The sequence below is a fragment of the Mchenga conophoros genome, linkage group LG13, assembly GCF_057382185.1.
Source record: "Mchenga conophoros isolate Kocher_MC1m ecotype Shallow Benthic linkage group LG13, M_conophoros_male_GT1.1, whole genome shotgun sequence".
NCBI classification, from domain to species: domain Eukaryota; kingdom Metazoa; phylum Chordata; class Actinopteri; order Cichliformes; family Cichlidae; genus Mchenga; species Mchenga conophoros.
The window spans coordinates 29,144,263-29,211,621 of NC_140538.1; the positions used below are offsets into that span (position 1 = coordinate 29,144,263).

At 39.3% G+C, this 67,359-nt stretch overlaps 1 protein-coding gene across 5 annotated transcripts; it reads right to left on the reverse strand.

Moving 5' to 3' along the window:
* Positions 1-25,570: 25,570 nt before the first annotated feature.
* asrgl1 (asparaginase and isoaspartyl peptidase 1) lies at positions 25,571-60,685 on the reverse strand. Of its 5 annotated transcripts, none has more exons than XM_085297645.1 (8): positions 60,617-60,655; positions 34,146-34,183; positions 30,484-30,679; positions 29,886-30,028; positions 29,416-29,570; positions 28,748-28,869; positions 27,220-27,330; positions 25,571-26,490 (listed from the first exon to the last, which is right to left on the reverse strand). In XM_085297645.1, exons 3-8 carry the CDS (start codon positions 30,677-30,679, stop codon positions 26,285-26,287), a joined length of 933 nt encoding a protein of 310 aa, XP_085153771.1. In that variant the 5' UTR covers positions 34,146-34,183; positions 60,617-60,655; the 3' UTR covers positions 25,571-26,284. The 5 variants fall into 5 exon arrangements, with proteins under 5 accessions (XP_085153771.1, XP_085153770.1, XP_085153773.1 ...); XM_085297644.1 differs by having other exon boundaries at positions 30,484-30,707; positions 60,617-60,651; XM_085297647.1 differs by lacking the exon at positions 60,617-60,655 and adding an exon at positions 36,598-41,377 and having other exon boundaries at positions 34,146-34,207.
* Between the last annotated feature and the right edge of the window lie 6,674 nt (positions 60,686-67,359).

Genomic DNA, 67,359 nt, shown 5'->3' on the forward strand with positions numbered 1-67,359 from the left:
ACCATGACACCAACATTTTTCTTACATTTATCAAATATTTATGTGAGCTTTTTACGTGAATACACCAAACTGCTTTCTTCTGTTAAACTTTTTGCACAAAAAGGAATGGTGGTTCTTGAAGATGCCCATAAAATAAGCGCAGTTACAAACTTACAATTAGAAATACAAAAGAAGAAAAACGAAATCGATGAAATTTTTTCAAGTGAAATACAAAAAAATATGGTTTTTTTAAAACAAAGATACTATGAGGTAGGAGGCAAATCTGCTAAATTACTGGCTTATAAATTAAAAAAACAACAATTAGAAAATACAATATATAAAATAAAGGACCCTCAAACAAATAACATTGTGTATAAACTTGAAGATATACAGTCAGCCTTCCTAAAATTCTACAAAGAACTATATACACAACCTAGAGTGGATATTAAAGGTATGATATCTTTTTTAGATTCATTCGACTTACCAAAGTTGAATGAAAAACAGAATATAACCCTAATCAAGGACATATCTGAATTTGAAATTAAAAAAGCTATTACAAAATTGAAACCGAATAAATGCCCAGGCCCAGATGGATTCCCATCAGACTGGTATAAAGAAATGAAAGAGGTACTGATTCCTTTGATGAGAACATCATTCAACTATATTTTAAAGACGGGAGTAATTCCCCCACCTTGGAATGAGGCTTCTATCTCTATAATAGCTAAAGAAGGAAAGGACAGGCTTGACTGTGGAAATTACCGCCCCATTAGTGTTCTTAACCAGGACTTTAAGATATTTACATACATTCTTGCCAAAAGAATTGAAAATATTCTTGTTCAGATAATTAGTTTGGATCAGACTGGTTTTATTAAGCAGAGACAAACGCAAGATAATGTTCGCCGAACACTACACGTTATTGATTATGTTAGGAAAAATAAAATTCAGATGGTCCTTATGAGCTTAGATGCAGAAAAGGCCTTCGATCGGGTTAATTGGGAATTTTTATACAAAGTCATGGATAAATTCGGATTCCATCAATCGTTTATCAGGATTATACAAGCATTATATAAATCACCAAAGGCAAGAATCAAAGTTAACGGGGCGCTTTCAAATGTTTTTAACCTACAGAGAGGGACACGTCAGGGTTGTCCTCTAAGCCCCTCACTCTTTGCTCTCTTCATAGAGGCCCTGAGTCAAAGTGTAATACAAAGCAATACTATTACTGGAGTCAAGATTAGGGGTCGAGAGCATAAGATTTCCTTGTTTGCTGACGATATTTTGATTTATTTGACAAATCCAAACACTACTTTCCCCAAGCTATTGTCACTTCTGGAGATCTTTAGTTCAATATCAGGTTATAAACTAAATATATCGAAGACTCAGATATTAACTTTTAACTATGAGCCCAATTATGAAATTAAGGCTAAAGCCAATTTGAAATGGGAAACGGAGCAGATGAAGTATCTTGGAGTAAATATTACTAAAGATCTGTCTAAGATATACAATGCAAACTTTAATCCTTTAAGTTATAAAATAAATGAGGATATTAAAAGATGGAATTTATTACCATTTTTAAATTTTGAATCACGTATAGATACAGTTAAAATGAATATCTTGCCCAGGATGCTCTACCTACTCCAAACACTCCCTGTAGAAATAACTGACAAACAATTTCGGGAATGGGACAAAATAATCTCTAGGTTTATATGGCAGGGGAAAAAACCACGGATTAAGTACCAAACTATTCAGTTGGCTAAAGACAAAGGAGGGTTGGGGTTCCCATGTTTGAAAGACTATTATATTTCTGCTCAATTGAGGACATTAGTGTGTTGGTGTAATGTAGATTATCAAGCGAGATGGAAAGAACTAGAAACAGTGACCTTAAAAGATTCTCCAATTCAGGCAATTCTAGGGGATGTGACACTTATTAAAAAACAAATTCATCAAGGAAACCAATGGATTAACCTACCTTTAAAACTCTGGTTACAATTTCTTAATAAGAATGATTGGATTGAAGAGGTTAGGATTTTAAGATGGTGCGCTTTTGACAGTGATTTTTTACCTAATGAATTAGACGTAAGATATAAAAAATGGTCTGGACAAGGTTTAACGGCATATTGTATGTTTTACGATAAGGGAATTCTTAGGGACTTCCAATCAATAAAAGATCAATACCAGTTAAGTAAAACGGACTTTTTTAGGTTCTTACAAATTAGGCATCATCTATATAATTTTATACCTAAGAGAACAGATCTTTTTTCTTTACCTGTTCTGAGTATATTTGTCAAGGCTTATCAGGCTGACACAGGCCTTAAGGTGATTTCAAGATTGTACAAGGGTATACAAGAGGTTAAGAAGTGGAATACTACCTACATCAAAAAAAAAAAAAAATGGGAAAATGAAACAAATATAGCAATATCAGATAACATTTGGTATGAGCAGTGCGCTTTTCAGTGGAGAATTTCTAGTTCTAATACATGGAGATGTTACAGTTGGAAGAGTATCTGTAGGTTTTTTATTACCCCTGCACAAAGTAAACATTATTTCAATCACTCTAATTGCTGGAGAAATTGTGGGGCCCAAGGAGTAAAACATTTTCATCTGTTCTGGTCTTGCCCAAGGATCAACATTTTTTGGGTATTGATCCACTCTGAGTTGCAGATTATTTTTGGTATGCAGCTTCCCTTTAATTGGGACGAACTTTTGTTTGGATATTTATACTCAGTAAATGTAGATAAAATGTCTAAGCAGTTGTATGGTATCCTGAGTTTGGCTGGCGGTAAAATTATTACCAAGAAATGGCTTAGTGCGAAAATTCCATCACTGGGTGATTGGCATGAGACTGTACATGGGATGTTTAAAATGGAAAGAATTACCTTCATTAAAAGACTCCAGTTTGATATATTTAGTGAAATTTGGGGTAAATGGAAACACTACATCCGGTTAAGGAGACCCGATCTTGTTTGAATCTCTGTAACTATATATGCCACATTTCTGAATCGTTATGTGTTTATATGTATATGTTAGTATGTATGAGACTACAAGTGAACACATATGTAAGTAGGTATGTGTATGTATGCTTAAGAATATGGGTGTGTGAGTGAATATGTGTGTGCGAGTACATACACACTAGAGGGTACACCCGTCTGTTTTTCTTATTTTTATTTTTTATTTTTTTTATTTACGTCTGTTCTTGATTATATGTTTATTTTGGATTATTTGTGTTTATATAGGTTGTTTAATAAAAAGAGAATAACAAAAAAAAAAAAAAAAAGGAATGGTGGTATATAAGCAGACATCTAAACCAGACTATCGTATCCAAGTAGCGACAGTGACAACAGAAAAATGAGACGTCTTTTTGTGCTCATTCCTGTGCTGTAGGAATAATACTTACTTCTTCCTCACTGTGCCTCTGTCTTCCTCACACTCATGTCTGGGAACCAAACTGACCTCCATCCCAAGGGAGGAAAGAGCCGGGTGAATGGGCCGGCCCCAGAGCTTCGCTTTCATACAGCGCGCAACCCGATACAGATTACACATTACTTTTAAGAGTCAAACCAGAGACAGTGCGACTGAACTGTGACCTCTTGGTTGGTGATCATTAGAGCGAAAAAACAAACAAAACAACTTATAATACATCATCCCATAAGGGCCCTGTAACCTTTGCTGCATGGAGTTTACAGTGCTTTGTCCTCCTCTGCATCTCTTTGTTCTATTAATGTGTGACCTGATTACACTGCTTCATAGTATTTCTGGAGTAGCCTACTTGAACTTTAAAAGGTTCAGAACTAAGAGATATTTATAGACCACTATAGCCCATGGAAGTTGCGATTCCAGTTAGTAAAAATGAAGACCCTGTTTTCTTCTTTGAATATAACCACTCTGTGTAATCTGATTATTCTTACTTCTAAGTAGCAGCAGGCACAATTTAATCCAACAGAAATGGCAATGCATCCTGTCATAAACAGATTCAGTTAGGGAGATGACATGCAGATCTAGACAGGCGGTTTTCTTAATTGTATTCATCTTGAGAAATAAATCTGTTTACTCCCTGGGATTTATTCCAAAGAACAGCAGCATTACTAAAAGCACAACTTTAACAACTGTGTAATGACTGATGGGCAAGTGATGCTTCAACAAACCTCACACGAAAACCTGCCCCCTACAAACTTTAGTGTCAGTCTATAAGGACATACAGGGTACACAATGAGAACAAGGCCAGATTATAACAGAAATTATTGCATATTCGGCCTGCAGATATGTAACAACTTCTCCGGTGAAATCTTTTTCTGGTTCTCATGTCGCTTGACTCCGCTCATTGGCTCATTATGCGGATGTAAGGTGTGAGAAAACAGAGGAACCGATTCTCAAAGTTATTTTTGTTCGCAACTAGCTGCGCTTTTGATGTTACAGCTGAGCCGACCTAAAGAACTGGATGTTATAATGACGTGAATAGCTAAATGACTACTCTCCGGTGTATGGAAACGTGCTGAGAGTTCCGGTATCTCAAAGGTCGTTGTTTTTTTGAAGGCGGTTTGGCACCATAAGAAGTTAGAGGACGGAATGAGTGCAGAGGTAAGTTAAACTCACCGTGTTAACGTCCTCCGCGGACAGCTGCGGCAGGCAGAGGGCCAGCTCTGCTGCTCTTTGTATTTCGGGATAACACCGACTAGCATTCTTTTAAAACAGTTAAGAGGTCGAGTGAGGGTCAGAAAATACACGAAGTCTTCCATGAGTGCCGCTCACTTGTCCCGGGAGTCTATGGTGGAGCAGGGATAAAGTTCTTCTTAAAATTATTCCGCCGAACCTGCTCTCCTCTCAGCCTGCACTCTGTCAACTCTAGGTTTTTGTAGGAAGAACGTTGGACGGAGCCCCGCCCCTTTATGCTGACCGCTGTCAAGTTTGCTTCAAAAACGATGCGTTTTTCGGTCATATTTTTCCGCTTAAAAATACCGCATTTTTTAAGTAAAAGTTTGCGAACATTATTCCTATAACTACTTAAACATTGTTAAGAAAACAGAATATTTACCAAGTATTTATTTGAATAGAATTTGATGCATTTAACAGTAAAATTAATGCTTTTGTTTTGAAAGTATTTACATTATTTCCGGTATAACCTTGTTAACTACGTTCAATTTGTTGTTTTTCAAGACTGGCCAAAAGCAGGCAGGCCGTAGGACAGCCACACACACACACACGCACGCACGCACGCACTCACACACACGTTGTTTGTCCTGATCTTCTAATAAAACTTTTATTTATCACGTTTTTAATGAGGCCGTTTTAAAGAATTGACTGAATACGTGAACACAACTACAGGTTAATCAGGTGATCACTGAGGAAAGATCTAACCTTGCAGAGCCCGCATCGACCTCCGGCTGCAGACTGTTGGCAGGTCAGCTGTACGCTGATTTTCTTTCCTTCCGCACGACTCAGCTCAAAATGTTTCAATAGTGTGTCTCCTTTTATGTGCAGATGTTCTCCAACTTGTACTGCTGGTTATGTAAAGGGGTTTGCAGTTTTATTATTCTCACAAGAAGCCTCAGTTGATCACATGTAACAGAAGGACATAGTCAAACCCTGACAAATTTTCATGTCATAATAATCTAATAGTATTCATGTTCTTTAAAGGCTATAAATTAGAAAACGTATTACAGTTCGTAGCCTCAAAAGAGCTAACAGATTCCAGTATGTTGGCTGAGGAGTAATGCGCAGGTATCAAAAAGCAGGTGCTCGTTGGATTCAAGGACAGAAAGAATATTTGACCTGAGGTCTGATCACCACATATAATTCTGAAGTGAAGGATTATGTATCCTGAGAACATGTATAGAAAATATAACAGCCTAACTATAGCTGTACCTAAACACAAACTCACATCATTTTATGCAATGTCTGATATGGACTTCCCTTGTTAGCTTACTATTACTGTTGTTGTAGCAAATAGGCTACCAGGACTTAATACTTTAATTAAACAAATATTGTAAGAAAAAAGTGTGCACTTAACCTTTTAAATTTGAATACATAATTGTATGTGAAGAATTTATCTCCTCTTTATCTTGTATAGATAAAAATGCATAGATGCATGTAAATGTGTTTAATTTGTATTTAAATACAATTCATCCAATGCTTATATTTTACGTCAACCTTCTGTGGCCTAATATGTCACTTAAGCTGACCGAGAACTCTAACCATAACCATAACTAATCCTAGGCAACCAGGATATGTTTTTTTAATCAGAATTTTATTTTGATTTAATTATCATTCCCAGATTTGCAATCAGGAAACAAAGAAAATCACCATTCTGTGTGATTCAACTGAAAAAAAAAATCAATTAAGTCTGTTTTGCTTTTCTTTAAAATATACGATTGGCGTAGGATTACTTGTCACCAGTGTTGGTCAAGTTACTTGAAAAAAGTAATCAGTAACTAATTACTGATTACTTCCCCAAAAAGTAATCCCATTACTTTACTGATTACTTATTTTTAAAAGTAATTAATTACTTAGTTACTTAGTTACTTAGTTACTTTTTAAAAACACGATTTACAACCTGAATAGGTGATAAAGCGATAGATCTTTCAGCCCAATTCTACTTTTTCTGCATAATCCATCATACAAAATGTAATCAAATGGAAAAGTCTCTTTTTTTAACTTGTTTTATCAGTTTTAACCTTTTAACTTTATGCATCAAGCAAAAATTTAATTATATGCAACATTCTCTGACTTTAATAAATTTGTTTAACATTTAAAAACTATTTTCTGCACATTCCAGCACATAAAATAAAATGTTTTTTGTGTTTACACTCAGTCTTTCAAATAGATGCAAGTAAAACACAGCAGAAAATAAATAAAGTCAAAGACTAGCGGTCCTGTTGCTCTATTTTCACCTGTAAAGCAGGAGTGGGGTAGGCAGAGGTTTACCCTGGTGCAGGTGTGCCGCAGCGGTCAGTGGAAGAATCCGCGAGTTTCTCTATGAATTTCCCATTACGTCGTTGCGCACTCGGTGCTTGTTTAGGGGTTTCTTTCGCTGTAAAAAAAGTTTTCTTCCCACGCACAACCCTAATGTTTTTGTCACTTTTTATGGAATCAAACTCAAAGTAAGGTCAGTACTTCCACGCTTTAAATGCTGCACGCTCATACTCTCTCCCGCACTCGATATGTGATCCATTGTTGATCTGCACACAGTTGTTGTCACCAACAGCGCACTCGCTTACATGAGACATTTTCGCAAAAAAATCACAGTTTTAGTAACGCAGTAATGCAGCGTTCCTACGGGAAAGTAAAGGTAATCTAATTACCGTTTTTGCAATAGTAATCCCTTACTTTATTCGTTACTTGAAAAAAGTAATCAGATTACAGTAACGCGTTACTGCCCATCTCTGCTTGTCACCTGTGATGACTGTAACATCAGAGTGTTAAACCAAATTCAATTGACATCATGCATCAGACAGACACACTCATCCTAGCTGGAGCTGTGCTTGCAAACACTTTACAGTAATCCTTGTACTGTATTTAGATAGGCATCAACCAGTCTTCACTGGCGCAATCCACCTTTATTCTGCCTGAGATTATTCTGCCTCTATAACGATTTAACAAAAGGCGACAGTGGCATTCGATTTCTATCAGCATTTCTGCCCATAGGCTGTTTGTAAAAGATTGGTGTACCATTCATGTAAAGTACCTACTTATGTTAAGTATTTGTGTAAATGTAACTAGTGATCTTTTTTCCCCCTAAACCGTCATCATACAGCTACTTTTTATGAGATTAGCCCACCCAGCCAGTGCTGGTTACGTAACAACGATTTAAGCATCAAAGAGCTGTGAAGGCGATAGCAGGAGGAGTACCTGGATTCCAACAGGTTTCACTGAATACCACATGGTGTTTTTCATGAAGTAGTTCTGAATAAACTAACTATTAAAAGCAAATAAAGGCCGTTTTGGCTTTGCCATGGCCCACTTTGAGAGTTCAGGGCTGGACAGCCTTTGTCCAAGTGCTGTGTGCTGTCTGGGCAACCCCAGGCAAGCCCAGATCCTAACCCTGAACTGGCCCCTTGAAGGAGAGAGAGCCGACCCAAATATGCTCACCTCGAAAGATTAACCTCTGAATGTACTACACATCCAGTCAAGTCCCTTTTATATGTGCAGCACTTTGATTTTTAAAACAGGAGCTGACCCATAGTGAGGGAAATCTCCAGATGAGGGAATTTTATAAATACAAAAACAATAAAAAGGAAAACCTAGACTTTGTAGATTTCATTTAACCTCACACTGGTTGAAATTCCCTTGGAACAGCAGCAGTTTTAACCTGAAATAACAGTATACATTTTAGCTGTTTGCTTTTTCCACTGCCCTCACTGCTACATTGTTTTGGCTACAAGCTAGTGCACAAACCTACTAGTAGGACCTGCTGAAAGTGGGTTACACAGCTAAGGGTAGAAGGGCAAGTGTTTATACTCAAAGCACATGAGGATGTGGGTGATAGGTAAGAAAGCTGACACTCACAGCAGCGTTTGGATGTGTGACCAACAGACGATATCAGCTGAAAGTTTACAGCAGGTCACTGTATTATAAAAACATAATTTCATAATTATGCAAACATTGATTGAGAACTGTATTTAAATGCAAGTTCAACATGTTGATCTGTTTTAGCGATGCTAATGATCTAACGGTCTCAGTCAGGCTATCCAGTGGTCAAGACTGAAAAGCACAAAGCAGACTCAAAAAGTCCTGCAGCTCTGTCCATAAAACCACTGTCCCCTTCAAGGTGATGTCATCTGACCTCTGGCCAGTGTGCATTTTCTCAAATTTGCTCTCAGAACAGACAACTTTTGTGTCAGAGGACCCAACTATCATGTCAGCTTGGAGACCAAACAACAGTGTTCAGTCAAAAAACCTTATGTGCCCAAGATCAAATGAGGAACTTTATATCCAGAGTATGCTCTACTTGTGTCAGCACGGGCTCATGCACTATAACTTAACACATGTCAAACTCAAGGTACTCCATGTAGTAACAAAAAGACCCTAAAATAATACAGAGAAAACTCTGGGGAGAGAGAAAGAACAAAAGGGTAAACTGTGGCTAATAACAACTAAGGCAAGGCAAGGCAAGGCAAATTTATTTGTATAGCACAATTCAACAACAAGGTGATTCAAAGTGCTTTACAGAGACATTAGAAACAAAAACAAATAAAAGCATGATTTAAAATTGATTAAAACAAGCAAACAAACTAACTAAACACACACATTTCACACCTGTTCGCGCGATCTGAACCCTTATCGTAAGGGGAGCTACCAGTCCTTCTGTGGACGAGCTACTTTCTATTTTAAATTCATACTCTCTAGACCCAGTCTAGACCCAGTTGGGGAGCTAAATGCAGGTGAGTGAAGATGAAATGCTCAGTGCATCATGGGAAGTCCTAAGCCTAATCTTTAAAGTGGAGCTCCCAAATCCAAACTAGAAGCTGGTTCCACAGAAGAGGGGCCTGAAAGCTGAACACCCTGCTTCTACTAAACCAGCAGTCTCTGAGGGAGGCGTGATATGGTACTAGGAGGTCTTTATGAAAAGATGGGGCCTGATTATTCAAGAGCTTGTATGTGAGGATTTTAAATATGATTCTCTCTTAGTTGTTCAGGCATTTTGAGACATTAAAGGAACTGGAGGGACTTGATTGTCTAACTCCCAAATAAAAACTTTTCATGCTACATGAAAACATTTCATGTAGCATTTTTGCAAGACTGAGCTTTAATTAGCAATTGCCAGCATGCTAATGTTCCAGGTGATAGCTAAACTATAGCTACAAAAGAAGAGGTTTTTCTCTGTATAGTTTTTCTTTTGTGAGTAGGAACCAAATTTATATAGCTAGGAGGTAAAAGAAGAGAATGGCAAATTTGTTAACTTTAACACCACCAGTACTATTTAATGTTGTAAAAGCTACTGTTCTCTACATTGGTTTAGTTATGTGTGGTAAGAGTCCTTTTATCCGGTTTATTGTTACCATTTCCCTATTGACCATCAGGATAATCCATAAAACACTTTGCACAGTTATGGCCACTAGGTTTTCAGGTAAAACGTCCATCCTTGTGTTACTCCAACCAGCTGTCTATCATATGAACATAATATCACAAAGCTTCACTCGACTTAAAACTGAACTGATTAGAATTTGACGGTCGAAGATGAAAGGTCAGACTCAAAGTGACCTCTTAAGCACTTCTTTAGATTTATAAAATGGCCATAAATATGAAAAAGCCAAAGCTGGAGAACAGACATCAGTGCACTCCAACACGTCTCATGGGCAAATAAGGTAGGAAACACGCAACTGACAGGGGTAAAGGCATTTACTGCCTTTACTGGAAAAAGCCTCTGCATTAGTAATCACGATCTGAGCAGCAGCGACAGAATGGAAAGACTCATTAGTGTCAATTCTTCTAGACAGTAGATCATTATCTTTCAACTGGAGAGTCAGTTCAATCTCAAAAGAGGTGCTGATCTAAACGCAGAACACACAATTTTCATCAAGGAAACCACGTCAGGGGTGGTCCTGTTTACTAAGCAAATGTAAGTTTCATATACATGAAAATACAAACATAGCAGCAGAGAGACAAGCACAGTGGTAATGATCGGGTTTCACTGATCTCTTAGAAGCAGCCAGAGAGCAGCGATGATGTGATGTGTAGAGTGCTCCCTGGGATTGACACACAGGTGATCACTGATCATCTGAAAGGTGTAGAAACAAGATGCTCTGCAGCCATTTGGGTATCTTTAAATATCTTTAACAGCACTCTCCCCAACTTTCCCATGGCTGCTCTTTCCCTGGTTATATCTGAGAAATAGATACCTTTCCTAAATACAGCTAAACAGTCTCCACAGCAGCAGTAACCAAACTTGTTAGCAGTGTGATCAGCTGATGACCTGTTGAGGATGTACCCATCACCCAAACTTGGATAAACAGTTCAGGACTTTACCTGTGGATTCTTCAAAAACACATTCTCTTTTTCCATTAAACAGTAGCGCATATTGATTTTCATAGCTTCTTTTTCAGCTGTATACACCACATGTAAACATGTGAAAGAAATGTATAAAAAAATAATGCAATACAACAGAACAATTCATACATACACAGAAACAAGCCCCCTGTGACTGAGAATAGTGATTGTGCGCTCCAGGATGTAGTGATGTTGTTGATACTGTTTGCCATATGGGAGAAAGGAGGCCATACAGTGAACTGTATATGATATACACTGGGCAGGTCTGTTTTTGTTTTTTATTAAACAATAAGAAACATAAATTATTCTTGTAATAAAATTAATCAGAAAAGAGTTTACTGAGGTCATGAATCAAAGGTGCCTGGTGGTAATTTTCCTAGTTACCTTCTGCAGCCAGAGGTGGCACCTCCTGCTGGTCACTGGACTGAATGGACTCTACCTACTGTATCTATACATTACAGTTTTTCCTGATGGCTTAAGCACATTTTTTGTAACTATTGGCTATTTTTGCAAAACTCTACACACAAATAAGAAAACCCTTCACCCAATCAGCAAAACATTGTAGTTCTCTTGTAAAAGAGAATAACCCTTGCTTAACTCTCCACACCTTTGTAAAAATGGTATTTTCGTATCCAACAGTTAACACAAGCCATCATATTAATAAGCACACAATGCACCAACTAAACACTGATGGTATGAATAAAAAACACATCTGGCTTTTGCTTTCTCTGTGCACAAAGTAGGCTATGTCAGTTTGAGCTCGTACTTTTGTCATAGGTCTGTAAACATGGAGGGATCCAAACTTCAAGTACTGGTGTTTATTTACACACATCAAAACAAACACAAGTGTTTATTTCTAAGTATAGGATTATTTGCAATCGCCATATTGACTATATGGGTTTCTTGGTCTGCAGTGAACATGCTTCCTCTGCCCCAGCATCTGGTCACAATTTCAGTATTTTTACATCTATGGTATTGTGTTTCTCATTGGTATATGGCAGTGCTACAAATCTTAGTGCAAAGTGACTGTACTAACCGATTCTCAAAATGTCCTTATGATGCTTGCTACAGTGTAGCGGCTCGAGTTAGGCTGAACCCGTTGGCCAGTTTCCCTCAGGGTCATTCCACAGTTGATTACATGGTCCACTATTGTAGCTCTGATGTCATCAGCAATTCTATTTCTTACTCTTCTTACCCTTCCTCTCCCCCCTCCTCGTCCTCCTCTTGCTCCTCCTTGTCTTTGTCGTCCTCTTCATCCTACTTCTTCACCTCCACGTCCTCTTCCTCGGCCTCCTCTACTTCTCACTCTTTCTGCTCCCTCCATTGTACTCCGCACACACAGCTTACCTGTATTATAGTGCTTAGGCTGATTGCAAAGTGAACTAATTATCTAAAAAAGTTCTCACATGTGACAGTGTGCCAGACAGTTGGCAAAATAGTGTAAATAATGGCTTTAAATGTGTATAGTTTTGCTAGGAGTGCATTGATCATTTGGAAATTGAGTGTAAAGCAGTGAGTTGTGTTTACAGTTCTGCAAAAAGAGTGCTGTGCAGTGGATTGTAACTACAGGTTTGCAAAGTGTGTATTACAAAATGGCAAACTGAGTGCAAAGCAGTTTTTGTGCTTTTAGTTTTTCAAACTCAGTGAGTGGTTTTGCTATAAGTATTAATAGTTTTAGAAATTGTGCTATAAGAATCACAGTTAGGGTTTAAGCATTCAGAAAAAACTGTAAGAACCTTTTACTTTTATCTGGATAAAGAGCAGTGCCTGAAATGTCCATCTCAGCCTCCCCAGAAAGCTCAATGCAATCTTAATTATTTTTTCCAAAATATGACCACACTAGGAATAAGCTAAGAAGCCCGTGTAGGAGGTCTTCTAATGTAATGTCTCTGCTCTCATTTCTTTTTGTGTTTCCCTTTTCAAGAGCCCCACTTTAGGGCACTATTTTCACATTTACACACAAAGCAACTTACTGTTAAAATTGTACTTTTGTTTCTTATGTAAAAACATTAGAGCGATTCAACATTTGACTTGTGACACAGGAAGGGGACTTGGGATCAAAACGGGCTGTATGTGGCTTATATGTTTGACTTATTCTAAGTTCTTTTAGTTCACTTGTACCAACATAGATGGGAATTCAATTACTATATTTTCCTTAACGTTATGTATATTTTTTTTCATTCTGTTTATGTGGTCATAAGATTTAGAAAAGCACTTTGGCACTGTTCTTTTAAGATGTTCGACACATCTTGCCCGTGAAACAGTCTATGTGGATACTAAGTATCAAAATAACAAGTCTCCACTCTAACATCCTGTTACTCAGACACTGTAAATTCCCTATATCTGGATATTTTCTGTCTTCAGGCAGAAAGCAAAAGAAAAAAAAAGGTCACAGTTCGAGAAGCTCTACAGAAGCTGGCTCCGTCCTCTTCTGTTACTCTGTATTGAGACAGCACCATCTAGTGGAGACCCATATAGTCAATATGGCGATTGCAAATGATCCTATACTTGGAAATAAACACTTGTGTTTGTTTTGATGTGTTTGAATAAACACCAGTACTTGAAGTTTGGATCCCTCTATGCTTATGGATCTATGACAGAAGTATGAGCTCAAACTGACATAGCCTACCTTGTGCACAGAGAAAGCAAAAGCCAGATGTGTTTTGTATTCATACCATCAGTGTGCAGTTGGCGCATTGTGTGCTTAGTAGATGATGGCTTGTGTGTACTGTTTGATACGGAAACACCATTTTTACGAAGGTGTGAAGAGTTAATCTAGCTGTGTTTGCTTTTGAAAGAGAACTACAATGTTTTGATTATTGGGTGACAGGTTTTCTTATTTGTGTGAAGAGTTTTGCAAAATTAGCCAATAGTTACAAAAAATGTGCTTAAGCATACAGAAAAAACTGTAAGTGGTGACTTACAGTGACTTACTGCTGAATCCTACTTCCGGGCCTACAGTAGTCTGCATTTACAGTTTTTGCCCACTGCTTGAACACATTTTGCAAAACCCCGCTCGCTGTGCCAAAACTGTACACACAAGTACACATGACACAACACTGGGAAATATACTATTCTTTTTTTTTTTTTTTTTTTTTTTTTTTTTTTTTTTTAAATGACATCAGAAACAGCAGTATGCGACATTACGTGATGGCAGAGCTTCAGTTCATCCTTTGTCATTTTTTTTTTTTTTTTTTTTTTTTTTTTTAATAAATAGGACAGGGGGAATGAATGAGAGAAAGAGGGGGAGAGAAAGAAAGAAAACCAAAGGGGAGAAGAGACGGTGAGAAGGGGGGGGAAGAGAGAGAAAAAAAAAAAGAACTCCTGGGTCACCTGTATGGAGAAAAAAAAAAACAAACAAAAAAAACAAACAGAGGAGACAGCAAACAACAAAGAGCAACATAATAATAGAGAAAACAAAGCACCATCACAATAAACTAGCTAGTCATAGATATCAATATTTACTAAATAATAAACGATATTGTGCAGCACGCAAGATAGACAGCGCACAGTGTGCTTTGAGGCAGCAGCCAAGAAAGCTTTAGTCCGCGTCTGTGAATACCAGAAAGACTTACAGTGACTTACTGCTGAATCCTACTTCCGGGCCTAAAGTAGTCTGCATTTACAGTTTTTGCCCACTGCTTGAACACATTTTGCAAAACCCCGCTCGCTGTGCCAAAACTGTACACACAAGTACACATGACACAACACTGGGAAATATACTATTCACATCTGTGCCAAATTGGAACTCTACTCCCAAAACCTAAACTCTGCTGTCAAAACCTAACATTCCTTTGTCAAAATGTAACTCTGTTGACAAAATGACACATACCTGCACCATATGCAAACACTCACAGATCAGGGGGAACACACTAGTCTGCTGTACATAAAACACTGCAGTCCTTGATTCCCATTGTTTATTCAGAAGGCACATTTACAGGAGACACATTTCCAAACAACCATAAACGCAAATAGACCTACTCAATACTGTACATTGCAGTACCATGAATACAGGTACAGCAAATAAAACAACAACACAATAGTACTGCAATAGAAAAAACACTATACTGTAAACACAAAAAACCATGACAATTGTGCATAAGTGGGCTCATGGATCCCGCCGTCTGTTGGGGTCTGGCCACAGGACCTCATCAACATCGCAAGCAATGTCCTCTCCCGCTAGGCACCGGGGTAAATATCCTCTTGCTCTCCCTCCATCCATGCTTGCAAAGTTCTTGGAATGGCTACGCTGAGGGCTTTTTGTAGTTGGCTAATTGGTGTTCGGTTTTGCAAGTAGGTGCCTTCAGGTGTGTATTTGAGTGGTTGCAATTACCCGATGTGTTTTGTATTTTGGATACATGTGTTTTCCGAATGGCACCCTGAGATTTCATTTTGTGAGCGAAGTGTCTTATGTATGAAATAGAGTGTAGCATGCAGGACCATGTGTGTTGCATGAGGGAGTAGGTGTGTTGCATAATTGGTACTGGGGTGCAAAGCAGCGCTTTTGTTTAAGGTAGGGGTACATGTGTTTGAGGTATGGTAACAACAGCTTCACGTTGTGTTACTTTAGTCTAAGCATGGGTTTATAGTGTTCAAGCAACGGGCAAAAACTGTAATATGGCTTTTGTGTTGTTAACATGTTTACTGAGAACTGAGAACCCTCACGTTAACTTTTATCGAGTGGAAAAAAGGTTAGCTTGTTTATATTATGCTAACATAGCTGTGTCGCTAGCGGTCATGTAGCACATCATTATATACCAGCTAGCCAAACTTCAGTAACCCTACAAACGTCACTGCTGTTTAGTTTTTTGTCTTCATTTATGTTGGCAGTGATAAGAAAGCTGTACATTTTAATTTGTTTCCAAACCGCCACAGTCAGGACATGCTATATTGTATTTAGATGGAAGCTAGCGAGCTAACTTCCATCTAAATACAATCTCCGTTAAATGTCATAAATTCCGTTTTCATGGATGCATGGATGTTAAACTCAGTTGTTACACCTGGTAGAGCAGAACGCTGATCATTTTATTAAAGATGAAAGACTTTAGACAGTTTTTCAACTCTCAGTAATGCCACAGTGATCATTTGATATATGGACCTGCAGCAGAGTTTAGGCCCAGACACGGCTAGTGACGTCAGACTGAACGATTGGATGGCGGAGCGACACGATGGTTTTACCGTCGTTGTTGCACAAACCGACGCGTAAAACAGCCTCTTGTCCATCCAGACTCATACTTTAGATATAAGAGAAATAGAGAACTCCAAGAAGAAGCAAAGATAGCCATTACATTAAGTAAAACCATCATGCTCCCGAGCGAGACGAGTGCATCGCTATGAGATCGTACAAAGTTCGATACAGCAAGTCAGTTAAGTGCACAGAGCTGTATGCATGAAGAATCTAAGAAAAGAAGAAATAAGCTTTCATGGATAAAGTTTTGGACTATGATATGCTGCCAAGCTACAAGTCGTGCTAAAATTGAACAATTGCAAACGACTATGTACTGTCGCTGTTGCCAGAAGATGAAAGGAATGTGGACCAGATGCTCTGGTTCAATCCAAAAAAGGAGCAGTTCAGTGCATTTATGACTGAAGTTGAGAAATGGATCATCGTAACAAGACATCAGCATCAAGATGACATGAGCCCAGATGACAGCATGTCAGTGACTGCTAGACCACCTGCAAAGAAATCAGATACCAGCGTTGGAAGAAGCTCAGTCAGTAGCTGCTCATCAAGGTCGTGCAGAGCTTCTTTAGTATCATCTGTACGGCAGAAAGAAGAAGCAGAGCGCGCTGCTCTGCTCGCACGAGCCGCATCCTTGAAACAGAGACAAGCCTTGGACATTGAAGAATGTAAGTTAAAGTCAAGAAGAGAACAGCTTGAGATCGAGACAGCTATTGCTGCTTCTACAGCCAAAATAAAAGTGTTAGAGGACTGTGAATATGAGAGCTTTAAAAATGATGTGGAACAGTGTGAATCAGCTGTTAAGCAGTTCAGCTTCCAAGAGCCAAAGGTACAAGGTGAACATGATGACTTGCACCAAACTGATGCCAGTGTTATTCCAATGAATCTATGTGAAGTCATGTTGAAACAAAATGATATCACTGAGATGTTAGTCAAACAACATAGACTGTCACATTTGCCTCAAAGAGACATTCCCATCTTTAGTGGTGATCCACTTGAGTTCATACCATTTATAAGAGCCTTTGACCATACAATTCATGACAAAACTGACAGTGACAGGTTATATTACCTTGAACAGTTCACCAGAGGTGAACCCAGAGATTTGGTAAGAAGTTGTCAGCACATGAATCCTCAACAAGGCTACAGTGAGGCAGGGAAGTTGCTGTTTTGTCATTATGGAACTGAGAATTGCAACTGCCTACATGAACAGAGCATTTGATTGGCCACAAATCAAAACAGATGATGCAAAGGCTCTTCATAGCTATTCACTGTTTCTCACTGGTTGTAACAATGCAATGCAAGACATCAGTCAACTGCAAGAGATGGAGATCCCCACGAACCTCAGAGTTATTGTCTCTAAACTGCCATACAAAATGAGAGAAAAAGCCTCTGCTTTTGACATTCAAGAAACAAGTGGAAGGAGAGCAAAGTTCTCAGATCTGGTCAGATTCATAAACAGACAAGCAAAAATAGCTGCAGATCCTTTGTTTGGTGACATTAAGGATGCTGAAGATAAAGCAAAGTCGTTTGCAAATATGAGAATGACTAGATCATCCAGGCAAAGGGGAAGCACATTTGCTACAAGTGTAACACAAGCTGCAAATGAAAGGTCACCTGAAATTAATAAAAGTGCTTCTTGTCACACTAGCAATGCCTTCCAGAAACGATGCATATACTGTGAAAAACTGCATACACTGGCAGAATGTCAAAAGGTCAGAAACCAGCCTTACAAAGAAAGACTAGAGTTCCTTAAAGCAAAGGGTCTGTGCTTTGCATGTCTGACACAAGGTCATCTGAGTAAGGACTGTAAGAAAAGATCATTGTGTGAGTACTGCTCTAAGAGACATCCAAGTATGCTTCATTGGACAAGGGAGGAGGACAGTAAGGCAGACGATTGCATCCAGAGAAATGTCTCAGACATTCCCACAACAAGTGATGAAACACACAGTTCAGGCAGAATTTGTGGAGCCACAGGGGCCGGAAAAGGCATTCATGTGTTATCGATCGTTCCTGTGTCAGTTAAGTTAAAGAAAGCCAATAAGTTGATTGAGACTTATGCATTCATGGACAATGGGAGCCAAGCCACGTTTTGTTCAGAAAAGCTGATGAGACAACTGGGTGTAGAAGGTAAGAAGACAAAATTCATGCTTCGCACAATGGGACAAGAAAAGATGGTGACAAGTTATCACCTGTCAGGATTAGAAGTGTGTGGTTTAAATGAGAACACCTATATACAGTAGATCTTCCTGACATTTACACTCATGCAGACATTCCAGTGTCTAGAGAGAACATCCCTACACAGGATGACTTAAAAAGGTGGCCACACTATGCGCTTACCTGCTGCTCTCTGGCAGGTAGCTCCATGCCCTCCTGGGTTTCAAATGCACCTTAGAACACACATGCATCAACACTACAATGAGCGGGTGGAGGGAGGTTTGGAGTCTTCTCTCACCCCCGTTCTCTGCGGCCTGCTGGAGCGGGGGGCTAGGAGGAGGAGTTGGCCGTCCGACTGCGGTCTGGAGTGTGGGGCCTCCCTGCTGCTGCGGAGTCAGGGCGGTCTGCCTCTCCCCACCGCAGGGAAAAGGGTAACACCACCTGGGTCTGGGTGCAGTTCCCCCTTCCAGGGGCAAGGGTACCTAGACCCGGTTCGTAGAGTACGCTTGGGGAGTGTGATCGTGTGTACAGCGTCTCTTCATGTCTGTCTCCACGTTGGTTGAGTGTGGAGTAAGTGCATATGAGAGCATGAGGGTGGGAATGGATGTTTGTATCTGTGTGTGCCTGTATGTCTGTGTCTATATGTCAGGTTGGGTATCAGACGCCACCTCCCTGGGGACATCTCAGGCCCTCCAAGGTTTGGAGGCCTATCTCCCCACCACCACTTCCCCTGCCAGTGGCGGACTCCCTCAGGTGTCGGTGCGTTGGTGGTTCTTTGTGTCCGGGGATGGGCGTCCAGGTACACACCGGCTCACTCCTTGGTGGCCGCTTATCGGGGCCTGGAGCCTGGGGCTTGCTCGGGCCACTTCGGAGGTGGGGTGCCCCCGGCTTCTCGGCCTGGGGCTCGGTCACTCAGGCACAGCTGGCTGCCGGCGGAGCTCACGGGCGCGTCAATGCAACCCCCCCCCCCTGGCTTCTGCTCCGCGGCTGCTGAGTGAGCCCTCATCTGGGACTCTCCTCAGCTCTTTCTGGGACAGTGGCGCGGCTGCCCCTCTGTTGGTCTTCCTTGGTCTCTTGTGTTCTGAGGGCCTCTGGATGTCTGGAGTTTTGATCTCCTCCATACCTGCTTCATGCCCTGGAGGACGGGGCTGTGCCCCCCCCCCCCCCCCCCCCCCACACACCCTCTAGCAGATCATTACATGAAGGAACCTTTTAAAAAAACAAGCGCGTCCATGCTCACAGGTGTACACACGGGTGATCACACCCACAAACTACACCCTTTTTGGCTCCTACCTCAAAGCACACTGTGTTCTGTTGATCTTATGTGCTGCACAATAATGTTTAATATTTAGTATTTACTGTCATATTCCCATATATCATTGTGATGTTGTTTATTCTATTACTCTTGTTCTCTTCTGCTTGCTTTCTTTTTTCTTTCTCAGCAGGTGATCCAGGTGATTGATATATGCATTTTTTATTTCTGCCCATTCTGATGGTTTTTGTTTTTTGCCCTTCTCCCCCGTCCCTCTTCTCAGCTGTTTCTCTTTCCCTCTTTCTTTCTCCCCTTCTTCCCCCCAGTCAAGTCATTCCCGTATTACAGCAAGGCTGGGATGGTCAATTTGGTAAAGTAAATCCGTTGGGCATCTTTCTTTGCCTTTAGACAATAATTCTGATGGCAAAAGAGCCAAACGGGACAGGCAAAAAATAAAAATAAAAAAATAAAAAATAAAAAGGTGGCCACATCTTCGGCAAATCAAGTTCCCACATTCAGATGCAGACATTGGACTTTTGATGGGATGTGATGTGCACAAGGCTATGGAACCATGGGAGATTATTCATAGTAAAGATAACGGTCCATATGCTGTTCGAACAGTCCTGGGTTGGGTTATCAATGGCCCTCTCAAGAGAGATTCTTGCTCTACTCCTTCTGACAGAGAGCTGAGTGTTTCAGTAAATCGCATCTCTGGCACTAATGTTGAGAATCTTTTGATGCAACAGCTCAACTATGATTTTCCAGAGAAAGCTTCTGAGGAAAAACAGGAAATGTCACGAGAAGACATCATGTTTATGGATTCTGTCAATGGCACAGTTGAAAGGATTAATGGTCATTATAGCATAGGTCTTCCTTTGAGAAACAAAGCTGTCAAAATGCCAAACTACCGCAGTGCAGTAATGCAGAGGGCAGAGAATCTGAAAAGAAAATTAATTAGAAACACAGAGTTTCACAAGGAGTATCAGAGCTTCATGTCTGACTTGCTGAATAAAGGCTATGCAGTTCAGGTACCAAACACAATACCCCTGAAAATGAGAGAGTTTGGTACATACCACACCATGGGGTGTACCACCCCCAGAAAAGAAAACTCTTGTGTAGTTTTTGACTGTGCAGCATCCTTTCAAGGGAAATCACTGAACGAAGAACTCTGACAAGGGCCAGACCTAACGAACACACTGATTGGAGTACTAACAAGGTTTAGGTGGGATCACATTGCCTTGATGTCAGACATAGAGGTGTCACCAGGTGCGAGTACCTCCAGAGGACAGGGATCTTTTGCGTTTTCTCTGGTGGCCAAATGGGAACTTGAATGAACCTCTGCAAGAATACTAAATGATGGTGCACTTGTTTGGGGCAACATCCTCCCCAAGCTGTGCAAACTATGCACTAAACAAAGCAGCAGAAGATGCTAAAGAAAAAATGCCACTAGCAGCAGTTAACGCTGTTCTGAACAATTTTTATGTAGATGATTGTCTTCTGTCAGTTTCAGATGAAACAGAGGCATGTACTATGGTCAGGGACCTGACTGCATTGTGTGAGAGTGGAGGATTTCACTTAACAAAGTGGATGAGCAACAGCAGAGTTGTCCTTGCTTCCATTCCTGAAAAGGAAAGAGCAAAAGAGATTAAAGATTTGGATTTGAGACATGATGCACTACCAGATGAAAGAGTCTTAGGAGTGAACTGGTGCACAGAGACAGATGTATTCAAGATCAGGATAACTGAAAAACCTGTGCCAAAGACTAGGCGAGGCATCCTGTCATTTGTAAGTGCAATATATGACCCATTGGGCTTTTTGTCTCCTGTCATTCTGACAGCAAAAATCATCCTGCGAGAGCTATGTGGCAGGAAGATCTCATGGGATGAGGAAATCCCAGCTGAACTGGCTCAAAGGTCACAAGTTTGGCATTCAGAGCTTTCAAAACTTCATGGCTTTACCGTCAACAGGTGTTTGAAACCTGCTGGATTTGGAGTGGTCATATCTACACAATTGCACCACTTCGCTGATGGCAGTGAGAGAGGTTGTGGAGACGTTACTTACCTCCGTATCACAAACCAGAAAAGAGAAACTCACTGCTCATTCATTTTTGGCAAGTCCAGAGTGTCCCCTCTGAAGCAGATGACAATTCCACGTCTGGAGTTGACAGCAGCTGCAGTTGCTGTAAAAATGGACAAGCTCACGAGAAAGGAGCTGCAAATGCCACAAGAAGAATCTGTGTTTTGGTCTGACTGTTTTAAAGTACATTTCCAGCGAGAACATCAGATTTAAGACATTTGTAGCAAATAGAGTGTCACTTATTAGAGACAACACAAAACCAAGTCAGTGGATATATGTGAACTCTGAATTAAACCCTGCTGACCACGCTTCAAGTGGAATGAACACAGACAGAGAATTGACAAAAGATAAGAAAAACTGGCCAATTCCACCGGACATTAAAGAAACACCAAAAAATGATGTTGAACGTCAAAGAGGTGATGAGTGTGGATGTTACAAAATTACATGAAAATCCAGTAAACAAACTGATCTCTCACTATTCAGACTGGTACCGTCTAAAAAAGGCAGTTTCCTGGATACTTATGTTCAAGCAGCTGCTTTGCAGGTTAAGTTGCATCGGAAGCTTCTCATGTCACAAGCAAGTGGCTGTGAAAGCAGCAAAAGGAAATCTGAAAAGGTTGCAGGTCAAATGCAGCAGTTCAAAACATGTATTAAGGGATCTTCACTTACTACTGCAGATGTTGCAAAGGGAGAAACTGAGATTGTTAAGTTTTGTCAAAATCAAAGCTTCACAGAAAAAATTGCAAGTCTTCAAAAAGGTGACAAGCTTAAAAGGAGCAGTCACATTGCGAAGCTGGATCCTTTTGTCCAGGATGGAGTTTTAAGGGTTGGCGGTAGGTTGCATGAGTCTGCACTACCAGCCAATGTTACAGTTTTTTCTGAATGCCTAAACACTAACTGTGATTCCTGTAGCACAATCTCTAAAACTATTCAGACTTATAGCAAAACCACTCACTGAGTTTGCAAAACTAAAAGCACAAAAACTGCTTTGCACTCAGTTTGCAATTTTGTAACACACACTTTGCAAAACTGTAGGCACAATTCACTGCACAACACTCAATTACCAAATTTCCAACACACTCCTAGCAAAAGTATACACATGTATGGCTATCATTAACACTAATTTGCCAACTGTCTGGCACACTGTCACATGTGAAAACTTTTTTAGATAATTAGTTCACTTTGCAGTCAGCCTAAGCACTATAATACAGGTAAGCTGTGTGTGCGGAGTACAATGGAGGGAGCAGAAAGAGTGAGAAGTAGAGGAGGCCGAGGAAGAGGATGTGGAGGTGAAGAAGTAGGATGAAGAGGACGACAAGGACAAGGAGGAGCAAGAGGAAGACGAGGAGGGGGGAGAGGAAGATGAGGAGGGGGGAGAGGAAGGGTAGGAAGAGTAAGAAATAGAATTGCTGATGACATCAGAGCTACAATAGTGGACCATGTAATCAACCGTGGAATGACCCTGAGGGTAGCTGGCCAACGGGTCCAGCCTAACTCGAGCCGCTACACTGTAGCAAGCACCATAAGGACATCTTGAAATGAGAATCGGTTAGTACAGTCACTTCGCACAAAGATTTGTAGCACTGCCATATGCCAATGAGAAACACACCAATACCATTGATGTAAAAATACTGAAATTGTTACTTTACAGAATTGCTAGATGACCAGATGCTGGGGGCAGAGGAAGCATGTTCACTGCAGACCAAGTAACCCATATAGTCATTATGGCGACTGCAAATAATCCTATACTTGAAAATAAACACTTGTGTTTGTTTTGATGTGTTTGAATAAACACCAGTACTTGAAGTTTGGATCCCTCTATGCTTATGGATCTATGACAGAAGTATGAGCTCAAACTGACATAGCCTACCTTGTGCACAGAGGAAGCAAAAGCCAGATGTGTTTTGTATTCATACCATCAGTGTGCAGTTGGTGCATTGTGTGCTTATTAATATGATGGCTTGTGTTAACTGTTGGATACGAAAATACCATTTTTACAAAGGTGTGGAGAGTTAAGCAAGGGTTATTCTCTTTTACAAGAGAACTACAATGTTTTGCTGATTGGGTGACAGGTTTTCTTATTTGTGTGTAGAGTTTTGCAAAAATAGCCAATAGTTACAAAAAATGTGCTTAAGCAATCAGAAAAAACTGTAAGCATCCAGTGATTCTCCCTAAAGGTCATCATGTTTCTACTTTGATTCTGAGACACATTCACAAAGAAACAGGTCATGGAGGAAGGAATTACACATTATTCAGGCTGAGATTCTGGATTCCACAGGAAGATTCAGCAATAAGAAAGATCCTGTCAAAGTGTGTAACATGTAGAAGGACATCTGCGAAACCTGGTGAACAAAGAATGGCAAACTTGCCACAAGATCGCCTGATTCCTGACAAACCTCCATTCGCAAAGTGGGCATAGACTATTTTGGACCTTTTGAGGTCAAGCATGGGCGCAGCAGAGTTAAGCAATATGGTGTATTGTTTACATGTCTTGCTGTTAGAGCAATACACATAGAAGTTGCCCACTCACTTGAGACTGATTCTTGCATAAATGCATTCAGGAGGTTTATTGCAAGACGAGGTCAAGTGTCTGTCATGAGATCAGACAATGGCACTAACCTTGTGGGTGCAGAAAAGGAAATGCGTGAAGCAATCAAGGGATGGAATCATTCAAAAATCTCAGAAATGCTCATGGAAAAGGGCATCACCTGGATATTTAACCCCCCAGCAGGGCCACATTTTTGGAGGAATCTGGGAGAGGCAAATTCGCTCAGTTAGGAGAATTCTTAACCAGATCCTAAAGCAGCAACCTCTGGATGATGTATGTTTGCGGACATTGCTATGTGAAATTGAAGCATTTGTCAACGGCAGGCCAATAACAAGAGCGGCTAATGACCCCAATGATTTAGACGCACTTACACCCAATCATCTACTTCTTCTTAAAGGGCAGCCAGTACTGCCACCTGGATTGTTTCAAAGAGAGGACTTGTATGCAAAAAAGAAAAGGTGGAGACAGGTGCAGTACCTGTCAGACATTTTTTGGAAGCATTGGAATAAAGAGTATTTGCCGCTTCTACAAGAAAGACAGAAGTGGTTAGTGACTAGGAGAAATCTGAGACCAGGAGATGTTGTTCTTATAGTTGATGACAGTGCACCAAGAGGTTCCTGGTTAATGGGAAAGGTTGAGAGATCAGTTCCAGACTCACATGGACTTGTCAGACGTGTTTGTCAAAACCAAAACTAGCGTTTTGGAGGGGCCTATCGACAAGTTATGTTAATTGCTTGAAATGGAGGCAACAGTTTGAATCTCAGCCTCATGTGTAACAGATTTATGTTCAACACATGTGACTTATGTTTCATATAATGTTTGGTTAAGCCAGTTAGATTATGAGTGTTAATATTAAATGACGCTTTATTGTGTTAATATGTAATTGTTATGCCTTAGCAGTAAGAATTAGGGGCCGGAATGTTAGCGCCATTTATAGTTATTACATGTTTTATTTTGAAAAGCCTGAAAAGGATATGATGCTTTTTTTGTGAAAAGTTTGTGAGAAATAAAACAAGCGAATGGCGGAGCGACACGATGGTTTTACCGTCGTTGTTGCACAAACCGACACGTAAAACAGCCTCTTGTCCATCCAGACTCTTATTTTAGATATAAGAGAAATAGAGAACTCCAAGAAGAAGCAAAGATAGCCATTACAATCAGTATTAACAATCATTATGTGATCAGCAGCTCTTCACAGACACTGGGTCAGTTCATCCGCCAGCACATTTAACACACATAAAGCAGCAAGGCAGCAGTTCTCTATAAAATTTTCACAATACTTGATTGCACAACGTCATCAAAGAGCAGATTAGTGGAAGCTGAAGAGGTTCAGTAATTTACACTGACATCACATTAACACAAAAACGGTAAAAATAAAACATCTGAAGATCACATTCACAAATATTTCAATTCAGTTTATTTAAAGTCCCCACACCACATTTTCAGTTTCCGATTTATTTTGCTGTGATTGCCATTCAAACATTCATTTAAAGAAATCTCACGAAAACTCTTTTTTTCAATCAAGAAATTTAAACAACTCTGTAATTTTATTCTTAAGAAATGAGATCAAATGAATGGCTTGGAGTTCTTAAGTCCTGTACAGGACCTACAGGACTCGTGTCCACTTTGCTTCCTGCACAGACTCACTCGAAACCTGAACTTAATGAACATACAATAAAAAAACGTTCATGGGTATTCACGGTTACGGTCTGGACTTGGTCTCTGGTACAATGCTGCCAAAAACAATCATCTACACATGATTTACTGGTGATTTTGAACTTATTGCTTAATACCATTTATCCTAAATAAAGCCCTTGCTAGGCCTGATGTGATTGGTGATTGCTAACATACAAGCACTAAGGCAATGTTAAGACTGCATTAAAGATCAGTTTTAAGAGTGTAATCTGAAATTAGTTCCAGCCTAGAATTCATAGGCTCTGTAAGCCTTTGCGGATAAAAACATTTTGTGTTATAACTTTGTGTTTTAATCAAATGCACAATGACCATCTATCTTAGCACCCAGATAAACTTGTACTGAATTTCTTTTGTTGTCCAAGTAGTATCAAATTCTCTCTTAAAAATGATAGTTAAAAAAAAAGAACAACAACATCCATCAGTTGATGCTTTGGGTGAAGTGTTCTCCAGAGTACTGGCCATAGTGCACAATATCCCTCTGGGCTGCAGCCCACGACATGTAGTTGCTGCTGAAGCGGGCAGCCCAGTGGCCCTGAGGATCCACTGTCACTACCCCGCCTAGCCCCCCAAGTCTGGACTGCATGCAGGCCAGGCCCAAGTCACTGGCATCTTCTACCGACCGACCTGACAAAAGAGGAGACACAAGAAACAGCACTTTAACTCTTTTTGTTTTAATTGAACAGTCTGGAGAGAGGCTCATTGTTACAGTTAGCATTTGTGCTAAAGTCAAAACTTGGTTACAGGAAGAAAACAAGAAGAGCTTTACTGGGATAATTGGTATACTGCTACAGTGAAGGACAAATCAAGGAAAAACAAACAAAAACCTAGGTCCAAATAGCTTCCAGGACCCCAGAAACAGTGCATGCAAGTCCCATGGGTAAAAAGGCTTAGTCGCGGCTCCTCTGAGGAGTTTTAGTTTTTTTCTGGATGTAAATAAATCAAATATGAGAGTTGAAGCTGTGTGTGGCAAAGTGTTACCAACTTCGCAGCTGGTTCTCAACCCCCTCAGCCACAGTGGCTCAGATTTGTGTGTGTGTGTACATGTTTAGACATCTTTGTGAGGACAGAAAATTGGCATGCTACTATACTTTTAGGGACCAACAGTCACTCACGGGGACAAGATGCCCATCCCCACAAGTCTGAAGGCATTTTTTAAGCTCAAAGTGTGGTTTTAGTGTCTGGGTTACAACTAGGTTATGGTTAGGCATTCATTTTTGATGGTTAGGGTCAGGGTAAGCGCTGGGGAAAGCATTATGTCAATGAGATGTATTTACTAAGATATGAAAACAAGTGTGTGTGTGTGTGTGTGTGTGTGTGTGTGTGTGTGTGTGTGTGTGTGTGTGTGTGTGTTACCTTGCTCCATGTGGAACAGGATGAGTCTGGCCAGTGTAATCTTCATGATGGTCTCACCGTGGCCTGTGGTGGACACTGCTCCTGACTGGTTGTCAGCATACCCTCCAGACCCTGACAAAGACAAAATATTTCAGCCATCCTGCACAGCTTACTGAGCTGTTCTCTGGATCTTCCTGCAGCTATAAGCAGGTTTGGAAGCTTTATGAAAACACTAGCAACACCCAGAGGCAGCCCTGGGAGAACAGATTTTAGCCGTGTCTTTAATGATAAAACTGACAGATGGCTAATGCTGCTGTTGTGTAGTCACAATTCTAATAATTGAACGGCTAATGTTATTATGTGCACCAGCCGAGCATCATAAAATTTATGATGACTGTTTAATATTTTGATGTTGTGAAACAGGAGCTTTACTGACCTCCCAAAATGCCTTATAAGGACCAGGGAGGTGTGTTCTGCTGCTAGTGAGAGGCGGGGGATATGAACGTTGTGTGAAGCAGCTAGAGAAGGTGCAGATGGCATTGCTTGTATCAACACTATTGCAGATGTAACATACAGTATATGGCACAACCTTACTTACATTCATTTGAGTCTGATCTCCCCACTGAGTTTGCAGTTTTGGTGCCTTTTGGAACATTTGAATGTAATATTTTGGCAAATATTATGGCCGTTTGTGCAACATTGTCGCAGTTGAAACACTAAATACATTGAGCAAGCCACTTGGGTGACACATGGGTGTCAGACTGAATACATCTGTCTTTTATATACAGTCTATCTACATGCCACCTTGTATGTTCTTGAAACAGCATTTGGACATTTAATACTGTCAATAAAGAGGCTCTGCTATGAAATGTTGAAAATGTTGTTATTAAAAACATTTTTTGAAGTCTCACCTGCACATGGATGCAGTTACACATTTATTTCACTAGATGGAAGACTAAGGCTTTCCCTTAAATTTGCTTGAACTGAACCACAGCAGGCAGCAACACTGTTGTGATTCAGACTTTTGGTTGTTGTAATCCATTGATTGAAATAAGTTCCAGTTCCTTTTGCAAAGCAGCCCACTGCTTTAAAACTTTGATTCTGCACATTTGTCTCTTTAATTAATGTTCTGCATTAGTTTTGGACATTTTGCCCAAGTTTTGCAGACAGTCTTTTTTTTTTTTTTTAATTCAAGCATTTGTTTCAAAAAAATACTCCTGTCACTCATTTATCGATAGTGACAGATTAGATGGGATTGACGCAACTACCAAAAGCAAGTTGCTGCCGTTTACCAAACTAGACTAGGATTTAGCCACTGATATCACAGCATACACCTATGTTTAAATACAATTTAGGTCAGAAGTTTTTTTCCTGCTGCTGTTTAACAAAACATTCTTAGGTAACCTAGAATTGAATCAAATATTAACCATACTCCCATTGTTCACTAAATAACTATTCATTTAAGACTGGCTAAAGGTTAAAAGCTCAGCGAAGACACAAAAACGATTACAACTGCATGTAAATAATTACCAGGCATGTGTGAACTGACCTATGATGGGGGTGTCACCCACCCGACCTTCCATCTTGTTCAGCATCCCACCAGTGGAAGTTGCACAGGCTAAGTTGCCCTCTGAGTCAACTGCTACTGCACCAACTGTGCCTGCCTTCCCCCTACAAAAGAGAGCAGAGCAGCAGAACATATCTGAGAGCTCTAGTTCTATTTTGTTCTGTTTTGCTTTTTCCTCTCCGTGTGTCAAATACACTCAGCGGCCACTTCATTAGGTACTCTTGTTTAACTGCTCAACACCAACGTCTATGCAGTTTTCTACAGACTGGTAAAAAGGACTGGAAAAGCTCTGCTTCTCTAAGATGTTTGTTTTTTAAATACCCAATCATTTTGCTGACCCGCTGTTAATTTACCCAATTAGTTGCCAAATATTCCTTTTCAGTCTTTTTTTTAAATTCAAAGTGAGATAACATCTTTCTGGGTTTGTGTAAGTCCTGCAAAGACTCGCTTCCTCCCTTTATCTACACTAAGAGACGTGAGTGAAGGAAGTCAGAGTCCACATTATGCAACACAGTGAGCTTATGGATCAGTGCGTGCACGGCAGAGATGTCTATTGATCGGTTACATACTAAAAGGGGTCATTTCATTTCATATTACTTTAAAAAATGAAAATAAATAATGCTAGCAAGCTTAAAACTGTTGTGTCTCACATTTGGCACTCCACAGGGTTGGCATCAGGTGCAAGGTTCTTCCTCCAGCGCATGCGGGAATACTCAGTGATGAGGGACTCCTGGGGGACCTCCTCGATCCCCATGGATCGAGCAAACTGATTAGCACCTTCGGCTGTCAGATACGCGTGACTGGTCTGAAGCAAAGATCAAAGTTCACACTGTAAAAAGTTACAGAGCACATTTGAAATACTGTGCTTCGTCCAGACTATACTAACGGTTTCAGTTCAAGCATATAGAATTTTGTTCTTATCAGAAGAAGGAATCATAGCTACAGCTGTAAACAGGCTGTAATCAGCACCTTTAGCTACATTGATAGATAAAGGTGCTGATGAAGGGAGAAAGGTCCTGTAGGTGTCCATTATGTATTTTCAGATAAAAATCCACAGCGGTCTCCACACATGCATGATTCCACACAGTTCCTGCAGTTCAGTCAGGAGAAACATGCATACCTTGTCCATAACAAGTCTTGCTAGCTGGATGGGGTTAGCTATGTTGCGTACTGCGGACACTGCTCCGCTTGCCAGTGTTTTGCCATCCATCACGATAGCATCCATCTCCACCTCTCCTTTGATGTTCAGCACTGACCCACAGCCTAAAATATGAATTGAGAAATGATGCAGCTCCAAGAATCTTTAGTGTCCTGCAGTGACATATGGCCTGTTGGTGTCTCTTAGGTGATCAGAGCTACACGCAGCAGGTTTACTCAACAGCTAAACTGTTTGTTTCTTCTCATCCCAACAAATTCTTATTGACTGCTTTACTTTCACAAAAGAGATACCACAACATCAGTGAAATATATAAAATCAAATAAGAAAAATTTGTGTGGTATATTGGTCATATTTTTTTGTGCAGTGTTTTTTTTAACCAATTGAATTTGATTCCTTGTGCAACCCAATATTTAAAATTTTCTTACACCATCTCAGTGTCCAAAAAAACAAAAAAGGTAATATATTAATTTCTCTCTGTTCATAGTGTCATATATATATATATATATATATATATATAGTAAGTGAAAATATTTAATAAAATTCTGAGTTTCTCCATTACCTGCATTGAAGGCAGGGTTATTCTCCATCTGGCTCACAGCCTCCACCACAGCATCCATGCTGCTGCCCCCTCCCTTGAGGATAGCGTACCCTGTCCGCACTGCTGCACAAACCCCTGAAATGGACAGTTCCATCCGCTCCTTTGGGACAAACCCTGCCCCTCCATGCACCACCACCACTGGCAAGAGGTCAGTCATCTGGCAAGAAGTGTCACTCAAATAATATCTGGTGAATTTTTCAGCATAAACAGATATTTTTAACGCACACACGTACACAAACACACAAACACACACACGGGTTATGTTAAGCAACAGGTATTGTTACGACCCGGCTCTGCTAGGCGACAGCGGATGTAACATAAATGAGAGGGACAGTCTACACAGTCTGTTCGAATCAACAAGTCCCTCCACGAATGAAGAATCCACAGCCTTTTATATTCTCAGGTAATTGCAGGCAGCTGTGTCATTGGTCTGTCGTACTCAAGGCTCCTGCAGCAGCCAATGGTGTGAGTGGTCTGACACGCTCTGATCTGCATGAAGTTGGGGCGAGTATAGGTCCGGGCCAGCCAATCCCCCGTGAGTCCTGGAGCACTTTGATTTCCATAGAGGAAGGCGGGGCCACCTGAGGCCAGAGGCCATAACAGTATAAAAAGGCCAACCTGTCTTTTTTACAAAAAATAAGACTTCAGCACTGCTTAACAGATGATAAAAAAGCACAAATATGCTGGACTTCTGTTAAGAAACAAACAAAGAAATAAACAAAACAAAAAAATTTCCAGAAATTCAGAAACATTATCTCCAACTGGTAAATCATTTGCATGTTTTGGTCAAGAGCTTCTCTTTAACAGCGAGGTTGTCTTCTTGTTTTGTTTTGTTTTTTATGCCAGCATATGCCAGTTCTATGGGAATCCCCCATTTTGGTGCAAAAATAGGATTTTAAGCCTGTCAAACTCAGCTTTCATTGCAGAGTCAACTAAATTGTGTGTGTGTGTGTGTGTGCGCCATAACCGCATTAACACGGCAACTCTCCGTTAGCAAGTTAGCTCAAGTTAGCCCCACACAGTGCAGCCCCTGTGCGTGGGGCACGATTCTCCCGAATTTCTCCAGATTTTCCACCCGGACAACAAAATTGAAAAACCATATCGCAGAATTCATAGTGCGGCCCAACCAATTCCAGTTTCCAGCAATGACGGCAGCGACTTAGTTTTAATATTACTCTTATTTCTCTTTCTGGGTCGCAAAAAAAACTTTTAACATATTTTCAGGTGAGAATGTGTAAACGTCAAATATCTGAGCCGACCGACACATCATTTTCAAACCCCCGCGGTCTTTTGCTACTCGGGTTAAACAGGATATATAAGTCACTTTGATAACTTAAAAATGTTATTGTTTGGCTTTTTCAGTGTTTTATTTGTTTGTGATTAAATCGGTTTGGCTGAGATTAAAGTTATTAGATTAGATTAAATTTAACTTTATTAATCCCTCAGGAGGGTTCCTCCGGGGTTTTCACACAGCTGAATAAACATCAAACAGAAAATGATTAAACAGAAGAGTTTACGCCAGCACCCGGTTATATTTTAGATAGCAAGGAGCAGACGACAGAGTTTCACTCCACCGAGGGAGCCTGTGATGCACTACCCGGCTTTCTTTAGACCGCAAAGGCCGGGTCCTCAGGTGGAAGCAGCCTCTGAATTTTGACCCCCCCCCCCCCCAAACAGGTCTTTTGAATGTCACCCTAGTATGGCCACAACACCTCACTCTTGGAGCACTTTTTTGCCACATGTGTCGCAAACCACGGCTGTGTCCCAATTCAGGGTCGGCACGCTTGAAGTACGCGCACTATGTTTACTACGTACGGTGCGTACTATAAGTACGAGAAATGCGGAAGTGAGAGGCTTGTGAAATGAGACGGTCTAGCCTTCGTCATGCTGTTCAGGTTGCCTAGCAACCATGATACTAACCGCGAGAAATGTTACATACAGCATTGTTTGACAGAAATGAAGGAGAAAAAAATGTTTTGTTGGTCATTCATTTTTGTCATGACATCACTGTGATTAGTTGAGTATCTGAGGCTGAGACCACGGGACTGTAAAACATGATTGTTGGGCTTCATTTCTGCACTGAACAGTCATTTCAAGATTAGTTAGTAAATAACAATTAGCTAATGTTGTTCATGAGACTAAAATCATCTCACTGTGGTAATGTAAATACTGTATAATATGGACAATATTATATATATTGTCAGATTATTATGATATATATTACAGCAGTGAGCTTGAACTCTAGGTCAAAGATTCAAGTTGCATTTATTTATATTTCCTATCACCTTAAATCTTCACTCAAAGACAAGTATCTTTGACAGTGTGTATATAGATGTATTATATATGAGACAAATATTGTTCTTTTAATATGTTGGCATTACTACATTTGGCTCAATGCTTACATATATGTGTAAAAACAAAATGTACGAGCTGTGATAACTGTTTCTGATAGAATGAAGAGTAGACTGATGTATTAAATATTCCTTTATTGGGTGAGAAAATCAGACCATGTCATAACTGCTTTAGGTCATACAGAATAGATATCAGAGCCTTAAACAGGCTGACTTCTGCTAAATGGGTCAAACTGGGCAGAGTAGAGGCTTTAAAACCAAGTTAACGCTGACGTAGTACAAACATCACTAATGTCCAGTGTTGGGGAGTAACGGAATACATGTACCGCCGTTACGTATTTAAAATACAAAATATGAGTAACTGTATTCCGTTACAGTTACCGTTTAAAAAGGTGGTATTCAGAATACAGTTACTTTGTTGAAATAAATGGATTACACGGCGGTATTTTCCTGTTTCATATTGTGGCGGGTCAGGACTGTTTGGGTTTTGTTTGACAGCTATGTTCTGTTGTTCCAGGCGGCAGCGTTACGGTTGCCATGGTGACGCGCTCTCTCTGCGACTGTGTGTTTCCTGGGTGAGAGAGCGCTTTTTTGTTGTTGTTGTTGTTGTGCTAAGCTAATAAGCCTAAAGAATGTAGCCTTATGGCAGTGTAGTCCGTGCTGCAGGGAGAATGGACTGCCATACCTGTTATGTGTCCGTGAGCGTGAGGAGGGAGGAAAATGTGAGTGGAAAAGTACGAGCTGTCACCGAGCAGAAACAATAATAACCACTACAGCCAAGAAGAGTGCCTGACGAGCCCAGTTGTAAGTAAGCTATTAAGACTCGACTGTACACTGTGTTCATGTTTTCCTCCGAAACAATAAGTTCCGTTGGAGCAGCCTTTCAACACCTCTCTCTGTCTCTATTTTTTGGCTATGAGCCCGACACGGAACCGACGTATTAGCCAGAGGTCCCTTTACTACGGTTCGGAGCCGAGGACCTTCAGTAATAGTAATGAATCACACAGCAACAGTACATTCATGCAGTTGTAAAAAGCATGATAATATATTAAGTAATCCAAAGTATTCAGAATACGTTACTCTCATTGAGTAACGTAACTGAATACATTTTGGGGCATGTATTCTGTAATCTTTAGTGGAATACATTTTAAAAGTAACCTTCCCAACACTGCTAATGTCACATAACTTTGCCGACATGTGGCCAACAGTAATGTTTTAATGTTCTTCATTATTAAAGATTCGCACATAAGTGACATCATATTCAGTACTTACTTTTGACAGTTCAATCTTCGGCCGCTCCCTTCTGCCTTCTGCCGTATTTTGCAGCAAAATTAAGATAAGATAAGATAAGATAGAACTTTATTAATCCCTCGGGTGGGTTCCTCTGGGAAATTCGACTTCCAAAAAAAGCACAGCAACGACCGAAGTTAGTTACAGAACTGTTTTATATATATACATATATATACATATACATATATATACATATATACATATACAAGTATACATATACACGTATACATGTATACATATACACACGTATACATATATACGTATACATATACACACGTATACATACATACGTATATACACACGTATACATACATACGTATATACACACGTATACATACATACGTATATACACACGTATACATACATACGTATATACACACGTATACATACATACATACGTATATACACACGTATACATACATACATACGTATATACACACGTATACATACATACATACGTATATACACACGTATACATATATACATACATATGCATATACATATGTATATATGTATATATACACATATGTATACATATATACATACATATGCATATACATATGTATACATGTGTATATACATGTGTATATACATATGTATGTATGTATACATACATACATACATACATACATACATACATACATACATACATATGTATACATATATACATACATATGTGTATATATACATACATGTGTGTATACATACATACATATGCATATACATATGTATATATACACATATGCATACATGCATACATACACATATGCATACATGCATACATACACATATGCATACATGCATACATACACATATGCATACATGCATACATACACATATGCATACATGCATACATACACATATGCATACATGCATACATACACATATGCATACATACATACATACATACATATGTATACATACATACATACATATGTATACATACATACATACATATGTATACATACATACATACATATGTATACATACATACATACATATGTATACATACATACATACATATGTATACATACATACATATGTATACATACATACATACATACATACATATGTATACATACATACATACATACATATGTATACATACATACATACATACATACATACATACATATGTATACATACATACATATGTATACATACATACGTATACATACATACGTATACATACATACGTATACATACATACGTATACATACATACGTATACATACATATGTATACATACATATGTATACATACATATGTATACATACATATGTATACATACATATGTATACATACATATGTATATATATATACACATGCATACATATACATATATACATATACACACACACACACACACACACACACATACACACACACATACATACACACACACATACACACACACACACACACACACATATAAATACAGAGACAAATATAAATAAAATATACAAAGGGGATAAATAGAATAAATAGGAATAAAAAATAAAAATACAAGTGAATTGCACATTTCAAGTATTGAGTCTATTGCACTGTTGACTATTTACAAAAAGTATTGCACAAGGTATTGTACAGTGAGGTGCAGAGGCACTGCAGCTTAGTTGTTCCCCCCTCCCTCTCCCCTCCTGTTTCCCCTCCCTCTCCCCTCCAGAGAGGAGTTAAACAGTTTGATGGCGTGTGGGACAAAGGAGTTTTTAAGTCTGTTAGTTCTTGTCTTGGGGAGAAGCAACCTGTCACTGAACAGACTCTTCTGATTGTTTATGGCCGTGTGCAGAGGATGCCCAGCATTGTCCATAATGTCCATCAGTTTCTTTAATGTCCTTTTCTCTGCCACTGTCACCAGAGTGTCCAGCTTCATGCCGACCACAGAGCTAGCCCTCCTGATCAGTTTCTCCAGCCTGGATGAGTCCCTCTTTGCTGTGCTGCTCCCCCAGCACACCACAGCATAGAAAAGTACTCCAGCAACCACTGACTGGTAAAACATCCTCAGGAGCTTCCTGCAGATGTTAAAAGACCTCAGCCTCCTGAGGAAGTACAGTCGGCTTTGGGCTTTTTTATACAGGTGCTCTGTGTTGCATGACCAGTCCAGTTTATTGTCCACCCACAGCCCGAGGTACTTGTACTTGTTGACCACCTCCACCTCCTCCCCCTCTATCTGAACTGGCAGTGGACCTTCTCTGGACCTCCCGAAGTCCACAACCAGTTCCTTAGTCTTTGAGGTGTTGAGTTGCAGGTGGTTTGTGTGACTCCATGCGACAAAGTTCCTCACCAGACTTCTGTACTCCTCTTCCTGATCATCCCAGATACACCCCATGATGGCCGTGTCATCTGCAAACTTCTGAATATGGCATAATTCAGAGTTGTAGCAGAAGTCAGAGGTGTACAGGGTGAAGAGAAGAGGGGACAGCACAGTTCCCTAATTATCCACACCCACCGCTGCGCTATGGATTGTGGGATATATGGGACCACGAAGCGTGCACCGGACATTGGTCGTGTCCAAAGTCATGGGTTGCATCCTCCTGAGGCCGCATTTGTAGACCGATTATGTCACAGCGACGCGCCGAAGGCTGTCCAAATTCGTAGACTCCTCCGAATGCAGCCGACAAATGACTCCTTTTCCCCGAATTTGAAGGATGGGTCGGGTGTGTCCTTCGTGTCTTACCATATCCCAGAATTCATAGCCAAACTCCAGTTTCCAATAATGGCGGCCGCTACTAAGTTTTAAAATTACTCTTACTAATCTTTCTAGGTCACAAAATAAACTTTTAACATATTTTCAGGCGAGAAACTAGCTGTGTAAACATCAAATATCTGCTAGGTTTATCAAGATATCGCATATTTGCAAAAGTGCTTCGACGTTTTCGGAGCATCAGCTACCCACCAGCTCGATAGCAAGCCGGGAGCTCGAGGGTCACTGAAGCCACCGAAAACGGCACAACATTTTCAGATCACGCGGAGTTTCGCTACTCAGGTTAAACGTAATATATAAGTCACTTAGACAACCTAAAAATGTTATTGTTGGGATTTTTTCAGTGTTTTATTTGTTCATGAGTAAATCGGTTTGGCTGAGATTAAAGTTATTAGATTAGATTAGATTAGATAAAACTTTATTAATCCCCCGGGTGGGTTCCTCCGGGATTTTCACACAGCTGAATAAACGTCAAACAGAAAACTGATTAAACAGAAGTATGAGACGGTCGAGAATTTACGCCAGTGTCTGGTTATATTTTAGATAGCAAGAAGCAGACTGAGTTTATGAGTCTGACTGAGTTTATGTAGAGTTCAGAGAATAAGTAAAAATGCATTTTTACTTATTCTCTGAACTCTACATAAAGAGGGACGTTTGACAGTTTTGAATGGGATAGGAGGTGCCGGCACCGCTGTTCTTTCACCTTTCCCTAAACAGGAAAGTAAACTAAATTTTTCTTTTTTGTATATATTCAAGTTTGATATTCTTAATATTTTGAACTCTGGTTTTTTTTTGTCCTACGCACATTTTTATCCTTTGTGTCGTTGAGTGTTAGAGGTCTCAGGGATAACGTTAAAAGAAAAGCAATGTTTTTGTTTATCAAAGGGCTAAAAGCGAATTGCGCCTTACTACAAGAAACTCATTCAAGTGACGCTGATGCCACCTTCTGGTCAAATCAGTGGGGTGAAAAAATCCTCTTCAGCCACGGATCCAACCACTCTGCTGGAGTAGCTCTCTGTTTCTACCGATGTCCAGGGAAGGTTGTGACTTTTCAGGCTGATAATTCAGGACACTGGCTGGCAGTTGTATTGAATATTGATGGTTCATTTGTGATTCTAGTAAATGTTTATGGGTACTCCTCTGTAACTCTAAATAAGCTCATGCTGGAAAAAATAACAGATGTCCTTTCCGAGTATAAACTTTTATACCACACAGACCATGTATTACTAGGCGGTGACTTTAATCTTGTTCCAAATGAATGGCAGGATAGAAATCCTCCTAGATACAGTATTAATCAGTGGAATCCAATTCTAACAAAGTTCATTGATTCAAACAATTTAAGTGATATACGGAGAGAGAAAAAGCCTGGAGTTACTCAATTCTCTTGGATTAAACCAAATGGTAATAAGATAAGATAAGATAAGATAAGATAAGATAACCTTTATTAGTCCCACACGTGGGAAATTTGTTTTGTCACAGCAGGAAGTGGACAGTGCAAAAGTTATGAGGCAAAAATTAGAATACAATAAGAATAAATACAGTACACAACTGTACAGAATAGAATAAAATACTATATACAGTAGAATAAAATAAAATAAATATACAATAAGATAAAAATAGAATACAAATACAAATACTATATACAACTGAGTAAAAATACAACGATGACAGAAAGGATTATTGCACTTAGTATTATTGCATATGTATGGATGTGTGTGCTTGATCAGTTAAAGTCTTTATTATGGAGTCTGACAGCAGTGGGGAGGAAAGACCTGCGAAATCTCTCCGTCCCACACCGTGGGTGCCGCAGTCTCCCACTGAAGGAGCTGCTCAGTGCTGTCACAGTCTGCTGCATGGGGTGGGAGATGTTGATGGTGGGAGATAATATGTCCAGATTAGATCTGTGGTTGGGCTCGACTTTACTATATAGATATGTTTCACATGTTTCCATCTCAGCAGCCCCATTGACAGATCACAGTATTATTACTCTTAAACTTAACCCTGAAAATAAAACAATTTAAAAAAGATTACTGGAAATTCAATGCAGATCTGTTAATTGATGATGAGTATGTTAAGATGGTTAAAGACCTCCTCCATGAAATTTGCAATGATGGAACAATTGGTACTTACACACACGGATGGGAATTTTTTTAATTTAAAGTTAGAGAATTTTCAATTACGTTTAGTAAAATGAAAAGTAGACAACAAAAGGAATCTGAAAGTAAATTACTTTACAATATAAATAGCTATTGTAATAGACAGTTTATATCGGAGGCTGATAAGAAATCCCTTTTGTCGTTTTTGATCAGATTGAACCTTATATTCCAAAAATCGATTCTGTATTCAGAGAAATTTGTGATTCTGATATATCACTGGATGACTTAGATCAAGCCTTAAACAAACTGAAAATGGACAAAGCTCCTGGTCGGGATGGCTTGACTGCCATCTTTTATAAATTCTTCTGGAAAGAAATAAAAGAATTTTTCTTCAAAACTATTAAGGAAATCATTAGTAATGAAACATTAGCAACGGCAATGAAACAGGGTCTTATCTCCCTTATTCCCAAACCTGGTAAAGATAAAAGACTAATCGATAATCTACGACAAATTACTCTATTGAATACAGATTATAAAATTCTTGCTCATGTTATTGCAAACGGATTAAAGGACAGCTTAGATCAGATTATTAGTGAAACACAATCTGGGTTCCTTAAAAATCGTTCTATCCACAATAATATTAGATTGGTTTTAGATCTACTGGATTATAATCACTTAATTAAAGATGATGGTGTGATTCTTTTTGTAGACTTTTATAAAGCATTTGATACGGTCGAACATCCTTTCATTTTAAAAGCTTTACAGTATTTTGGTAAAAAAAATTCATAGATTTAATTTCTTTATTATACTCTGACATCAATAGTTCTATTTCTTTACCTTTTGGAACGTCTAAACGATTTAACATCAGTCGAGGAATCCGTCAGGGGTGTCCAGCTTCTCCGTTACTTTTCATTATTGTAACGGAACTTTTAGCTATTTTCATGAAACACAATCCAAATATTCAACCACTGAATTTGATGGGAGCCCCATTGATCATAAGTCAATTAGCAGATGATACTACACTGTTTTTAAAGAACATGTCACAGGTTCCTCTTACACTAAATGAAATTTCACTATTTTCAAAGGCCTCTGGTTTGTACCTGAATATTAGAAAATGCGAATTATTAACTATTCATGATTGTAAACCCAATATCTCTCTTAACATAGCTATAAAAACTGAAATTAAATATTTGAGTATTATAATCTCAAAGAATACAAATAATAGAGAAAATCTAAATTTTGAGCATATTACCCAGAAATCTAAAAAGATCCAAATCAGCTGGTTACAAAGAGACCTCTCCATCTTTGGATGCGTCTTGCTTACTAAAACAGAAGGTATCTCTCGACTAGGGCTGGGCCATATTATACCGTTCACGGTAATACCGGTATAATGTTAGGCAACGATAGGAAAATGAAATATCGCGATAGAATGGGAGTAAAACGCGCATGCGCAGTGCCTTTGTTTTCATACGCACATGGCCGATTGTTGAGTGAAACAGATGAACCAGAATTGGTTTGTAAAAATGGTGCAACTTCAGTGATGTGGAACTGGTTTGGTGTTTGTCCGTCAGATACACAACAAAGCACATTTTTTGCAGAACATGCAAGCGTCCGTCGTTATTGTCATATTTGTCGGACTAAGATGCTCTTAAATCTGGGAGTAATCTGGGTCCTAAACTCCGTATTCTTCAGGTCAAACAACACTGCAGCATCACTTAGAGTTAAAAACTGTCTAAATTCTTTCATCTTTAATAAAACGATCAGCATTGCTGCTTTACCAGGTGTAACTATAAAGTTTAACTTCCAGGCATCCATGAAAACAAAAGTTATTACATTTAACGGAGTTAGAAGTTAGCAGGAAGCTAGCGGAAGTTAGCTCGCTCGTTTCGCTAGTTACCTAAGCATGATATAGCACGTTCTGACGGAGAGATTTCTGAAAAAAATCAAACGTACAGCTCTGCTATCACTTCCAACATAAATGAAGACAGGAAACTAAACAGCAGTGACGTTTGTAGGGTTACTGAAGTTGGGCTAGCTGGTATATAATGATGTGCTACGTGATCGCTAGCGACACAGCTATGTTAGCATAACATAAACAGTGAAGCTGGAGGACGAACACTAACACTTTTCCACTTATAAAAGTTAACGTGAAGGTTCTTCATGGTTAGAGACAAATGCAATCGCATGGCAGGATACTGTAAACGGACCAAACTTCAGTCAGGAGAACAACTGAGATAATCCATCCACAATACGAGGTTAGTCATTAATATACTGCAACAACATGGGAATAGAGCAGCTGCCAGAGAATTCAACATTAATGAATCAATGGTACAGAAGTGGAGGAAGCAAGAAGAATGAGTTTAATAAAGTTTGATTTATCTGACTGCTTTGTTTCGCTTAATGTGCCTTATAATCCCGTGCACCTTATGGTCCGAAAAATGCGTACTGCACACTGCAGTTTAATGTTGCAAAGCACCTCTTTTTAACTTCAGTGGATATTATACATGGTTATGCTCAGGATATGTCAGCCCATTTCTACTGGAAATGCCTTTTGGTTAAACTTTCAGCAAGGAATTTGCATTTGCACTGTTACATTTTTATAAAGCTTTAATGTACATAAAAACCAGCTTCTTGTTTAAGTGAAAATAAATGGAAGGTTGTCTTTTTGCGCTAGTAATATTGTGGAGTTGTATTTTGTCTCGCATCAATTATATCGTCGGTTATATCGTTATCGCAAATTTTCAAATATATATCGTGATAAATATTTTTGGCCATATCGCCCTGCTCTACTCTCGACTGATTTTTCCATCAAATGCTTATATGTTTCCAATAGACTAATCAATAATATAAATCAAATTCACTTTAATTACATTTGGAGAAACAAGCAACATTATATTAGGAAAAACGATGAAGTGAAATCATTTGAAGAAGGAGGTTTGAATGCGATTGATTTTGAGCAGTGGATGGTTCCATCAAACTCAAATGGTTGCAGTCTTTCATAAATAACTCAAACAGTATTTGGTTTTATTTCCCCAAAGTAATTTTCGAGACGCTTGGTGGCATTGAATTTCTCTTAAAGTGTGACTTAGAAATTTCCAAATTACCAATTAAATTATCCAATTTTCATAAACAGGTTCTCCAGTACTGGAAAATGATTTACAAGCATAATTTTTCTCCACATACAAATTCGATTTGGAACAACAGATGTATATTGATAAAAAAGAAAATCCATCTTTTATAAGGATTGGAGGGATCATGGAATTTGGACCGTTTTACACCTTTTAGACAATGACGGCAATGTATATTAAGATAATTATGGCTTATCATGTACTCAAAGTAAATTCATTAAAGTTGTGAAAGCCATTCCCCCTGCAATGATTCAGATGGCTAAAGCCAGTTTAACCTATTCTTCCTCTATAATTCGTGAACCGTCCTTAATTATTGATGATCGTCAATTTAAAGGAAAGACATGCAATATTACATTTTTAAGGACAATTCTAACCAAACAACTTTTTCCTTCTCAATTAAAAAGAAAATATCTGTTTAAAGATTATAATTCGAGGTTTTTGACTAAGTATCTTTCTTTTCCAATTTCACCAAAAGCAAAAGAAAATCACTTTAAAATCTTAAATGCCATATACCCGTCCAAGGACTATCTTCACAAGAAATTCAATATAGATACGAACGCATGCACTTTTTGCAACACTGATATTTAGACTACAGAGCACCTTTTTTATTCATGTGAAAGTTCCAGATCTTTTTGGGATGATTTTCAGAACTGGTTAACCTCTAAAAATATTGACTGCCCTTCTCTAACCTTTCAAGTAATTCGATTTGGCCTGCAAACAGAAAATAGAATTTGGGATTAAGAACTTATTTATAGTTGCAAATATTTTTATTCATAAATGTCGCTTCTTGAAAATTACTCCGATTTTTGCTGACTTTAAAAATGAAGTCCTTCTATTGAAGGCTTCATTAGACAAGTGTAACTTAAATAAAGCTCACACCTTACTGGAATTTTTGATGCTGCTTTTCAACTGATGTAGCTAGACTGTGTGTGCGTATTTTTGATTTCTTTGTTTTTTACTTTATATGGAAGGTCATTTAATGTACTTGTATGCTGCTTTATGTTATTTCTGACCTATACTGTTCTTTTGTTCTTTGTTCGATGGCTGCTTTGTTCTTAACCACCTATATTTATACTTGTACATATCTTTTTGATTTGTAAGATATGCGCTGTAATTGTTAATTTATACAAATAAAAAAATATATATATTTGAATGATACGGTTAGCGCCCAGTTAGCTCCTAGCGTTTCTCAGCAGCTCTGCCTCCTTTTCGACTACCGGGACATTTAAACAATGGATAATCCGTATACAAACAAATTCATGCTTTTCTCCTCAACAGAGAGCGTTCCCCGATTGAACAACAGCGCCGTAAAATAAGAAGAATGGCGCCTAATTACAGAGTTAATAATACAGACTTTGTAATATCTCACGTGTAGATTCATCAGCCAGATGAAGTGTTTACTGACAATTGACAATGATAGCGGACATCATCATCACTATTCCAATCAATCTTCTCCACACAGACAAACATAAACACACTCGACTATCACTAAATCAAATTTAACACACGTTTGTTATGATGCTAATTCAGTTTACAATAGGGTTCATTCGCTCGGTCAGCAGGTGGCAGTATCCTCGTACACTGGGGAGTAAACTGCCATTAAACGAACAGAACAAGAAGAAAACCCCTGCACATGCGCGGTACGGATCAGGTAGACCCGATTTGTACATGTCACTACCCGATCCGTACCGGAAACCCGATCAGTACCCCGCATGCGCAAATCTTACGTCACTTCCTCTCTTTGCCAACATTGCGACATTCCATATATTTGAATGATACGGTTAGCGCCCAGTTAGCTCCTAGCATTTCTCAGCAGCTCTGCCTCCTTTTCGACTACCGAGACATTTAAACAATGGATAATCCGTATCCGCAACAAATTTTTGCTTTTCTCCTCAACAGAGAGCGTTCCCCGATTGAACAACAGCGCCGTAAAATAAGAAGAATGGTGCCTAATGACAGAGTTAATAATACAGACTTTATAATATGTCACGCGAAGATTCAGCAGCCAGATGAAGTGTTTACTGGCAATTGACAGTGATAGCGGACATTATCATCACTTTTCCAACAATCCTCTCCACACAGACAAGCATAAACACACTCGATTATCACTAAATCAAATTTAACACACGTTTGTAATGACGCTAATTCAGTTTACAATAGGGTTCATTCGCTCGGTCAGCAGGTGGCGGTATCCTCGTACACTGGGGAGTAAACTGCCATTAAACGAACAGAAGAAGAAGAAAACCCTAGCACATGCGCGGTACGGTCCGACTTTACACATGCGCAGTAAGGATCGGGAGCCCCGATCTGTCACTATCTTTTTATTTTTTTGTTTTTGTCTACATTCTATTAAATGTTTCATTATCGGAAACATTTTAAGAGATACTTGTTATTCTTAACATCTTAACAGATACTCTGACCCGTAACTATCGTAAAACGCTTCGACCAGAAGTAGACACCTTTCGCGCATGCGGGGTACCGATCGGGTTTCCGGTACGGATCGGGTAGTGACACGGACCACGTTTGATATTTGGGGAAATTGACGGTGCATTTGGAGTACGCATTTGAAGTAAACTTCAAATTGGGACAGCCGTCGTCGCGTGGCGGTGACGTAATCACACTCAAAATGCATACTTCAAGCGTGCGGTCTCTTATCATGTGTTCTCTAATTTAGGAGGCCTTAACTTCCTACTGCTCTGCAATTATAGTATTCCAAAAATACCACTGAAACTTTCTCACTTTCATCAACAAATTCTTTTGGCATGGGCGCTGATTTACAAACACAATTTCTCTCCACAAAACTGTTTTATTTGGAATAACTGCAATATTATTTATAAAAATAAAACTCTTTTTTTAAATAACTGGTTTAATAATGGAATAATCTTGGTTAGTCAGTTATATAGAGAAGATGGACTCTTTTATAATTACTCTGAGTTCCTCAGGAGATACAATGTACCGATAACGCCTAAAGAATTCTCAATAGTGTTCGATGCCATCCCATCTGGTCTGTCCATGTTACACAGATGCTCCCACAGTGCTCCACTATGGCTGAAATAAATGTAAATTGTACCTTCTGTCAAGAGCAACCTGAAACAGTTTCTCATCTGTTTTGGTCATGTAAATTTACATGTAAATTCTGGAAGGATTTCCACAAGTTTATTACTGACTTTGTTCTCCCTAATCTTCAACTATACTATAAGGATGTTATCTTTGGCTATTATAATTTTAAAGACAAGGACAATGATGCTTTCTTCTTTATAAATTTGGTTTTATTTTTTGCAAAATTTCATATACACAAAAGCAAAGTCCTCGGCAGAAAGCCTGAACTTCCTATATTAAAAATGGAACTTGCACAATATATAAGGACAATCTCCTCATCAAAAAACACTAAGGCTCTCAAGACTGTTAACATCTATAACCGATTGAAACTGCTAACTTGATTTTGGGTCTTGCAAACTTCTGTTTATTTATGTTCCCCTTAATTTATTTTATTTTTTGTACTCACTTTTGTCTCACTGTCCTTGTCACTCTTTCTGTTCTTCATTGTACTACCACAATGTCATCTTTTATTTGATCCCTGTTTTACTTGACTGTATGTCTAAAATGTGATAAATAAAGTTTAAAAAAAAAAAAAAAGCGTGCAGTCTCTTAATTGGGACACAGCCCACGTTTCAGCTGTTTGTTTGGGTTTTTTTTTTTTTGGGGGGGGGGGGGGGGGGGCCTTCAAACCTTCATTTAAACCTCAGTACAATACAAAATACAATTAAACAGTACCATAAAATTACATACCATAGTCAATCCAAATAAAAAAACAAAATTCAGAACGTACAATATAAATATGCTAGGAGGAAAGTAACTGATCAAGCCAAAGAATAAAGTGATTGAAAGATTTTGATTTTCTCACAAACACCAATAGTTTTTATAGCTTTTGGGTTAGTGGAGTTCTTAATTGAATTAAGATACTGTACAAGTTCAAAGGAGAATACATAAAAAGAGGGATGTCTTCCTAAACATTTGGACTTGTGAATATGAAATTTAGCCATTTAAATTAACAAGTTAATCATATATAATAATAATAATAATGGATTGCATTTACATAGCGCTTTTCGGGACCCCTCAAAGCGCTTCCTCAATACCACTATTCATTCACTCTCACATTCATACACTGGTGAAGGCAAGCTACAGCTGCCCTGGGGCAGACTGACAGATATCTGTTATCAAAGTTGAATTGTCTTTGGTTTTTGTGTAGACCAAATAAAACATATTTCCAAAACAGTACAAATCCTTTAAATACATTTTCTGAGATAAAAACACATAAACTCTGCCAAAAAAGATGTATAGTAGATTTCTTGGAAGTTTTACAAAAGCTACAGCTTGTATCAATGTCTAAATTGAATTTGCTTTAAAGATAATCTTTAGAAGGATAAATTCTGTGTATTAATTTATAAGAAATATCTTTAATTTTATTGGTAATTAAAAACTGATTAGGGAGTCGCCAAACTTCGTTCCACATAATACCATCTGACAACCGGTTCCAGAAAAAAATTACATATGGTACCGTGGTTATGCTTCTCTGAAATAAAGATCTGATAGATTTATTGTTGTTTTTAGATTGCTTAGAAAAGCAAATCTTGCCAACAAAAGTTTGTATAGGAGATGCCAACGGGCTGTGGAATGAAGTGATATTAGGTTGATTCTTAAACAGCATACAAACCCCTGATGGTATTGAGCCAAATACTTTTGTATAATCATGACGATTTATAGCTAAATTGAAATGTAAACAAAATTCTTCATAGGAGAAAAGCATACCATTCGAATCAAATAATTGGTTGACTAAAACAATGTTATTCCTAAACCAACTATCTAAGAAGAGAGATTTTCTTTTAAATAAAATATCCTTGTTATTCTAGATATAATAACTGTGTGGACTAAAGTTATGCTTGTAAATAAGAGTCCATGCTAAAAAAAGCTTGACGATGAAAAGCAGAGACTTTTATAGGGATTTTATCAATATCTTTTCTCTTTTTTTTTTTTATTCATATTTTGGATGGACAGAAACATTAACAAATATACAACTGGAATAATCATACTGTCAGTTCTCTGTCCGTTTCTTAACAACAACCAACAAATAAGGACTAACAGTAACTAAGACAAACAGACAAACACAAAAAAAAAAACCAAAAAAAAAAAAACCCAGGAGAAACAAAATGATATACCGCCTCCTGGGAAACTTCAGCAAAAACAAAAGCAATGGGGGCAAAACACCCGGGTGCCTAAAAACAAAACATAACCTTGACCACTGATGACATTAAGACAATTTCTTCCCTCTATTGACTTTCAAAGTAAAAAAAAAAAAAAAAAAAAAGACAACAACAAATGTCATGAAAACAACATACCATGATGAAACCAGCGTCTTCCAACTGTCCTCTAAAATCTGGATACCCAGATCCTTCTCCCAACACTGCCTCAGTCCCCCCAAATTGGGAGAGTGCGCCTCTCTGAAGATCCCATAGAATTTGGATGCCCTGATTCTATTAATGCCAGGGGCTAGAGCTGGGCGATATATCGAGTTTTTAAAAAATATCGATATATTTTTATACGAGATATAAGATGTGACAATATCCTTTATATCGATATAGTCTATGTTACGTATAATTGTACTTGTGGAGCCGCAAGTTTGCCTCTCTTTCGTCCACTTTCGTCTTTACGCAACGTTACTCGGCCTCGCCTCTCCTTCACGGAACACAACTCCCCCTCCTCCCCCATCGCTTCACCTGCAGGAAGCGACAAGATGGACACGGCAAATCTCCGTTAACGAGTTACTGCGCATCGCCCCGTGCGTGGGGCTGGACGGCGTCAATGTGTTAGCTAGCTAACCACGCTAACGCCATGCAGCCTAGAGGTGCTGCACGGACTAAAATCCTTTCATTTTCTCAAAAGTTGACAGCGCGCCTTATGTATGAATTCTGGTTGTGCTTGATGGCCGCGAACCGATTTTATGTGGAACACGGCGCTCAGCAATCTGTCAAAAAATGTTTTAATATGACTTTGCTAAGCTACGGAGCTGCACCGCTTGATGGATTGTCGGAGCATTACGGCTGAGCCTCGCGGAGTGATACGTACTGTGCTTCAACGTAATATTACCCTAGTGTGTATAAGGACCATAAATGGCACCTGTTGAGAGACGTGGTTGCGAAGCGGATTTCAAACTCCAGGCTGTCAGTCACGCAGTACAAGTTGGGAACAGAGCAGCTGTGAAATCTGTCTTTGTTATTGTGCTCAGCGTCTTTTAGTTTACATTTTGACTGCACAATTGTGAGCTTTTTGTTATGCACAAAAACAACATTGTTTTCTTTTATTTATGGAGCATTATTATTTAATAAATGCTCATAATTTATTTTTGAGTAAATTTGATGTACATCTGCTCTATGTTAATAAAAGTGCCTGTGTGACATCTGGGACACAGCTTTGACTAAGAACTCTCTTCTTGTTCTTACTTTATGGCTTTAAAAAATATATATCGAGATATACATCTTATATCGCCATCCAGCTAAAAAATATCGAGATATGAATTTTGGGTCATATCGCCCAGCCCTACCAGGGGCTACAAACAACTTCTGAATACTAGATGGAGGGTCTGGATTATTATTCAAAATGGTTTTAATACAGTGTCTTATTTGAAAAAACCTCCAAATTTCCCTTGGATCCAGATTGAATTCTCGTCTGATTTCTGCAAACGATTTCATGCCAGTCTGCCCAAATAAATCCCCCATCTGATTGATACCTGTCCTAGCCCAAGCCTCCCACCAGACCGGTTTCTTACCAATTAATATTTTCTTATTATACCAGATAGAGGCTCTAGCGGTAAGATAAGGGCTAATGTTGGTATATTGGGGAGCTCTAAACAAGGTCTCTTGCATGAAAGCCAATACTGGATCTTTAAACGGTAGTGGTCTTCCCTTCTGAGTAAGGAAGGCCTCTAAAGACGAAGGAGCCACAAGACTTTCCTCAATCGCAACCCATGATGGCTTCTCAGTAAAGGAATTATGTATCTTAACTAACAGAGAGGGAGAAAGCATAATGATACCAGACCATCTCGGACAATGCCAACCCACCACTCTCTTTAGCAGCATATAATTTGGACCGATTAAAAGATGGCTTTTTGCCTGCCCACACAAAACCCTCCACACATGCATTATAAAGCTTTAGCAAGTTATGTGGGACTGCTATCGGTAACATGTGAAGAAAGTACTGAAGTTTAGGGGCAATAATCATCTTCACCAAATTAATTCTGCCCAAAAGGGACAGATTTATTTTAACCCAATTCTGCAACAGCGGACGAATGTTTTGAATCACTGGGGAGATGTTTACTTGCATTATGTTGTCTAAATCAGGGGTCAGTTTAATCCCTAAGTAAGTCAAACCCTCGGGCATCCACTTGAAATGCCATGAGCTCCTCATAACTGGCGGACACAATTTAGAAATGGGCATAACTTCCGACTTAGACCAATTTATGGTGTAGCCAGAGATTACAGAAAAGGAATCAATAATTGAGGAAATTGCAGGAATGGCCTGTTCTGGGTTACTTGAGATCAGTAAAATGTCACCTGCATACAAAAAGGTTTTGTGTTCTTCTTGACCCATATCCAACCCTCTGATTTTCTTACATTCACGTAATGCAATAGCCAAAGGCTCCAAAAACAGGGCAAAAATGAGAGGTGATAAGGGTGAACCTTGTCTAGTACCCCGACTTAACGAAAAGGAGGGTGACATTATCCCATTGGTAATAACTGTAGCCATTGGATCTGTGTATACCACCTGAATCCACTGCCTAAAAAAGGGACCAAAACCGAATCTCTTCAACGTATAAAACAGAAAGGAATACTCAACTTTATCGAAGGCCTTCTCTGCATCTAAGGAGAACGCGACGAAAGGGTCTAAATTAGTCCTGCTCTTCCAGAATATGTGCAATAACCTACGTAGATTATCTGCAGAACTTCTGTTTTTCACAAAACCGACCTGATCCCTATGCACCAAATACGGAAGAACTTTCTCAAGCCTAAAAGCTAGTATCTTAGAAATAATTTTTTCGTCCACATTAATTAATGAAATTGGGCGATAATTCCCACAATACTGTGGGTCTTTCCCTTTTTTATGTAATAACGTGATCACTGCCAATCGCATACTAAATGGTATAGTCTCCCTCTTTGAAACGCATCTTGATATACCGACAGTAGTCTTGGAGCTAATTCGTCCACAAACACCTTATAAAAATCTGATGGAAATCCATCGTTGCCTGGAGATTTGCCCAATCTAAGACTGCCAATTGCCTGCTTAACTTCAATTAGTGTAATCTTACCTTCTAATACAATTCTTTGATCTTCAGACAGGCTGGGAATTTTAATAGAAGAGAAGAAATCTGACAGCCTCTGTTCCTCCACCAATCCATTAGAGGTGTAAAGCTCCTGATAAAATTTATTAAAAATATCATTAATTTCTTTTTTACTGGTGGTCAACTTATTATTATTACTAGGAACAAAAATAGATGGTATAAGGTTGCTAGATTTTATCTGCTTAACCCTGTGTGAGATTATAATATTATTTTATGCCATGTTATACCCCTAATTAAAGATTGTGAATTATTATGTAGTTTTAGTTTGCATTATTCTCCTGAATTAGAAGAAGGTGATAACTATTGCATTTGTTAAACTGATTTGCATTACATTAGACTGCTAATTTATTGTGAATGAATGATATTGTTATATGATGCATTATACTGCTGAGTTATAAGAAATACTGTTCGCAGAAAGTCATTGCCTTATTTGTCTGAGTAGAAGAGAACAGAACATACTGGAGTTTTCTGCCCCATCTCAGCAGGAGCAGATAAACAGGGAGTCGTAGCTTAGGCGCTGTGTGAGAGAAAGAATGTGAATGTTTAGGCTTTTATGATTAGGTGGGGGCCACTAGAGGCTATAAGAGGTTGATCAATGCTCCATTTTGAGATCTGATGCTGTCTGCGTACGGTGTCCATCTCCCACGCATGTGATCATTAAAATCATCGTTTGACTCAACCCGGCCGGACCAGTGTTGTTATTGTGGTTTTTCCTCTTGTATCCATCCCCAATATTTGAATCCGTAACACTTGTGTGCCAACATTTTACCTGTTCTCTCCACTTGTTCAAAATACTTCTGATTTAGACAAAACATTGCATATTCCGCTTTTTTCTCCAGTATACTATTGTCCCTCTCAGCTTTTTTAATCAAGGAGCAATTTGGATAAGGCGCCCCCTCAAACAGGCCTTAAAAGCGTCCCAGGTCATTCCAACGTCGTCAATAGAGCCCTCATTGTGCAACCAAAACTCCTTTATCATTTCCCTTATACATTCACAATGACCCTTATTCTTCAATAATGAGTTATTCAAACGCCACCTAGGTGACGGTTTAATATTATCAGTACCAGAAAGAACAAGGTCAATGGGAGCATGATCCGAAACAGCAATATTACCAATAGAGGACCCAATAGTTTGACTTGCCAGAGAACGGGACACCAAGAAGTAGTCTATCCTGGAGTAGGTTGAGTGAGGATGCGAAAAAAAAAGTATAATCTCTTTCTTGAGGATGAAGAAGTCTCCATATATCTACCAGGCTCAATTCCTCTGACATCACGTCCACTGCAACATTAACTGGGTCCTTACTTAGTCCAGTACGAGAGGATTTATCCAACAATACATCCCTGACCTGGTTAAAATCTCCCCCAATTACAATATTTGTATTACCTATAGTCCGCACCATGTTACATACTTCATGAAAGAATTGTGGCTGAGGAGAATTGGGAGCATATATGTTGACCAATGTCATTTTCCGCCCCTGTAAACATGCATCCAAAACCACCCATCTACCCTCCTGATCTGTATAATGCTTAAAAACCTGAAAATCCAAATTTCTTCTGATCGATATGACCACCCCTCTTTTTCTAGCCGAAAATGCAGTAAAATAAACTTGCGCCACCCAATCTCTTTTAAGCTTTAATGATTCCACCTCATCGAGATGGGTCTCCTGAATCAGGGCTATGTCTGTCTTTTTCTGCTTCAAGTATGTGAGGATTTTCTTCCTTTTAATAACATTATGACAACCCGCTATATTCCACGACACTATTTTACATAACTCCATAACACCACGCGAGCCAAATTATTGTACAGATTTATCCAGTAGAACATCTCATTTTTTACCCATATAACAAATCTTAAAGCCAGTTACATAAGACAACCCAGTGGTCTAAAAAAAATAGGTCTATACAGGACAGTTGGCACCATACCATCAAAACGAACAACAAAACAAAACACAGTTGGAAAAAAAGAAAAACAAAACAAAACCATGAAATCGTTGGTCCGTGGCATATGGGCTCAAAATGTGGTCATAAATATTTTGTACTTGTAAAAAAGATTTGTGTGTGTGTAAAAAAGATTTGTATGTGTGTAAAAAAGATTTGTATGTGTGTAAAAAAGATTTGTGTGTGGACTTAGAAAAAAACCCCTGCAAGTTACAAGTACGGATTTTTGACCCTATTTTTCTTCCCTTCATCTGATTGGTCAATGTCATGTCAATCACAAATGTAACAATCCAATCAGAGAACAGATGGGTTTGGCTGTCGGAGGGGCGCTTTTTTTTGAACTGCAGGTCTTTGAAGGGAATAAATGCCCTTTTACATGCCAACCCAGCGTTTTCCTTCATCACCACGAAGGAAAACAGTCTGTGGTCGTCCGAGTTTGGTGATTTTTATGTCACAGGTCTACGTGTTTAATACAGGGACTTCCACAGCCTTTTCAACAGCGCTGCGGACCGCAGGGTGGGGGCGGGCAGTGTTTTGGAAATGACAGTCTTCTTTACAAAGCTTTCTTCATAATGCTTTAGCATACATGTTTTTATTGAACTAGCAAAAAAAAAACAAACTCTTGTAGAGGACATAAAGTGTCCTCTGTAGAGACATGTATTGTTGCCCTATCATATATGTATGTGCTCTTAACCTGAAAGGTATAAATACGGAAGTGTGTGCAATAAATGCTGACGCAGAGGAAGGTGTGTCCCTCTGATGTAAAACTCTAAACAACGTGTGTATGGTTTATTCCTCCGTGAGATATGCGAGTTACCCCGGTATTTCTGCCCTAGAAAATGGAACCTCCAACAGGTTATGGGCCCAGAAGGGATGTGGGAAGCCGGTGGAACCGTCTATGCTTCGACGGAGACGAGAGAAACTACGAATTGTGGGAAACAAAGTTCCTGGGATACCTGCGGCTACTTGGGCTAAAGGCTGCCATTCTGAACGAGCCCGGCGAGTCAGAGGAAGAAGACAAGGACTTGGATGAAAAGAATGAAGTAGCTTATGCAGAGCTAATCCAAGTATTGGATGATAGAAGTCTTTCACTCGTGATGAGAGATGCCAAGGATGACGGACGGAAAGCGTTGGAAATTCTGAGAGAGCACTACGCCGGTAAGGGGACACCACGCGTGATTAGCCTGTACACGGAGCTAACGTCGCTACAGAAAACGCCCAGTGAGAGCGTCACAGACTATATGATAAGGGCTGAGACTGCCATTACAGCTCTGAGGAATGCAGAAGAGACGTTAAGTGATGGACTGCTTATTGCAATGGTGCTAAAAGGGTTGCCTGAATCTTTCAAGCCGTTTGCCATACATGTAACCCACAGTGACAAAGCAATGACATTTAGTGAATTCAAAGCTAAATTAAGAAGCTACGAGAGCACCGAAAAGGCCTAATGGTTGATACAGGGGCCACTTCTCACATTATTACGGACATTCAGAGATTTAAGAGTTTTGATGAGACATTCACACCTGGAAGACACTTCATGGAATTAGCTGACGGAACCAGGACGAGTGGGGTCGCACTGAAGAGGGGAGATGTGGAGGTCTATCTACAAGACAGCGAGGGACGAAAGGTGAAGGCGACACTGGAGGGAGCACTTTACATTCCCTCTTACCCGCAAGATATCTTCTCGGTTCAGGCGGCAACGGCCAAAGGAGCCTCAGTAACCTTCAAGAAGGGCTGCAACCAGCTTATCCATAAGAACGGGACAAGGTTTAAGATAAGTGAATATGAACGCCTATACTATTTGAACAGTGTTACATCTGATCATTATGTTGACAACGACGAATGCAATGGCTGTCATGATGTAGAAACTTGGCACAAAATCCTCGGCCATTGCAACTATGAAGACTTGGTTAAACTAGAGGACATTACCGAGGGTATGAAAATAAAAGGTAAAGCTAAACATTACCAAGACTGTGAAGTGTGTACAAAAGGCAAATTTATCCAAACCAGGAATAGAGAGCCTGATGAAAGAGCAGAAGAAGCATTAGAGCTAGTGCACACTGACTTAGCTGGACCGATAGAACCAGAAGCTAAAGACGGGTTCAGGTACACGTTAGCATTTACTGATGATTACTCAGGCACAATGTTTGTGTACTTTCTAAAGGCTAAAAGTGACACCGTAAAAGCAACTGAAAAGTTTTTGGCAGACGTCGCCCCCTATGGGCAAGTAAAGAGAATCAGATCAGACAATGGAACTGAATTTACATCTAAAGAGTTTCAGACATTGTTAAATAAAAACACGATAAGGCATGAGACATCAGCGCCGTATTCACCTCATCAGAATGGGACTGCCGAGAGACAATGGCGAACACTTTTTGAAATGGCACGGTGTATGTTGATCGAAAGTAACCTGCCAAAGAGATTATGGACTTATGCTGTTATGACTGCCGCAGTAATTCGTAATAGGTGTTACAACAGACGCACAAAGCAAACCCCTTATTACATGCTGACAGGAAAGAAGCCAGACATGTCGAGGATGGGGATTTTTGGATCAGTTTGCTACGGTTACGGGCACAACAAAAAAAAGTTAGACGCGAGATGTGACGAAGGAGTTTTTGTGGGTTACGATAAAAACAGTCCGTCGTATCTAATAGGGCTGCTCGATTATGGCAAAAATGATAATCACGATTATTTTCACTGAAATTGAGATCTCGATTATTTGACGATATTTATTTAACCCTTTAAGACCTACCATAGAACCAAGTCCGCCAGAGCTTATATTATTTTTTTACATGTTGTAGTGCCATTTGTGGGAGCATTTCAAGTTGCTATACAACTGTTATAGCCCATATTTTAATAATATGTATGCATTATGTCCATAGTAACTACATAAATTGCAAAAAAGTTGCAATAAACTACAAAAAAATTGAAAATCGGTTTTGTTTTTTTACATATATTTCTACTTGGAGAAATTTAAGAGGTTTATCCCTCAAAACTTTAAATACAAAAAAGTTGCAAAAAATAGTTTACAACAACAGGAAATTTATTTTGAGTGTCTTCATAGTTTTATTTTGGAGATACACCAATTTTTATATACACTGCAGGAAAAACGAAAAAACAATCCTATGATGCAAATTTGCAAAGAAAACAGAAGGTGCATCAAAATAAACGATTTCCAGCAGTGCAATTCGAGTTCTAAGCATCCCAGAAACTATTCAGAAAAGTCAAACATGACCAGTATAGGCTTTTAAGGCCTACAAGTAAAAAACTACATTTCCGCGAAAATGACGTCACTTCCGGTTTCGGGGAGGAAATGGCCGACATGTGATAGTTCGTGCTGACGTCTGATTCACTGTGGGAAGTGTTACGAACAGCTGATCGGATCGGCAAAGCGTGTTTCTGGAATATTATGTTTTTGTTCCTGCAAGCGCTTTCTATGCAGTTTTTGCAAAGCTTTATGTGGAACGAAACCGTGACCGAGGACAAGCTGATGGCATCAGATGTAAGTACAACTCCTCCGGTTTCATATGCAAAAAAAATTATTGCGCTAGCTTACACGGTTCAGGTTCTACAGGGATTTAAAAATAGTTACACAAAACGGAGTGTGCTGCTCTGACCGGCTTCAATGACTTTAAAAAATAATATAAAATAGTGTGCAACACCACTGAAGTTTTTTTTTTTTTTTTAACCTCTCTTTTCAACCAACAGCAGTCACTCTCTCCTCTCCAAATAACTTCTGCTTAGCTTTCCGAGCTTCCCTCGGGTCCTCTTAATCAGCGGTCTCCAACCTTTTTTGCGCCACGGACCGGTTTATGCCCGACAATATTTTCACGGACTGGCCTTTAAGGTGTCGCGGATAAATGAGGGAGGGGCTAATAATCGGCTCAGTCATTTTTAATGATCGTTGAAAGCCCAGATCGTAATCGTGATTAAAATTCGATTAATTGAGCAGCCCTAGTATCTAATCTACTACCCTAAAACAGGACGAGTTCTTAGACATAGGTTGGTCAAGTTCCTCACTAAAAGTGTAGTTGAGCACCAAACCCAGACCACTCAGGTTGATGACAATGGAGATGATGATTTGACTCCAGGGGACATCTTGAAGTACCCCGCTAGAAAGGACAAAACAGGGAATGACCAGAGATCAGATGAAAGTATGATCCTGGAACCTGAAAGTGACATTCAGGACAATGGCATAAATGATGCACAAAACTCAGACAAACAGAGTGATAGAACAGAGTCTGAACGATATCCCAAACGAAACAGGAGAAGGCCAGATTACCTGAAAGACTATGTCCAAACTGCAGAAGACGACCAAACATCGCTGACTGTAGATTACTGTTACAGGGTGATGTATGACATACCAAAGACTTTTGAAGAAGCTATGCAGTCATCGAACTCTAAGTGTTGGTCAGATGCTATGGAAGATGAAATGAGATCCTTGCAAGACAATAACACGTTTACTTTAACCACGCTGCCAGAAGGTAAAAATGCAGTGGGGGGGAGATGGGTGTATGTGATAAAAGAGAACCCAAATCAGACTAAAACATTTAAAGCAAGATATGTTGCTAAAGGCTATAGCCAAGTTCAAGGCATTGATTACAAAGAAACCTTTTCGCCGACTGCAGATATGACGTCAGTGCGTACGCTGATGCAATTAGCAGTACAGCACAACTTTAAACTCCATCAAATGGACGTGAAGACTGCTTATTTGCACGCCCCAATCGATTGTGAGGTGTATATGCAGCAACCAGAAGGTTTTGAAGTAAAATCAGACACAGGGGAAAAACTGGTCTGTAAACTAAACAAATCACTATATGGTTTGAAACAATCTGGCAGGAACTGGAATAAGATGTTACATGACCATTTATGTGCAAAAGGTTACAAACAAAATCCTGTAGACCATTGTGTATATTCCAGACAGACAGCGAGTGAGACAGTGATTCTTATCATCTGGGTTGATGATGTAATCATAGCTGCCAACGATGAAGACGCTATCAGAAACGTGAAACAAATGTTGGATGAGAAATTTAAAATGAAGGATCTTGGTGAGTTCAAACATTTCTTGGGTATTGACTGTATACAACAGAACCATGAGATAAGACTAAACCAGACACGGTACATCACAAAAATCCTGGAAAAGTTCAAAATGTCTGACTGTAAGCCACGTTCTACTCCTTGTGAACTCAAAAATGACTTTGGTGCACATGGTGAATCAGTTGATTCAGGAAAATATAGAGAATTAGTGGGCAGTTTGATTTACTTAATGACATGTACAAGACCAGATTTGAGTTGGATAGTGAGCAAACTGTCACAATCCCTGTCTGAGCCAAAAGAGCATCATTGGACAGCAGCAAAACATGTATTACGTTACCTTAAGGGGACACTAAACAAAGAGCTGTGCTATAAAAGGATAGAAGGAAACCTAAATCTTATAGCATACAGCGATGCAGATTGGGCCACAGACTTGAGTGACAGGAGAAGTACAACGGGTTATTGTTTTGTACTATCCAAAAATGGGCCAGTGATCTGCTGGAAAACCAGGAAGCAAGCTACAGTAGCTTTGTCAACGTGCGAGGCAGAGTACATGGCGATGGCCGCCACAGTACAAGAAAGCTTATACCTCTCACAGCTACTTAATGGCATGGACATTAAAAGGCAATATTCACCAGTTACCATTCTTGCAGACAATCAAGGTGCAATTGCATTGTCCAAAAATCCTATAAACCGTCAAAGATGTAAACACATCGATATCAAGTATCACTTTATTAGGTCTGCTATAACTGAGAAGGAAGTACAAGTTAAATATTGTGCAACAGAAGACATGGTAGCAGACATCATGACTAAGGCTGTAAGTAAAGTGAAAATAGATTTACGCATATTTTGTTTGGAACATAAAATGTTGATATGTGAATATCATGTAAATATGTATATCATGTAAATGTGTAATGTATAGTGTTAAGAGCAAGTGGGGGTGTTGCCCTATCATATATGTATGTGCTCTTAACCTGAAAGGTATAAATACGGAAGTGTGTGTGCAATAAATGCTGACGCAGAGGAAGGTGTGTCCCTCTGATGTAAAACTCTAAACAACGTGTGTATGGTTTATTCCTCCGTGAGATATGCGAGTTACCCCGGTATTTCTGCCCTAGAAAATGGAACCTCCAACATGTATGCTAAAGCATTATGAAGAAAGCTTTGTAAAGAAGACTGTCATTTCCAAAACACTGCCCGCCCCCACCCCGCGGTCCGCAGCGCTGTTGAAGTCCCTGTATTAAACACGTAGACCTGTGACATAAAAATCACCAAACTCGGACGACCACAGACTGTTTTCCTTCGTGGTGATGAAGGAAAACGCTGGGTTGGCATGTAAAAGGGCATTTATTCCCTTCAAAGACCTGCAGTTCAAAAAAAGCGCCCCTCCGACAGCCAAACCCATCTGTTCTCTGATTGGATTGTTACATTTGTGATTGACATGACATTGACCAATCAGATGAAGGGAAGAAAAATAGGGTCAAAAATCCGTACTTGTAACTTGCAGGGTTTTTTTTTCTAAGTCCACACACAAATCTTTTTTACACACACACAAATCTTTTTTACACACACACAAATCTTTTTTTACACATACAAATCTTTTTTACAAGTACAAAATATTTATGACCACATTTTGAGCCCATAGTGGCACTCAAAAATCCCATAATGGCGTCCCTCCTCACGTCCCCCGTGCCCCCCCCCCAAAAAAAACCCCACAGAAGTAAACTAACCCATAGCTTATAAAATCCTCTTAATCTACATCACCCGGAATGTTAGCCGAATCCAGGCCGCTTAGAAATTGCTTAGCCTCTGCTGGGTTGGAAAACTGATGATACTGGTTATCCACTGAAAAAGTCATAACAGCCGGAAAGCGAAGGGAATAGCCAATATTGCACACAAGCGACGCACCTCATCAAACTTCCGGCGTTTTTCTTGTACCTCCTGTGCATAATCCTGGAAAAAACGAACTCTCATGCCTTTCCAAATGATCTGCTTCTTTTTTCTGGCACCCGCCAGTACGGACATCTTGGCTTTATCCGGTAGGAAGCGAACGATGATGTGTCTCGGTCTGGAGTCCGCAGCTGGCTTCGGAGGTGCTGGCCCCACCCGATGGATTCTGTCTATTTCGTAGTAATCTCCCATCTCAATGTCCAGAGCCTCAGACAACAGATTCTTCACTCAATCCGCAAGATTACGGCCTTCGGTTCCTTCTCTTTATCAATATCAAAATTACAGGTAAGGAAAAATTCAATGCCACCTAACTTAAACATGAACACAGGTATAGTATTCCAAATGGAAGTAGGATTAGTAATTAGATTCTTTAACCAATTTATTTTGAATGTGTTATTTAAAGTGTTAAAATCTAACACATTAAGTCCTCCATTGACATACGAGTTCATAAGAACTGTTTCTTTAATGTAGTGTGTCCTATTTTTCCAGATAAAGTTGAAAAGTAACTTATCAACCTCTTTTATGAGTTTATTATCAAGGTGCAATGCCAATGCAGCGTGTGTAAGACGAGAGATACCTTCACGTCTCAGCTGTTTGTGGAGGTAAAATACGTCTGCACAATTACGCTCAGCCATCATTGTGAGTGCGCACGCCAAGGGGCGGCGAGACATTTATACAGCCGTATATCGCACATGACTATGAAAGGCGGAAGAGGAAGTAGTTCCTTTGAATGTAGACAATCCGAATGTTATAGTTTCTTTCCACTGTGTTCCTGTTAATGGTAAACTACAAATTTACTCTAAATTACTAAAATATCGATATTGTAATGTGAGAATCGATTCTAGAACATAAATGATTGGTATCGGAGGAATCGATATTTCAGGATCGATCCGCATATCACTACTCCGTAACGAAGGCACCCGGCTCTGCTCTAGTTACAGGAAATGTTTGAATATTTAGTTACCGAAATATGGTAACTGAAAAGCGAAGGCAAAGAGGGTCAGTTTGTCTAACAGTGTAACAGCAAACCAGCAAGCTTCATGCTATATAAAATTCAACGTCTCTTAAATTCTAATCTGAAAATCATTCTCGGTGCACTCAAACTAATCCTCACTGTTCCGTCACGCTACCGGACACGCGGGTTTTTCACCGCCAACGTATGAAAAACGTGAACGTATGATGACATGAAAATAAGCATAAAAACATATGCTGACTTACCACGCAGCACACAGATCCAAACACACACGCGTCTGCGCCTTGAAATATCAAGTCCAGAAGAAGCAGGAGTACTTCCGGTATACGAAATTGACGCTTTCAAAATAATAAAAAATGACTCCTTAGACTAGACCAACAATATTTGTGTTTACATTATGGCAGCACACGACAAAGGTGACATTTGCAAATGGGAACATGTTGATAAAAAATCTGGTCTATACGATTGTTAGCCTATTTTAATTATATTATGTTATTATTTATTTAAGGCACAAACTGGAGTGGTGCTTTTTTGAATTTATTCCAAGTCTGTTAATACAGATTTGTTTTTATTATGAAATCAAACGTGGCTGATTTCCTTTTATATTGTGGCTTACTTACTGCAGCCCATGAGGGCTCAGTTCAAATAATCTACACCTGTACAGGGCAATTTTAAGACTCTGCTAGCTCTCTGTGCCAAACCGACCATGCTGAATGGAAGACTGCATATTTTTTAAATTTTGTCTCTATATAATCTTTTATAAATGATATGCCCAAATGTACAGGTTATCTTTTAAGGTTCTAAGGCATTCTGTAACCCTGCAGATAGTTTACAGTCACCCTAATACATGCAGACATGCAAACAGATAATGGAAGTTCAAAATTAGTAAAATTGCATAAACATGTTGAATTAAAATTCAGTCCAAAGACATGGGACTGTAGGGGGAAGCTGGAGTACCCGGACAGAACCCACGCAGCACGGGGAGAACATGAAAACACCACACAGAAAGGTCCCAGCCAGGTGGTGAAATCAAACTCAGGACTTTCTTGCTCTGAGGCAACAGTGCCACCATCCCAACTAAAGCCATTTTTTTAAACCAATATCTGTACTTCTAGTATTTACATTTTAAAAATGGACTCATTATTTTTGCTTTAATGGATTTGGGTCGAGTTATTATTTCCTCACTTTGAGGCTTTAAACATCAAAACAATTCGAGCCTAAACAATAACACATGAAAGGAAATTCTGTTCCTTTATTAATCATGTTGCATAAAAAGAGACGACGTGTGCCAAAGTCACGGGTTAAAGGTGGGGATGTGGGGGTTTTTGTTGTTGTTTTTGCCATAACACCGGAGTGAAGTTGCCCCCCACCCAACTGTTTCAAATCAAACAAAATTTGTCTCAGTCAATTGTGCTACGCTTGTGCTGCAAATGTTTTTGTTAGTGCCGCAATCATTTTAAAGATATTATTTAAAGTTTTTAGAGGTCATCCAAGGTCAACAAGCCCCTTTGTGAAAAGGTTGTGATGATTGACCTTTTGACCTTTAAACTTCCAATAATAAATTCTTTAAAACAAAAGCAGCACAAATGAAAATTTTAGCAGCTCAAATGTAGCACAAATGCATGACATCAATTTTGTTTGATTTGAGTATTGTTGGGGCCCTGGTTGACCTTGGATGACCTCTAGAAACTTTTATTAGTATCTTTAAAATGATAGTGGCACAAACCAGCACAAATGTTTGACACTAGAAAAGGTGGAGGGCTAACTTCACTCATGTCCCTGGAACAACTGCAGGTGTCTGTAAGTTGCAGTGTTTCAGCATCTAGCTAGCCCTACTGAAGAGAAGGGAGTATAAAACTGGTGTCAAGCCAGCCCCAACTTAGTTTTGAGTATGTATATTAGTGTATATTAAGTTTTACGGTAAGAGATGTGGAGACCTGATTTCAAAACAAAAGCCAACTTTGTTTGAATTCAGCTTCAACATTAACACATTCAGTCCATAATAACAAATATTAATTAGTGTTGTTTTCACACTTTAATGCTGGATCCACAGGATACACCCAGTACTCTAGTAGTACCTTAGCCAATATCAAGGCAGTCCTTTTTTGGATTTCAAAGTAAAAGCCCTCTGAACTTTCCTTTCTGAGCTACTCTTTCGAGAATTTCAGAATGCTGTAAAAAGGAAAATTCTAATTTCACTCTAGAACAACAGCGTACACCCTCACAGGGCTACCATGTCCGTGTCAAGTAAGTCTGGTTGTGCATTTCAAAGTAAGAGCCCTTTGAATTTGCCTGTATATGCACAACTTCTCAAATGAATTGAGGACACTGTTAAAAGGTAAATTGCTGTTTCCACAGGCTAATTGCAGTATATGTTGACACTATAGACCCTCCCGGTGGCATTTCAGAGTAAAACCCCTTTGAATTTGCTTGGATATGAGCTTTTTTTTTTAATTAAGTAAGGGTGCTGTTAAAAGAAAAATTACTGTTTCTACAGTACGTTGAGTTCATGTCAACCATACAAGTCCTTACAGTGGTACCATGTCAATCTGAAGTCAGTCTGATTTTGCATTTCAGAGTAAATGCTCTTTGACTTTGTCTGTGTGACCTTACTTTTCAGTGACTTCAGAATGCTGTTAAAAGGAAAATCCCTGTTCTTATGGAATAATTCCACTTTAAATCCATAACATACTGCCTCAAAGCTGCACACTGTCAAAATCAAGTCTTTCTGGTCTTGGATTTAAAAATAATTCCCTTTGTAAATGTTTTTATATGCAGTTTGGTTTCTTTATTCAGAATGATATTACTATGAATTATAAGATACTAGCAATTTCAACTTGATTTTACTTCACCTTTTATGATTTGATTCAGTCATAATCAAATGATTCTGATTTTGTATTTCAAAATGAAAACCTTCTGATATATTTAATATCAAAAGCACTCAGGTCATGTGACAGGGAAGAACTGATGAGTATCAAACATATTTAAGGGTAAAGGTACTGAAATTTAACAACTGATACAACAGAAGACTGGAGCTCAATTGGCAGTTAAAAAGCATGAAGGATGTGTGGAAAGGAATGAAGATAATTACTGTGACTAAGGTGAGAGGCAGTCAGTCAGCAGCCTGAAGAGAGAGAAATGAGGTGAACAATTTTTTCAGCTGGTTCAGTTTGCAACTCTACTGGCTCTTCCACCCCACACTCTGGCCTCCAAACATCACTAATGTCTTTGATTATTCCCTGAGTAAACTTTGTGGCTTTAAACCTGCAAGGAAGGCTACAGGTTATGGTGGTATCAACCACAGGGCTCTGCTGACTCACCTACAGTTTCTTGCAAAAGTACTGGGCCCCCTTGAACTTTTCCACATTTTGTCACATTACAGCCACAAACATGAATCAATTTTATTGGAATTCCACGTGAATGACCAACACAAAGTGGTGCACACGTGAGAAGTGGAACGACAATCATACATGATTCCAAAACGTTTTTACAAATAAATAACTGAAAAGTGGGGTGTGCGTAATTATTCAGCCCCCTGAGTCAATACTTTGTAGAAACACCTTTTGCTGCAATTACAGCTGCCAGTGTTTTAGGGTATGTCTCTACCAGCTTTGCACATCTAGAGACTGAAATCCTTGCCCATTCTTCTTTGCAAAACAGCTCCAGCTCAGTCAGATTAGATGGACAGCGTTTGTGAACAGCAGTTTTCAGATCTTGCCACAGATTCTCGATTGGATTTAGACACCAGACAGGTCAGGGATAAAGTTATTGAGAATTTTAAAGCAGGCTTAGGCTACAAAAAGATTTCCCAAGCCTTGAACATCCCATGGAGCACTGTTCAAGCGAGCATTCAGAAATGGAAGGAGTATGGCACAACTGTGAACCTACCAAGACAAGGCCGTCCACCTAAACTCACAGGCCGAACAAGGACAGCGCTGATCAGAAATGCAGCCAAGAGGCCCATGGTGACTCTGGACGAGCTGCAGAGATCTACAGCTCAGGTGGGGGAATCTGTCCATAGGACAACTATTAGTCATGCACTGCACAAAGTTGGCCTTTATGGAAGAGTGGCAAGAAGAAAGCCATTGTTAACAGAAAACCATAAGAAGTCCCATTTGCAGTTTGCCACAAGCCATGTGGGGGACACAGCAAACATGTGGAAGAAGCTGCTCTGGTCTTTTTGGCCAAAATGCAAAACGCTATGTGTGGCAGAAAACTAACACTGCACATCACTCTGAACACACCATCCCCACTGTCAAATATGGTGGTGGCAGCATCATGCTCTGGGGGGGCTTCTCTTCAGCAGGGACAGGGAAGCTGGTCAGAGTTGATGGGAAGATGGATGGAGCCAAATACAGGGCAATCTTGGAAGAAAACCTCTTGGAGTCTGCAAAAGACTTGAGACTGGGGCGGAGCTTCACCTTCCAGCAGGACAACGACCCTAAACACAAAGCCAGGGCAACAATGGAGTGGTTTAAAACAAAACACATCCATGTGTTAGAATGGCCCAGTCAAAGTCCAGATCTAAATCCAATCGAGAATCTGTGGCAAGATCTGAAAACTGCTGTTCGCAAACACTGTCCATCTAATCTGACTGAGCTGGAGCTGTTTTGCAAAGAAGAATGGGCAAAGATTTCAGTCTCTAGATGTGCAAAGCTGGTAGAGACATACGCTAAAAGACTTGCAGCTGTAATTGCAGCAAAAGGTGTTTCTACAAAGTATTGACTCAGGGGGCTGAATAATTACGCACACCCCACTTTTCAGTTATTTATTTGTAAAAACGTTTTGGAATCATGTATGATTTTCGTTCCACTTCTCACGTGTGCACCACTTTGTGTTGGTCATTCACGTGGAATTCCAATAAAATTGATTCATGTTTGTGGCTGTAATGTGACAAAATGTGGAAAAGTTCAAGGGGCCCAATACTTTTGCAAGCCACTGTAGTTGTCTGTCATCTTGAGTAACATTTACAACCTGTTTCTGAAGCAGGAGAAGACACTGCTGTTATGGAACATATTTTGTCTGGTTCCTGTATTGATGAAGTCAACACCATCAGTGTTTAAGAACTATCAACCAACTGCCATCATGTGTGATAAAGGACGATAAAGGACAGGATGAGAGCATGGTGTCTATCTGGGTGTCCATGCTGAAAACTGGATGAACTGGAAGACCAACACAGTAACAATATACAAAAATAGGAAAATGATTTTCATTGCTATAGTATGTTGTGTTTAAATTATTGCATTATCCATGCTGAAGTTGGGCTTATACTTTGAAATTAAATATCAGATTGACTTGACATTGACATAATACCCCTGTGAGGGTGTTAACTTTTCTATGGATTGCAATCAGCCTGTGGAAACAGGAATTTTCTTTTTTACAGAATTCTGAAGTTGTTGAAAGACTAAGTCAAAAAGGAAAAGTCAAAGGGCTTTTACTTTAAAGTCCAAAAGATGACGGCTTAGATATTGATAAGGTACTATTAGAGGGTGTGTCCTGTGGATCTAACGTGTGGAAACAAGACTAACTAATATTTGTTATTATGAGCTAAATGTGTTAATGCTGAAGCTGAAGTCAATCAATGCTGGCCTATGTTTTTAAATCAGATCTTGCTTATAATAATAAGAAACAATCGTATTTTGTAAAAAATGACACATTGGTTAAACAGCTTCAGGACCTGAACAGGTCATTTTGAAATGCTCTGACATCATGTTAATCATGATACATTTGCAGTGTTACACTTAAAAAAATTGTGGTGTCTTCAAAGTCTGAAAAGAAAATAATAATTTTCTGTGTTTTTATTAACTTCTTGTTTTCTTTTACATACATCAAAGACTAAAGACATTTTTAAGCACTTAAAACCTTCCACTCAGTGAGGGTCCAGCCCTCAGTGTAACCGTACTACATTAAACTCAGAGTTTTATGTGAGACAGGTGTGGCTGGATGAACTGTACAGTTAGTCTCCAACAATAATTTACAAACACATTATTTGACAGTCACTTTAGGCTAAGGCGGGCATGTTTTTGGTGTCTCGTGTGTCAGCGTGCTACTGGCTCTCAACTAACAGCAACAGGCCACCAGTGTGCTGACCGTGGTGCTGAAACAGAAACTGAGTTTACAGTGAGGTCTGAGCTCCTGAGGTTTACAAAGCAACATGCAGAGGTCTTTGAGAGGAACTTAATGAGGAACTTATGGAACTTTGTTTATTTCGGAATAAAAATATGCTTAATAATAAAGTGAAATATATTCTTTTTTTTCTTGCCAAATCTGCATTTCTGGCTAAAAATAGACAAGATGTGTTTCTATATTTAGATCACTGTAACACACGATCTTGTCTCACACAGTTTGTGGGATCTACAGTCCCCATTTGTGGTTTATCTCCCGTATATGAATAGGACAGTTTCGGCAGACCACACATTCTGTAATTAGAGGGTTGCATACTGACATACTGTAAATGTCACCTTATAAGCGTACATATGTGGTAAACCTCACGCTCCCTTCTGAGTGTTTTTCAGCATGGGGAAGTACTGTGTGTAGTGGGAGTAAGGGTTGCTAGAAGGGTAGACAAGGAGGAAAGAAAGGAGAGAGAGAGAGGAAGGAAGGAGGGAGAAAAAAGAGAGATTCGCGTCATCCTAACACGCAATCATTGGTGGGAGAGGAGGAGGAGAGTCCCTGCACTCTTACTGCAAAGGGTTTCCTGCAGTGCTAGAAAAGGGTTCTTTAGCCCTGCATTCATTCATTTAAATCCAGCCTGTGTGTTTTAGATTTCTCCCTTTATATAAGAATTTTGATTCATAATCTTTCTGTCACTGTATTTTTTCTTTTCTGTTCTGTATGAGAAAGCCTGGAAATAACAATGGAAGAAACAGCATCGCTTAGATTTGGAGCCATGGAAGGTGTAAATAGCTCTCATTGTTTACTTGAAGATCCAAACATGATTAACATGCTACTGTAAAGCAGTTATTATATCATAAACATCGTTTAAAAA

Bases quoted from the DNA above. Each gene is read 5' to 3' on its own strand.
- asrgl1 (XM_085297647.1), bottom strand. From the start codon at position 36,661: ATGTCCGGTGCACGCTTCGTGGTCCCATATATCCCACAATCCATAGCG. The intron at 29,571-29,885 runs GTATGCATGTTT...TCTTTGCTTCAG, and splicing joins CAAGACTTGTTATGGACAAG to ACCAGTCACGCGTATCTGAC. The intron at 28,870-29,415 runs GTGAGACACAAC...TCTCTTTTGTAG, and splicing joins AACCCTGTGGAGTGCCAAAT to GGGGAAGGCAGGCACAGTTG.